The sequence below is a fragment of the Trematomus bernacchii genome, unplaced genomic scaffold, assembly GCF_902827165.1.
Source record: "Trematomus bernacchii unplaced genomic scaffold, fTreBer1.1, whole genome shotgun sequence".
NCBI lineage: Eukaryota > Metazoa > Chordata > Actinopteri > Perciformes > Nototheniidae > Trematomus > Trematomus bernacchii.
In genome coordinates this window covers 2955463-3013113 of record NW_022987547.1, presented here as the reverse complement: position 1 = coordinate 3013113, position 57651 = coordinate 2955463, and the positions used below count along the sequence as shown (strand labels likewise).

Here is a 57651-nt window from a genome sequence, read left to right as displayed (position 1 = left end):
AAACCCTGCCCCTTCTCCCCCTCCCAAACTATTACTTCTGATCTGCTCTAGAGCTTGACTCATACCATCAACCCCTCCCTGACATCTGGCTGATAACCATCTGTCTTTTAGAGACACTGTTCTCTTTCAAAACCGTGTCTTGACCCATCTGACACCAATTATAGATGGCTGTCAAGCTTTTCGTTGGCACTATTGCTATTTCTGACTGTAGATTTTTTTTTATCCAAACTGAACTTGTAAAACAGCCATTGTAAGATTAAGGTATAACATGTTGCCAATGTAGATTTTCTTCATTTAAATTATGTTAAAGTTAGTTATATGAAAGTCCAGTATATTGTTTTTTTTACAGGACCTTTAAAAGCCTGCATTAAGACATCCAATGAAACACAGCAAGTGGCCAGTGAGCTGTTATAGCCAATATATTATTAGCGCTTTAGTCAAAGTAATTGAAATAACTGCTTTTTAAATGCCACTTGCCAAAATAACCAATTTAAACCTTCTATATAAAATCTGAGAAGATTACACAACTAAATGTCTACAGCCATGGTCACAGTAGTGCTTTAAAATGTGTGCTGCTAACCTGCAAGACAATTCTAGCATATTAGCATGCTAGCATACATTAATTAGCACTGTAGAGCTGATGGGAATTTTACAGTGATTCACCATAAATCAAAATGTGGGCCAATTAATACTTTTTAAATGAAAAGTCTGAGGTCATCATTAATCCACCCAATAGTTGTTGAGACATTTCTCTCCACCAATCAGAACTTGTTGTAATCGCTAGAGGTAAGTCCAAGGATCGCTTGAATTCATTTGGATTCATTGAAAGGAATCCACGAATCAGTACAACATTTCCTGGCAATCCAGTCTGGACCAAAGCGGTGGACCGACCATCCAACCAGGAACAATCAGAACAACCGACGGGCCATGCTATAATGCTGGCATAAGATATCTAACAATCTGCATGAAAGCATCTTGCAAACAATTTGTGGAGGATGAAAAGCCAACATGAATGGCCGAGTAACCTTCATAACAAGGGTTACTGTTGCCTGTCATCTTGAATGTACATACATTTTACAATACCAGACAAATGTGTTGTGCTGGAATGATTTATTTTCATCCACAGCCAATTTGAGGCCCTCTCTTCAGGCTCTGTTGTCATTGTGTTAGCCCTTCTTTTGTGCGAGTTGGATATACTAAAAACTGAAGGCCCCGCAGACAGACTGGCTAGTACCTTCTTCCCTCGGTCTATACACTGAACACAATCTCTGTCTTTAGCACTTCTACATCACCTCCTCATACATGCATTATGATATTATAAAAAGTAGAACAATGCCTTCCCAGGCAATGTACCTGTGTTTGTTTAACAAAAGAAGCCCAGCCTGCTGTAGCCTGGATGTAATAAAATCATGGGCCTAGCTTAGCTGGTGTTTGGAAATGCCTAAAGCCTTGATCAAGTCCATCTAACTGTGCTTTTGGGCCAACATTCCTGCTACATGGCTGGAATATGTAGAAAGAATCATAAAAATAAGGAAGAGGGAGTCAGAAATTCATTGATTTGAGTGGAATCCAGATGACCAGGGATCAAGTTTCCTCTATTTTGAAAACAACAACTGGTGCCAATTACTTAATGTTGCAACAGTTTAACAGACCAACGCCCAAATGCATCTTTAGTCCCACCATTTTGGAAGCAACTTAAGAAAGAAATACATACAAAATAGAGACGAATAAGACACAAACACATTTGTGAAACTGATTTAGTAATTTGACAATGCACAAAGACATGCTTGGAAAATACAGACACAAGCACAAGCAACACAAGATAATAAACACCCCCAACCCTCAGTAGCACTATAGGCCTGCCAGCCTGCAAGCGGAAGTCCCACCTAAGTGCCATCTGCAGTGTGGGACGAACTGGAACATAACATGTCAGACTGATGGACAGAGACAGACAAAGAGACTCCTAGTGTACCAACAAACTGCATCATAGTTCTCTTATTGCAAATACTCATCAGTCCATCTTTACATGTTTCTTATTCCTCAACGAGAGTAACTGATTAAATAAAGTTACAGAAAAATAACTTGGTGGTTGGTATGTCACTGTTATGCAGTCATGTTTATAGACAGGGGTGCACATAACTGGTACGCAGGTACGCATGCGCGCCAACAATCTGAAATGCGTACCTTCACTCGTGTCACAAAGCGCATTTGCGTACCGACATACTTGTGAAGCTTTTCCAGAAGGCGGTTGGATCACCGGACGACAGAGTCGGTCTCCGTGTGCACAGACAGGGCTGCTGTTAACGTCGGTCTGTACAACGGAATTGTGCCAAAACTACGCCAACCGGCTGCGGAGGGAGACTCCCCCCCTTCACTGGAGAACTGCGCTAAAACAGCTGATCACAACGTTCACGCTCTGTGGTCACGAAGTACTCCACTAGCCCCCCCCCCCCCCGTCGACTTTCCTGAAGTACTCCACTAGCATAGTTACAGTATCTACTGTTTTTAACTCATATTGGTGTCTCAACAAATGGCACACAACAATGTACATCTTTAGCCTACACTATGCCAAAGGTTAAGCCCAAACAATCTTTTTGTTAGAAATAATGTAAAGTAGTTTTATGAACAGCTTGCTCTGAATTTTACAGTAAAGCTCCTGCTCTTAGAACAGTAGAGGAAACATGGCCTTAAGTGGGGCTTTGTGCATCTGCTTTCCTGGGAGTGAACTGGTGTGCCATTTTTCCATGAACATGACCCTGATTTGCTTTGGTCCTCTAGTAAATCATTCTCATGACTGACTGCTGACTGATGTGTGCATGTGCGTAAAATCAAATCACTGGACTGTCCTTGTAATACCAGTGCAGCTCAGTGAGCGTTTAAGGCTGTGGAAGCAAAAGTTGCAATGCATCAATCACAGGTTTACTAAATTATGGTTCTTGTTGAGTTGTGGCCTTTTTAGAAACTGTGCCATTCGGATAAAGACCGGACTGGTTGAGGGACTTCTTGTTCACTTGTCCTCCTTCTCTTCATCTACATCTACTTCCACTTTCTGTTTGGTTAATTTTGCTCTATCGTAATAAGGAAACAACTGAATCAATGCATCACTTCAGCCAGCTGCCAAATGGTGTATTATTTTATTGTCAACTCAACATGGTTTTCTCAGTACTTTTTGTACCTCTCCAGTCTGTGGCACTTAGCCGTAAGGGCAATGAAAGATCAATAATTACTAAAACAGCTGGGCGTTGTATTTCAGTGAAAGTTACTCAAACAGGAGTAAATAGGGCACTTGTTGGAGATTTTCAGCAGTGTATAAAAGCGTGAACGTTTTAGTTTATCTACGGTTCAAAAGCCAGGTGTAATAGTTTCGATAAAACTGGCAGCAATGTAGTTTGAACTGATTTGATTCCTTATTGGTCAATAAGGAATTTTTTAGTTAGATGACAACATTCCTCATACATACCAGAATAAAATTCACCTGTCTTAGATACAATATCCGATATCATGAATCTTCTTTTTAAATAAATTACTTACCTTTATACAGTAGTGTATCCTAATACTCATCCATATCAAGAACGCAGCTGCAACCATTTTTCAATTTATCTGCTATTTATCTCCATTTCCTTGGTGACCCTCCATTTCATGATCCCCCTAAAAGCAATGATTTATTTTCACCCTCTGTAAGTCCTTTCGTCATATGTTCCATTACTTCAAAAAGATACGATTTCAGGAGAAGCAATCCACCTATAATTAATAGGCTTACTGGCTTTCAAATTCTGGGCAATTTGCCCTCCTGCCACACTTTATTACAACCGTCTAAAAATGCCTCGAATGCTTTATAACTAACATGATCCAACCTTTTTCATCATGTTAGCATTGAATTTTGCTCTTACAAACAAAACTGGATTGATACAGATTCCCTATCAAAAAATGAATTGAAAGTAAATGCTTTCTTTGTGATACTGTTGTTTGAAAATAAGATATGAAGTTTACACAAATAAATACCTCAAACAGTTTTTTCTTACTGCAGAGAAAAGGAGGCGGGATTTGCTCAGTTTTTTTATCTTAAAATGATAAATAACTACAAAACAAGTCATTAACAAAACAAGTAATTAAAATAGTCAGCTCGAAGTGGAGGAATTTCTTTCTTTTTTCTGAAATTTCATAAACCAAACAATTAATTAATGGAGAAGTTAATCCACATTAATCACAACATTAAGGATTAAAGCCTTGCTGTCTAATGCATCAAGGACTACAAAATCCCCTGATTCACTGTGTCAATTGGTCTGTTGTAATTTAACAAACAGCGTTTTTTCACAGCATTCATTTTGACAAATCACAACAGGAAAAGCAAATGTGTACCTCATAACATTTATGATGGCTGCATTCCATTTAAGTGAGTCCAGTTATTGTGATTATCAAGGGCTGGTTTACTTGGACACCATTGTTAAGCCCTCGTTAACATATTGGTTCCACCTGTGCTTTTCCTGCTATGACAACTCAAAACATCTGCTGTGAAAAAAAACTATTATGTGGGAATGTGCACCACAACAGGCAGTTACTTTTCAATTAAAGTGTTTAGCTCATGTTTATCAAAAAAGGAAAACAATTACATTAACAGTACAATCAACATCAAAATGTGTAGTCCAATAAATACAAAACAAAGCTACACTGCTAAGGTTGCACAGGTAAGTTATAGATTACTTTAGAGAAGATTACATTTAAGTAGACATTGCAGGAAATAACCAGTAATTATATGAAAATGGAATTAAATAACAGGAGATATGCAAGCTTGAGCACATTCATCTCATTGGCCTACATTTAAAGGTCCCATGTCATGGCCATTTCTACTGATCATAATTCCATTGTTGAGGTCTACTAAAATAGATTTATATTGTGCAATTTTCCAAAATCACATTGGTTTCTCATACAGCATCTCTGTATAGTATGTGTATTCACTCTCTGTCCTAAACGGCTTGTTGGAGCTCCTGCCCCCCCCTCCCTATGAGCCCAGTACCCTTGTGTGTTATGTAGCTTTTTATGCATGTAAACGGTCTGCAGAGTCACAAACCCTCAAAGTACACCCTGTAGCGAGTAAAACTCTAATGGCACATTTCCACTACACGGTCGGCCTCGGCCACGCTCGGTACGGCTCGGTACGGCTTGGCCTTAACAGGGCCGACTCACTTCATGCTGCGCTTCCATTACAGTTTAGGAACTGGGGTAGTTACTATAGTAACGCAGTGTAGGCGGAGCCGTGACGTCATCTTCAATGAGAACTCCAGAAACACAACACAGCCGTTAGCTGTTAGCACTCAGAGCTCACAGCTCCTTATATATGTTCAGAAACTCGACAAAAGTTAAACAAGTACACACCACAGACTGCCTGTGTCATGGTGAATACAGTCGCTGCTTTATTTATGTCTGTATAGGCCGTTGTTGTGAGTGTGGACGGTCGGAGCATATACTGCGTTAGCTTAGCCAATCTCCACCTAGAAAAACACGCATTTTAAAAGATTTTTCGCCTGCCGTCTGTCTGCAGACTTGACAAAGCATTAATTCATGGTTTTTACTAACCGGTATCAGTATGTTGTTACTTCGGCATCATTTTGAAACGTGTATTACAATTAAATCACGGTCAAATATGTCCATCTTGTTGTAGTTGTAGCCCCCTTGCCAGCGCTCCTCTCTCTAGTTTAGCATACTCAGCCCGACTCAGCCCTGTTTGTTGGCCTCGATAGAACCACAATTTTCTCGGGCCAGAAAAGACGTGAAAAAGTGGCCCCGGGCCGGGCCGGAACTAGGCCTAGTGGAAGCGCAACCAAAAACGGGCACAGCACGACACGGCACGCTTAAAGCGAGCTCCGCGCTGTAGTGGAACTGCGCCATAACACAGAAAAGACCTGTCTATGCTGCCCCAGAACGCCTCGTTGGAGATTTCTCTTTTTCCATTGTTTACTTCTTGGGTATAGTGACGTATTTCGGGTATAGTGACGTTATGTTACGTCCGCGGAGCCGTTACGTTTGGACCAATCTGCGGACTTCCTCACACACACACACACACACACACTCGGCGGGACGTTGCGAGGCTCGCTGCTGCGAGGAGCGGGACACTGTGAGCTGGCTCACTGGTGTGGGGTTGGCGAGACAGCGAGACACCGCGGAACTCAGCCTGGGCACACACACAAACTCCCAGCCAGACTGCGTGTGTGTGTTTGGGGCTGGATTTCGCTGTGTCTCGCTGTCTCGCAGACGGCCACTGGGCTCACAGGGAGGGGGTGGCAGGAGGAGGGGGTGGCAGGAGCTCCAACAAGCCGTTTAGGACAGAGAGTGAATACACATACTATACAGAGATGCTGTATGAGAAACCAATGTGATTTTGGAAAATTGCACAATATAAATGTATTTTATTAGACCTCAACAATGGAATTATGATCAGTAGAAATGGCCATGACATGGGACCTTTAAGGCCTAGGACTAAAATGAAAGAGAAGAACTAGTGCCATGGTTTAAGGTTGTGTCACTATGGGTATCATTGTCTTAAGTACAATTTCTCTTGGGGCCTTGAACGCAAAAGGCTAAGGAAAAGTTCCTGGGTTGCTGAAATTGGTTTAAGATGGTTGACAGACTTAATGAGACTCAAGTTATCACTTGCTCTGGCAGGTAGAGCTAGGATGAAGCAGTCAATTATCCCCTGACTGTGATGAAATGTCATCCTCTTCTGTGTAATGTGTGCACCTTTATTAGCCTCTATGGTTAGGTCTAGCTTCGATGCTACCATGTCACTCACACAGGTAAGTCGGAAAGTCTTTCTTTAGCTCTCTTATGAAGTTCATTAAGTAAGTTGTGTCTCACCTGTAGCATGTACCTGTGTGTAAATAGCAGCTAGAAGGGTTCAGGCTGAGGCTTCAGTCCTGTCAGGCTCTTTCTTGGAAGCAGGTCGTTTTGGGAAACAACAGCATTTCTTTTAATTTGCTTGCATTAGCATCCTCTTAGCTAAGTTGATTTCTTGACTGGTTTCGAAGTTGACTTTGCTGGTAACAATAACAAGGGGTTTGGCGACGTTTTCCACTTGTTTTTACTAATATTAGCTATAGGCTACATTGATCTCAATCCTAATAACAAAACAGGAAGGAGATCAACATCCCTGTATTTCAACTGGACTAAGGCTTAATTAGCTTGATAGATGTGGGGCTAATTAGCAAACAAGCTACACCCGGACAGATAATAATAAAGGAAAGCTACAAACTACACTCCCTTAAGGAAATATAACCAGCTTACTTGCCCCATCTGCTGTTGTGAATGTGTACTACAGGTGAAATTAACATTTTCAGAACAGAAAAGCGACCTGTCTGCTATATTTGTTTACACCACGGTATCGTTATTTAAATGACACATTCAAATATTATATATCAATTGGGTCTTACTCATTGGAAAATTACACAGGCCTACTAAATCTAATGCTATTCTGCTTTCGAACAGTAGCCTGCATCAACTGAAAGATGACCTCTGACCTACATTTAAACATACAAAATGCAGGATAGTTGATTTAAAATGTCCAATCTACGAGTATTTTTGTTATGTAGGCTAATCTATTTTGTGCTGCAACAGCTTTTTTATTTTATTTTTGCTGGCGTCACAGTGATGCACCATTTATTCAGGGTTGTGCCAAAGTGCCACCTTGTGGCTAACATATCCTTATCGTTGCTGTTGTGCAAATAAATAGTGCATGTTGAACCTTGAGTTTTTTTTACACACAAAAGATACACGGTTCTCCTGCAATATTGGCTAATAACCTAAAGCAAGACTGTATTTTAGTTTGGATTTGACTGTGTGCTGTACATCCTGCACTTAACATAGTTCCATGGCAGGAAAGGCCAATAACATTATTGATGACTTATTTCCAACAATTTCTAATTTGCAGCAATTGACAACTTTACTATTTACACCTGTGTTTGACAAGTCAAAAAGGCTAGTCACCAGATCTAAGAAGTTGTTTCCTCCAGTTTCTCTTACCATTACATTACATTACATTTCATTTAGCTGACGCTTTTATCCAAAGCGACTTACAATTACCAATTACAGGGACATTCTCCCTGGAGTAACTGAAGGCTAAGTGCCTTACTCAAGGACACACTAGTGGTGGTGTTCCTGGCGGGATTTGAACTCACAACCTTCCGATCTTCAGCCCACCCTCACTGTTAAGGGTGAGTGGCTGTACGTAACCCTCAGATAGAGAAAGCTTAGGCTCAGCACATGCCTGGGAGCTGAAAAAGGCCTGATAGACACCAGCGTTACAGCTCCCACAATTCTGCTCACAAAAACCCAGCGTGATCAGAGAGAGGGTGCATTGTGGTTTTGACGTACAGGGGAGCCTCGCCTATAATGACTGCAGAGGGGCTGTCTGCAGGTTCCAGCTGATCACCTTGAAGCACCTCTTTCACCCTCGTCTAACATCCTTTATAGCATAAACAGCTCCCTGGGTGAAAGGCCTGCATTCTTTGTCATGGCTTGTGGCTACACTTTCCTCTTATACTGAATATGGAACAGTGCCCAGAGATGCTGTTGTGATTACACTCTTCAACTAATGCACATCAATTATGCTGGCCAACAACTGAACTCTGCCACAATCGTCTTTATTCCGCATTTACTGTAGGGTAGATAAGACCAATCATTATGTCAATATATTCATTAATACAGGCTATTTAGTTTATTTTTTAAATGTATTATTTCAACTGCAATCTTTATTAGTAGTTTTTGTGTGTAAGATTTATCAAAACAAATTGATGAATTCCTTAACAGAATTCTGTTAGCATCATACACATGTCCAGCTGCAGGTTAACAGATATGCAGACACCTTTTGATTCTTCCAGATATTTACAGCAAATTTTGTTGAAAACCTATAGTTTATGAAGTAATAATGTTCAATTTTCTGTAATCGATTAGCTGTATACCAATGATTGATTGAAATGTGTAACTATGACATGTGGGACCACTGCATTTATTGGATGCCCGACACCAAAGCAATGACACTTTACCCCCAGAGAGGTCGCTACATTCAATGATCATGTCTATTTAGTATCTTTGTTTCCTAATGTTTTACTTGATGGAAAGCCAACCATGCTAATGAAATAATAACTGTTCATAAGTCTGTGTTTTGAGGCCATGTGCCTGAGTCTCCTGAATCATAGATCTGATCTGTGTCTGTGTTGACCGCAGGACACTCACTGCTCTGTTTGCCAATGCAACTACAGTATGTACTTTCCCACACTATGCAGACTACGGGGAATGGATCCTGCAAGAGATCAATGTCTTGCACTAATCTGCAGTGCTTGTTTGTGGTCTTGCTATACTGATGTGTGTTTTAAACAATTCTAATTATCAGATTTTTGTCTTGGGAAACGGGTTAGTAAATAATAATAAATAAACTGGGCCACATAAAAATCCAAATAGGCTGAGAAAATGTTGTCCTGTCTGTGGATGTTAGCAGTCTGACGGCTGCTTTCGGGTTTAATATCAGGACTGAAATCAGCAAGTGTGATCGAGCCTTAATCCCACAGAGCACTGGCCTCATTCCAGTGATTGATTTTCATTCAAGTTAATATTGATTGTCCTCATTTAGGGGTTTCAAGCAGCCATTTGTAACAGCAGCAGTCTGATAACTCTCCTATATAACTCCCTTACATCTCTTCCTCTCTTCACCATCCAGGGTGTTACTTTTCTGAAGAAGTCCTGTGGTGGTTGCTGTAATGTAGTTTTTTTTCCTCCTTAAGCCTTTATGATGTGGAAGATTAACACACAATTGCATAGCTTTGGCTCCCCGTTACCCATTATTTTATTATACACATCTAAAACAATACATGTTTTAATTTGAGTATTGTGTGTACAATAAATCGCTTTTATTTTATTTTGTAGCACATTAGCAATAATAATAATTTTTCTTTATGCCAGAGCATTAACCGGAATAATTGTTTTCCTTTTTTCTCCTTTCTTCCCCCATATCATCAGCTGTGACAGAACACTAGTCTTGGACATGGATGTCAGCATTATAATAATACATAAAGCAGCAAGCATCAATTCATTGGATCAAAGCCATCTAAAACACTGGGACAAAGGTGGTGAGAGTGCACAGATGTTGGAGGTAGGTTGGTATTTAAAATGTGGTTTGAATTAGATTGTGTGGCAGTAACCGCTGGATTTAAGGGTAAATCAAATGTATTCAGATTTGAAGAGACAGAGCTGCAAGACTAGGTACACCTGATGCAATTGAATAAAACAGCCTTCAATAATTCAATCACTGCTTACTGAGTGCATACTGATGGGTTTTAGGTGATTATAAGTTAATTGATCTCTTAATCACATTAGGTTATAATTAGGATAAGATGCACTTACTATATGGTCATTGGTACTTAGGTTATGTACAGAGATACAGCTTGGTTAAAACCAAATTGGTGTTTTCTGGGTGCTGAACCTGTAACCACATTTGTCTCAGTGAACATTAACATCACAGTCACTTTGTTAATCCTACATTTAAATATCAAGATTGCTGGCTTGCTGTTTGTAACAAAGTTTTATTTTCCTTTTGCCAAGGCCACAATCCACTGTATGCTGTAACCCTGGGCAAGCACCCATGACACCCGGGTACATCCACACACGGTAAAAACATTACATTTCTCTATTTCTTGTTAATATGTAAGGTCATGTGCACACAAACACAAGTGTTTTCAATCCTTCTGGTTGATTACACCTCCAGTCAGGTTGAAGCTGGGTGGAGCTTTGTTGGAGATAACGTGACGTCACTACATTGTATAACTATAAGGTAATGATCATGTTGTAACAAAACAGGATGGGAGGTGTCAATCATGCAGTCTGTCCACACAAAAAGGTTTAAAAAGACAACATGAGTGGACTATGTGGACAACATAGGAGTGAGGAACCAACTGTGATTTGAGAAGTACTCAACCCTTTTACCGAGTTCAAACTGTTGCACAAATCAGTGTACAAATACTGTTTCAAGTAAGATGCATTATTTTAAAATTGTAATTAATAATAATACAACATTTGCATCAACATAGTAAATGGTTAAAGTATCAAAAGTTAAAGTACTCATTATGTAGACTGGCCTATTACAGAATATAAATTATATGATGTAGTAATCCACCATAACACACGAGCTGTTGATTTCATATTGTTTTATTATTTTGTATATGTATTTGAAATGGTAGTGCAGTATAATAACGCATAAAGTGTAAAGTTTACCCAAGCACAGTACTTGGGTTGATATACTCGAACATTTTGAAATAAATATATTTTATACTGTTAGACTAATAATGAACACAAATAAACAATCATGTCTTTAAGGGAAAAGTGTTATATTTAGTATTTACTGTGGGAAGCAGGGTTAAGGTCCTCTTTTGTACGCGACTTACAGTAAATGAGAACATATTTCCTTGTTCATAGAAAAATAAATGTCTTGCTCTAAATCAAATATTAAACTAAATCAAGTCATTTATGCCTCTCCCTGGATTACTCTGCTAGTGTTAGTTAAATAAATAGCAAACGTTTGCTTGGTTAGACTACTCAACACATCATGGTGTGTTGTTATTAGCTGTACCTGTTGGATATTCCTGTTGTACTTATTAACAGAGGTTTCAAAGTCAGTCTGAAGGGGCAGTGAGAGGTCGGAAAGAACTTAAATGTGTTAACCAGAGAAACCTTATTTCCTTCAGGAGGAAGCAGTTTGTAAAAAGTACTCATGTCTTTTAAGTGTAAGTAAGTGGAGCTCTATCAGTGTAGTCAAATTCATACATCAGATATTTCACTTACATGTATAGCACAAATGTATAAACAGCTAAAGATATATAGGCAAATGGTCCCTTTCAGAATACAATTATTTAATATCATAATATGCAATATTATTTTCGATGCTTAATCACATAAGAAGCATTTTAAACGTATCGCTGGCATAGGTGGAGTACATTTGAATTACTTTATATACTGTTGGATGGTTCAATTTGTTATTTTCTATCTTTTTTTCCTTTTTTTAAATCTTCTAAATTGTAATATAGGGCTTTGGCTATGGTGTTATATTTGCCATTGTGTCCGTTTAAATTGAACTGAATATAAGTGCAGTGCTCATGTGGTCGGTTGTCTAAAAAAAACACCTGTTTCTTAACTTGTGGTATTTCCTTGTGGGTTGATCATTGACAACACTTTTTATTTGCTGAAAGGTGTTTCCAAACCCCGCCATGTATCAGCAAGGTTAATCAGAGCATCTAGATTTTAACTAAATACACTATCTGGTCATTTATTAGATAAGCAAACTCTACCGCTACCACCACTTTATCTTTCCTACACACTGTCTTTATTTCACTCTCTCTCGCTCTCTCTCTCTCTCTCACACACACACACACACACACACACACACACACACACACACACACACACACACACACACACACACACACACACACACACACACACACACACACACACACACACACACACACACACACACACACACACACACACACACACCACACCACACCACACGCACACACACACCTCAGCCAAAGGTACATAAGTGTCTGTGCAGGTGATTCAGTCAAAGAGGAGCGACTCCAGCAACAGTCCTGTTCTCTGGTCAGCCTCTCAGCAAAATGTCTAAGGATTATTTTGGGTTCTCCTTAATGAGGAGCAATGCGAGAAATGGCACGGCCGGCGTGGCTCTTAACAATGCTGCAGATATCTCCGTTATTGTGGTTTACTTTGTGGTTGTGATGGCTGTTGGAGTATGGGTGAGTTCATTTCAGTTGCCCTTTAAATCCTTCTTCTCTGTGAATACGAAACACTTCAACAGTTTTATAGTTGTGAGAGTTGCTTTACTTAAATAAGAATAAATATGTCTTTATTAAGAGAAAGAGAAAATATAAATATATTTATAAATGTTTGTTACATGTTGGAGAATTCAAGAATATATTTATTTGCATTCTGAAATAAGAGGTTTTAGGCCTCTAACCAGCAGAGACCTTTACAGCAGCACTTGATATGATGATATGTAATCTAGTTGGTTCATATTGTGCAATCACAGCAGTATAATTGTATTGCCGATCAGAGTACATTTTAATTTCAGAATGCATATTTATAGATAGATTAATGAAGAGCAAAGCAAGATTTATATTTCACGGTTTATTTTAAACATGTAATTAATTATTTTTAAAAAGACAATTAAAATAAAATCAACAGCAAGTATAACAATTCACATGAACAACATAAATAACTATGTCATGTCCACAAAGGTGTAGGAAGAATTATACACTTACTGTGATATTGGGAAGTTGTATGTAGAAATATGTTTCTTTCACTCTTTTTATCACTTTTAACAGCTGTACATAACACAAAATGTAATCATTAACAAATATAACTGAAAAATAGAGTCTGTTGCTGTTTTGTGCTGTTTTAAGGATTCTTTAAATGTTCTTCTTCTGTTGCAGGCTATGGTCCGCACCAACCGAGCCACAGTCGGTGGTTTCTTCCTTGCAGGGAGGAGTATGGTGTGGTGGCCGGTGGGTATCTCATGTTGACATGTTTTATATTGTTTGATGCTAATTGTATTATAGAATATCACCTCATGTTATATAGAGTCATGTGGAGTAAATCACTTATTATTCAAGCAGAGGCAAGATTAAAACAATGTATTTTAGTAGCACATTTCACAGCCAAAGCAAACCTGAAGTGTTTTACAGATGATGATAAAGGAAATACAGACAGACAGGCATTACATCAGTACAATTATACTGTAAAAAAATAAAGGCACAGTTAGCTGAAAACCAAAAAATGATGTAAATGGTTTATGAATATAACTCTGCACTCCACAGATTGGAGCATCACTGTTTGCCAGCAACATTGGCAGTGGTCACTTTGTAGGAATCGCTGGGACCGCTGCAGCTTCAGGAATCGCTATTGGTGGATTTGAATGGAATGTGAGTAATAATGTCTGATGTGTAACATGATCTCCTCTTAACCCTCCTGTTACATTCAGGGTCAAATTGACCCGTTTGAAAGTTTGAAAATCTACGAAAAATACTTTCAAGTATTTTTTTTGTATGAAACTTCTTCTCCTTACCTTAATTAGTGCAATAAACAAGTACAATTAAAATGGTTCATGTCATGCATTTGGAACCCCCCCCCTACATGTCTATATCACAGAGATGGTATTTGGGTCAATCTGACCCGGCAGTGCAAGTGGAGGCTAAAATGACACACACACACACACACACACACACACACACACACACACACACACACACACACACACACACACACACACACACACACACACACACACACACACACACACACACACACACACACACACACACACACACACACACACACACACACACACACACACACACACACAATACAAATCCTTATGACTCATTTGGCTTGATTCTAAGTGAACGGGTCAATTTGACCCTGAACAGAAGAGGTGTCTCGTCTCTATTTATCAACATCAACCAATTGGAAAAAAAGTTGGAACATTTTAAAAGTAATTTAAAAAATGTTATGTTATGCAAAACTAATGTATTTTATATCAAGGTTTTTCCAATGTAAAAAAGAAAATAGAAAAATGTGTTTGAATGTATATGTTTTGTGAAAAACGAGTGACTTATTCTAATGGAACCATGATCTGTGAGAGGTGAATAACACAATTGCACTAAATATTGATTTCATTGATAGTAATAAAAGGTACAAACTATGTACAAAAAAAAAATCTGGATTTTGGGGCTTCTGACCATTTTTGGATAATTAAACATGTACTGGGTCAAATTGACCCACGAATATTATTGCTGTTACAAAAAACGAATATAACAGGAGGGTTAAACACATGTGTTTCTAACCTGTGACAGATACTATCAGTTATCTCTTTGAGGTGAGCTGATTGGTGAAGATTATCATGGGAGGTCCACCCTGCAGATACAGGAAGGAAACAGAAGTCAACTTTATAGGAATATTTTAAGGAAATGGTGCATTGGTTATTTATTGTTGTGCATTTTTTTCAATTTTAGGCTCTTATTGTGGTCGTCATTCTGGGATGGCTCTTTGTGCCCATCTACATCAAAGCTGGGGTAAACGAAACACACAGGCCACAAAACACCTTCATTTGTACTGTATATATATACGTATGTATTCACTTCACCTGTTAGAGTATGTATTCATAATCATGGTAAACATGTATTTATTTACTTAATTTACAGTTTAATCATTCAAGGGGACTTAACATGAAACCCCCTTTTTCTCCAGTGCTTTTGCATACATTTATTTTGGTATCTGCCTACTAATAAAAACCCCAGTAAGTTTCTTGTGGTTTTCCGGAAAACAAAATAACTACCTTTACAATTTCTCTTGCAAGACCATCAGAAATGGAGCTGTCACAGCAGTATAACACTAACACAGAGACTTTCATTCAAAGATTAAATACAAGTATATTCTGACAGACCATAAATAATGTGTCATTTGTATGAAAACTAATTTTGATGGAAACCCAAAACTACAAGTGCAAACTTGAAATGTATGTCCTCTTTAAGTCGAAAGTGGTCCTGCAAAAATAGCAGTTGAAAGTCATAAAGACAGCAACAAAAAAGTAACTCAAATCAAAACCTAATTTATTATGGATGTGTTTAGGTGGTCACCATGCCTGAATACCTGAAGAAGAGGTTTGGAGGACAGAGAATTCGCATCTACCTCTCTGTGCTGTCCCTCTTCCTGTATATTTTCACCAAGATCTCAGTAAGTGTCCACATCATTAGTGATTATCTCTATGTCAACGAGATGTACGTTATTGATTGAAATTATGCGTTTTCTCCTCTCCTCTCCACTCAGGCAGACATGTTCTCTGGCGCCATTTTTATCAACCAAGCTCTCGGGCTGAATATCTACCTGGCTGTTGTCATGCTACTTTCGATAACAGCCCTGTACACAGTCACAGGTATGTCCCATCAGGATGCATTCACTTTATTTTCCATTGCACTCACTTCATAAATGAAACCCAGAATTCTTATCTACCTAACAGAGTGGTGCTACAAGTGGGGGTAAAGTCTTCTCCATTGACCTTATATGGAGATGTAGATACACACCCACACACTCGCTCTCTCTCTTCCTGTCTCGTTGATCAGTTGTGTGTTACTGTGCTTAATTACCCATAAACTGTGATAAGCTGGAAATGGCCTTATGTTGGTTGCTGGTTGCTGTTTTGTAATACCGCATACACACCTCAACTTTAGCTGTAAAAAGACTTGGAATATTGCCTACATAATACAGCTTAATACCTAATACCCAATTTGTAACAATGGATCAAATCATGTACAAAGTTCTCTCCATAAAGTCAAAATTAGGGACAATAAAATGTGATCACTTTGAAAGAAAATGGATGAATTAAAACCATCATGATATTTGATCTCAGGTGGATTGGCTGCAGTGATCTACACGGACACCTTACAGACTATCATCATGGTTGTGGGATCATTCATCCTTATGGGCTTTGGTAATATGGTATTTTAAGTTTTTAAGCTTCTTATATGTTTATAGTTTCCATTTTGACTATAAAAATCGTGCTTGTGAAATCTAGTGTTGGAGTAAAAATGATTCATAACGTTATTTTACACCTATGTGCAGCTCTCAATGAGGTCGGAGGTTATGAACAATTCCAGCTGCGCTACATGGAGGCCGTCCCTTCTGTAACAACTAACATCAGTGCGAGCTGCTACGAGCCTCGGGCCGACTCCTTCCATATTTTTAGGAATGCGATCACAGGAGACCTGCCATGGCCCGGCCTTGTGTTTGGACTCACCATTCAGGCCACCTGGTACTGGTGCACAGATCAGGTCAGTCCAGCAAACAGGCCGCACTGTTGGCCATTTGCTCAACCACAATCCAGGGTCATAAACACACACACAGACAGAGACTCTTTCAATTGATTGTACATATTTGTGTACACATTATTGTGCTTTTATCTTGCCTGTTTTTGCCTGACTCACTCGAGCGCTCTTAAGGTGGCCTGCTGTATGAGGAGAGACATGCTTTTAGTTAGACCTTACAGCCTCAGAGACTGAGATAAGATTTACAGGCAGATTGTTGCTGGATCTCAGAGAAGAGTAGATTTAAATGTTGACATCGAACACATAGATAAAGTCAGCCTATAAAGTAAAATACTATCAACAGCATATCCATTGAACCTAAATCTAATTATTTCCATTATGACTTTTTTCAAATCGACTTACTCAACCTATTTATCGATTGTATCTTTGCACCACTGATCTTTCCCATTTGTGACGTGTTTTCTTGCTCCTGTAGGTGATTGTCCAGCGCTGTCTCTCAGCCAAGAATTTATCTCACGTTAAGGCAGGCTGCATCTTGTGTGGCTACCTGAAACTGCTGCCTATGTTTCTCATGGTTTTCCCCGGTATGATCAGCAGGATCCTTTACACTGGTGAGTATGTGACTGACATATTTAGGCTCAAGAAGATGAAAGTATTGCAAACATAAAGCTGGATTTAAATATGACTTAATGACTTATTGTTCATGTAATTCTAGACGAGGTGGCATGTGTGGACCCGATTGAATGTCTAAGATACTGTGATGCCAAGGTGGGCTGCACCAACATCGCTTATCCTAAACTGGTGGTGGAACTCATGCCCAATGGTGGGTGGCTAAAGACATTTATCTTATGATCTGAAAATGCAAACATCGGTATTCCCGAAATGAATCTTTAAAATCTGCTTCAGGTCTGCGAGGTCTCATGCTGTCCGTGATGATGGCCTCTCTGATGAGCTCACTCACCTCCATCTTCAACAGCGCCAGTACTCTCTTCACAATGGACATCTACACTAAGATCCGCAGCTCAGCCACTGAAAAGGAACTCATGATTGCTGGGAGGTAAAACACAATTGGGGGGTTTGTTTATTACGATTTCTGATGATGAGAGATATCATACATGCCTCACTATCTTTGATTTAGAGTGTTCATCGTGTTCCTGATTGGTGTGAGCATTGCGTGGATCCCCGTGGTGCAGGAAGCCCAGAGTGGTCAGCTCTTTGACTACATCCAGTCCATCACCAGCTACCTCACTCCACCTGTTGCAGCTGTCTTCATGCTTGCCATCTTCTGCAAACGCGTCAATGAGTCTGTGAGTATCCACTTCAATCATCTCCCTTTTTTTTTACATATTTCAATTTTAAGAAAAATCTTCTGCATGCTCCATATAAACAAGACAAATAGCCTACAGCCATGTTAGTAGCATTGTCGAGGTGTAACTACGCGCAGTGCTGTGAGTGCTAATGTCAGCATGCTAACTTGCTCACAATGACAGTATTGCCATGCTGATGTTAAGCAGGTAAACTGTTTATGTTAACCATTTTAGATTAGCGTGTTTCATGCTTATTCTGGCTAATTAGCACATAACACAAAGTGCAACTGAGTCTTATCATTTTCTGTGACTATTTTATGAGATATTATTTAATTATCCACTCTGAAGCACGTAGGACTAAAATTCTTGTATGAAAGGTGCTATACAAATAAAGCTTATTATTAATGGAAACCAAAATATTGAACAAATTGACATTTTTATCCGATAATGGTACTAGTTGTATTGTTTAGAAATCTATAAACTTCTATTTATCCAATTACAATTCATATTTCACTCAAAGCCATAAATGTGAACTTTGTCATGCTTCAGGCACCAGGAACGTACCAATTGCCATGGCACTCCCTTCAATAGTTTTTGAGATATTTCAGTGTTTAACCAAATGGTGGACAACCCGGCAGATGTGACCTTTCCTTAGAGCCATATCTCTAGCCTGGATAAAAAGGAGTTGAGTGTGTTAAAGTGCAGTCTTTTATAAAGTTATTATGCAATTACCAGCCAAAGGTCTCTTTCAACATCTTTTGTCTTACTGCTCTCGGACTTCTTGGGAAATTTGGTTTACCCTGACCATAAAGCAGTTGAATCAACATGTGTCATATGATCTGAAAAAGTGGGGGTGGGGTCAAAATACCCTAAAGGTGTCATGAACATAGACCAACTGTTGAAATGGTTCTTATTCTCACGATTGTCACATTAGTTTAGCCAAAGCACTGAAGTCATGCACACCATCAGCAGATTTGTCATCAGACTATTAACACAAGCCAGTGAGGACTATTTTATTATCTGACAAGCTCACTCTCAATTATGCTGCTGCTTTACTTTCTCTGCTCATTTCTCCAGCTTCTTCCTGCCCATGATTTCTTGATTTATATTTGCAATCTGCAATTATGTATATTTCATATATCTGTTTTATGTGACTGCTGGATGCACCTTTATCTATCCTGTGCCCAAAAGTATTCCTTTTCATTAGGATTCATTTAGTTGAGTTGATACGTTGGTTCCAGACTGAAATATTTCAACAACTTCTGGATTGATTGCCATGACATTTGGCAGTAACATGAATTGGTCTCCAGAGAAAGAAGCCTACTGTCTTTGCTGACTTTTCCTTTTGCACTCTTTTTCTTTTCCTTTAGATTAAATCTTGTGAACACATTCACGTCCCCGTCTGGATTAAATGTAATCATGTCCATATATCAGCATTAGGTTATGATTTGTTTTATTTTGTCCAAATCTTTAGTTTATGGTCAAATACCTTTATATATGTTTGTCATAATAAAACAATTGTTAGCAACACATTCAACTAAGAGTAAGTGTGTCACTTGCTATAAAAGCAGCATGTTAGCTTTGTCATTGTGTCATTGCTCTAGATAGTCATGCCAACACTTATACTGAACATTTTCCTTTTTCTTCTTTCCTCAGGGTGCATTTTATGGCCTCACGATTGGCTTAGTTATCGGCCTCTCCAGAATGATTGCAGAGTTTGCTTTTGGGACAGGCAGCTGCGTTGAACCCAGTACATGTCCCACCATCATATGTGGAGTCCACTACCTCTACTTCTCCATCATCCTGTTTGTTATCTCCTGTATCCTCATCGTGGGAATCTCTCTTGTGACCAAACCCATCGAAGACAAGCATGTACGTCACCGCTTGCGAGATAAGAATAGATACATAATTAATAACTCCCAAACATCACTGGAAGTCCCTGCAAAAACCAACCTTATAAATAATTTGTTTCAACCCATGTGTTGTGTTATAGTTGTATCGACTGTGCTGGACTCTGAGGAACTGTACTGAGGAGAGGATTGACATTGAAAAGGATGATTGGATCGACAATCAAGAGTCCAACAATATGGAGATCGATGGTAATCAGCAGACATTGAATATAAACACATACAAACACACATGCAGATTTGCTTCATCACCTTTGTTCTTTCCATCACAGAGCCCAGGGAGAATCCTGGCTGCTGCAAGAAGGTAGTGATGAGTTTCTGCGGCCTGGAGCCGACAAATGCGCCCACGTTGAGTGCAGAGGAGCAGGCGGAGGTGCAGCGGAAGCTCACAGACACCACAGAGAAGCCTCTATGGAGGAACGTTGTCAACGCCAACGCCATCATTCTCCTTTGTGTCGCTGTTTTCTTTCATGGTTTTTACGGTTAAAGAAACTCCATTGACGCAAATGCTCTTGGATAAATTATATTTAAGGGACAGGATTTTATATGATTGTAAATTATGAACACATGAATTAACTGTAACCTTGTAAAATAATAATAATGCATTGGCAGACTTCTATACTGGATCATTTTTACTGTATGCATGCCATGTATGGAAAATGAACGTCTCAAGGACACAATATTTATTTTTGTAAAATATGTTCCTGTCTAAAACTGTTAAAGTATTTCACTTTACCTACTGTAGATCTGGACATTTTTCCAGGTTTTTCATTTTGGAAACTTGGAAAATTCTAAATTGGGAATACAAATGCTCCTTTATGGCTTGATTAACGTTCTGGTTTACATATGAAGAGACACTGGATTGACTGGTTTTTATGTGTTTTTAAGTTCACATGCTCAACATAATGCCAATTTGACCTTTTTTCTCATTTTATGTGCTCAAAGTCTACAAATGCTGTCACTTGTTAAAGCATCTTACTATATGTTGTTTTAGGTGTTAATGAATAATGAACATCTCAGGGAAAATGGTTGTGAACTCCAGTTTGACTCTCTTTGCTTCCCTCTCCTGGTTCATTGAGTAGTTTGCACTTTATTTTATTGCACATTCAATTTCTGGTTAAGTCTGCTCTTAAATAAATTCTGAAACGTCACATAATAACTTTTTAATGTACTGTAAGTCATTCTCATTGTGACTCACTTATCTCTCTCTTATCACTAACTCTGTGGTTAATGTGCACGAATGTAGGCCTTGACTACGTGCACTGCTGTTAAATGATTTATGATTTCTGCCTTGGACTTACATGCCATGTTCTCTGCTGTTGTATTCTCTTCTATGACTGCCTTTTTCTCTAGAAGCTGCATATGACTTGATATCTGACTGAATTATACGTCTTGCAGTAATTTTGCTAACCACAGCCAGTGACTAAGTGTAACAAACCACAGTCAAAGGTCTTAGGCATGTCTAGCTCTCAGCAGTCAACAGAGAAATAGAGAACCAAACTCCATCTGTCGGCCATCATTAGCCACAGTGATGAGTAATGAAGAGACAATACATGTTGTGAATTATTTTTAAATGTCTAACACAGTTCATCTGATAGATAGTAGAAGAATAAAAACAAACAATTTGCTGACAATGTCGTCTGGCCACTCTAAGATCTTTTGAAATATGGAGAAAGCTTATTTTTTTTTTTAAATGAAGGAAAAACACAACAAATCAAGATACAATGTTTAATACAACACAGTGGCCTCCTAGTGGCACAGTGGCCTCATTACAACAAATATGTGGCTAGTTACTCAGTCTATGGCTCTCTGGCTTAAGTTAAACCCATCCAAGAAGGGTGTTGTGATGGTGTGATGTCCATCAGGCTTTAAAGTAACATGTCAACCATTATTATTGTATCTGTGCAGTGGGCTCACAGAAATAGAGAGAGAGGATTGTTTAAGTATACATTTTGGACTTTGTGTGAGTATGGATGTCGTCCTGCGATTAGTAACTATAAATTAGTGTAGTTACAAGTTAGAATGCTAGGCTAACTGATGCTAGTTGCAGTGAGAGAGCGGTTAACTTGCCCATGTTAGGTACACTTTTGGAACAATAATAGGTATTGTGTGTCACACCTTTGAATACTGATGTGCCATGAATTATTTTTAAATTAATATGTAAATAGAAGATAATTTCAGTTAGTAGAAATGAGACTACCAGATAACAATAAGAACTATACTCTAAATAGCCTGAGTTTGAGGAACTTGTATTGCATCAACTACAGTATGAGCACATACTGTGAGTTTTCCTCAAACTTCTGAGAAAAGAGCAAGTTTACTGCAAGTACTTACTGCTAAAATCCTTCAAACAGCAGCTTTTTGGTGTTCAGATTATCCCTCATTACATTATGCAGCCACAGACTACATGATTATATAAAGTTATCCCTTTTATATTGATTGAAAAATTACATCATGGTTTTGTTCTACTTTGATCTGAGGATTATTTTTGGGTCAATAGATGCAAAACTTGTTAAAATCCTATGTTATGCAACGTCAATTAATTAGTAAATCTTTGATAGGAGCTTATAGGAGGCTGCTTTCATGTTTCTGGGTGAATATGGAAAATGAGCAGTGTCACACATAGTGTTTGATCTATGAAATGTAAAAAAGGAATGGGACAAATGTCCATCAAAGTTTCTTAAAGTCCAAGGGGATGAATCTAAATGAAACCTCTTTGCAACGTTGTTAACACTTTTGCTTCGAGCCTCGGTTTGTTGGAATTGTGCAAACGTTAGTATGATACATGTTCTCAGTGTCGAATGTGATGGATCTGTTTTTCAAAAAAGCCTCCAGTCAGCCGCAGCCGAATGGAACATTTGTGAGTAAATTATGCTCTTTTTGCATTGTCAGATATGCTGCACTCTCGCAGATTACAGCTATTGCCACCAACATCCTGTGTTGAGCCTGGTTGGTGTGGATGCATATGTATTAATATTGCATATTGAGTGTAATGACTCTTGGTGCAAATCCTTCATATTTATACACAAACCATGCTCTAAGAGGGTTGTTTGCATGATATGTTTTAATAAGCCTGTGCTTTTATTTGTGTGTGTGCGTGTGTGCGTATGTATGCTTAAACATGGGGGGTGGGGAGGATGGGTTGCATTCTTACCGTTCCTCATTGGCTGAAATATTTTCTCTGGCAACTAGAAAACGTGATCCTGCCTGCAGAGGCACTGCAGTGTGTGCTGCAGCGAGAGAGAGCAACGAGAGAGAAAGAGAGGGAGTGTATGAGAGAGAGAGAGAGAGAGAGAGAGAGAGAGAGAGAGAGAGAGAGAGAGAGAGAGAGAGAGAGAGAGAGAGAGAGAGAGAGAGAAACAGAAGGGGGTGGGCAGGCAAAGCAAGCCACATGCATTCGGAGGGAGCCAGAGGCACAGATCCAGAGAGGTAGAGTGTGAGTGTGCATGTATGTGTGAAAACACTGCGCATGTGTGACAGAGAGGCGCACTGGCTGGAGCAGACGGAGAAGGAGAGAGAGGAGTAATGAACGGCAGCTGAGTCAAGAGAAGAGATAACAGCAGAGGAGAGAGGAAAGTACCAGAAGAGAGGTTTACCTGAAGACCGGAAAGAAGAGACAAGCAGAAAGGACAAGAACAGAAGAGTGGACGTACATGCAGAGAAACACAACGCAGAAGCTCAGCTCGCTGCACAGAACAAGCTGAATACATTGAGAGGCTTATAGGCAGAGGGATGGAGAAAGAGAGACCAGAGGGAGACGCTCAGCCACTGTCGGGAAGAGAAGGAGCAGGGGTGGGAGAGTGAAGGACAAAGGTGCCAGAGAGGAGAGGAGGAGAGGAACTAGGGATGCGGAGCCTCGACCAAAGCAGCCAGAGACATGACGCATCCACCTTGTAACAGCTTCCTCCATCTTACATCCCCTCCATGTTAGCCTCTTTCACTGCTGCACGTCGTTTATGCAGCTAGGATCAAATGGACAGGAGAGAGCATCCTCCCTCCGGTGAGACGCCCCCCTGAATAAAGCGACCGAGCGGCTTATCTTCACACAACAGCATCAGCAACAACTGGAACAGGAGCGAGGGAAGGACTGGGACAAGAGAAGTGCGTAGACGGACAGGTGAGGATGAGGAAGGGGCTGCATGACTTTCTCAGGGAAGAGGTTTTTCTCTGTGTTTGTCATCATATCTGTCGGGTCTGTATGTTACATATCTGTGAGGTGTGGCTTCTCCATGTGGCTTTCATACTAATGTAATCCTCTGTGTAGTTGTCTTTGTGCGAGGTGGTCTTTGCCTTTTGTTTCGTTAAGCTGGGATTTACATGGTTGTTGCATCATTTTGCAGAGACACACATGGATGCAAGACACAGACACACACCTTCTATTCTGCATACAGCGGTTACAATCGGTGAATAGACGATGATGATGTGGTACAGGATGGCTCCAGCGGTTATGACATTTGACAGACCTCTGCACAGACAGAGAGTGGGGGTGGCGATGGGGACAGAGAGCAGGAACGGCCTGTTCTGCCGCTGTCAGCAATGAATCTCCATATTGGCCATACATTGGCGCTGCAGTGAGAGTGCTGGGTACACCATGCTGCGATTGCATAACTGCTGCTCCTGAACGCACCCCTCCCACATGCTAAAGCCGCTCCATATCACACGGGCAAAATATTTTGGCCAGCTCGCCTCTATCCCTCCCAATTCTCGGCTCGCAGGATATCAACAAAGCCATCCACCTTAAGCCTGAGCTGAGACAGCCTCCTTAAAGCAAAAATCAATCGCCTCAATCAATCAAGCCACTGTTATTATTGAAGAGCTGGACATTTGCTAAACCTTTCTCCTCATGAATGTTCTATGAGGTCTGTGTCAGCCAAAGAGATGATGGTTATTGCGTTTTAGTTTTCTGCCTGTGTGCAGCTCTGCTTTGTTGCTGTGGGAGAAACATAGACGAGAACAAAGAGCACTTGGCTGTAATGAATTGCGAGGCAAAATGGCCGATGTCTGCCATGAATGGCAGCGGGCTGAATTATTAAAAACAACACCTCCCCACATACTAACTTAGCACTTTCTGCACCTGCAAAAACCATTCTGTCATCACACAGAAGCCTATGGAACAATTAGATGTAATCACAGCTGTCAATATAACACTTACAGACAAATATCATTTCTATATCTGAATCCAGGTGAAAGACATGTGGATGTGTTTAAATCCTAGCATTTACATAGTGTTTGACATCTACTGTATGTGGAATGTGAAGGAGATATAGTCAATTATTTAGAAAAATGATTGTAACCCCATTGAGAAAAGCATGCAATAATAAAAAAACAACAAACACAAAAACACCAGAAACATAAAAACAAGTAACACTCCAATTCCTATCCATCATCTTCATGTATACAGTACTACACTAAATACACTTTTCAAATCACAAATATGCCACAGAAGCAAATCCCTCGGTCTTTCAATAACACCCAATATTTCTCAGAATCCCTGCAAGTGCCATGTTTTCCTGAGCTGCAACCAACACACATCAGGGGATTTGTCCTCAGATCACGCTAAGGTCATGACACGTTATGCAATCAAAACACAATATCCCACGCGGGTCCGATCAGAGATGTGTAGCGATGCTAGTGGATACACATCTCCACATAGCTGGCATACCTGACATACTGCTGGTATGTGGTGTGTAGGGGCACCATCAGACCAACACACCGCTCACAGACAGAGGGATGGATGAATGGACAGCAAGAGGGAGAGACAGATAGATATAGATCTTCATTGAGAGAAAAAGAGGGAGAGGCATGCATGGAGACAGACTGATGGGCAGGGTCTGACTCATTCAGAACATGGTGCCCTTCTCCTGTGTGAGTGTGATGGAGACGGCGCAACACAGTGGGAGTGTGAGAGGATAGGAATGTTCTTGGCGTGTGGAGCTGTGTGTGTTTTCCTCTCTTCAGGTGTGTGTCAGTACCAGTTTAATCTGTAGCATAACTGATAGTAGACACATTTACAAATATTCCTTTAAAGGCTCTTATCTGTTTGTTATCTGTTTGTTTGTGTGTGCGCTGGAATGTAAAGGGTGGTGCCGAGGACATGGTGGGGAGTCTTCTGAGGGTGAGAACGATCTAGTGTGTGTGTGTGTGTGTGTGTGTGTGTGTATGTGTGTGTGTGTGTATGTGTGTGTGCTCCGTGTGTGTTTAATGCTATGAGGAATTTGCTGCTGAGAAAAACTCCTCGGCCATCCCTGTGGTCAGCTCTCCTCTTCCTCCTCTCTCTTGTGATGACGAGGTCAAATGCCTGCCATGATTTCATTAGTGTAATAATTCCTGTGCGGGGAGAGGATTCAGAGTTATGTACACACACACACACACACACACACACACACACACACACACACACTCTATATGAGGACTGTGAAAGAGCTGCAGCACCGTGTTAATATGGTGGATGGGTCGGAGATGAGCTCCTTACATAATCACAGGGCTCTGTCGATTAGGGAGAGGCTGCGCCAAACCGGCCCATCAGCAGGCAGCCTGCATCAGTTATCAGCCCTTTTCATAGCACGTTCACCAAATTAGAGGGTACATTTAGCTGCTTCATCTCCCCCAGGCTCAAAGGCTCCTCCTGCAGACTGTTTGCTTTATCGAATCGACTCCTGCCCAAAACCAGACAGACACACACTGTTTATATCCACAAAGTGTGTCTAGACGTTTAATATACAGGTATGTGATGATTTGTGAGGCCAATACCAATATGGCTATAGGAGAGTTTTAAAGAAATCTTATAAGAATGTATCGACTTGTTGCAGATGTACAGTACCTCCTGTATATTATTCTGGCAGTTTCAACAGTCTAACTCTAATTCAATCCATCAATTCTTATAGTTTGAAATGAATGAAAGATCAAGTAACACTCTTTCAATTAAACCCCAGCTAGGAAAACATCAATATGATATAAACTCCTTAAACAATACCATATCTAATAAGTATCGTATTAGATATGGTATTGTTTAAGGAGTTGGAAGCTGATATGATGTTTTAGTTATTTAGGATAGGAATACCAAAAATACTAAATATTTTATTTATGTAACATATTTATTCTAAATCAAACGTTTTTGATTTGACAAAAAAAAGTATGCATATTAAATGTTGACTAGAAACAAGAATCAGTCTAAAAGGGGCAACACCAGTATTTAAACCAGTAAAATCCTGATCATAGAATAAGTAAACAGTATCCGATCAGAAAGGTAATGGTACTTAAACGTGTTACAGACATGTTTTTTTAAATCCAGCCTTAATTTAGAGTGTGTTGTTTTTCTTTTTTTTCCATAGGTTTAAATGAATGTGTGCAAGGAATTTACAAAATAGGTTGAATGTTTTATGTAGAATTTTGTAGAAACAGTGGAACACAGTCATTGCATTGAATATCAATTTGATTATTTGTGTCATCTGCCGTATAGGGATTTTATATAGATTCAACTATAACATTGTGATATAATGACAATGTTGTCTTTTTCTGATCATACAGATCGAGTTATTGCTGTTCATTTTTTAATGCACTATGAATGCTTGCACCAAGGCCATCACACATTCATTCAGATTTTGTCTCTGAAATGTTTTGCATAAATATCTTTTAAAAGCACTAATCATCTCCCCAGAAGCATATCCCCATCTTTATAGAATGTGTATGAAGCATACTGCGTGTGTGAGAGGATGAAAAAGAGGCTATTTTGAGAGAAGAGTTGCAGCACTGGTGGAACACATTTGGTGAGATTGTGAGTGATTCTCGCTAACAGCTCTGTGTGTTTGAGATTGGGGCGTACGAATATGTCAACAGATTCATTGAGAGAGGATAAAGGGGGTAAACAAATGTCTGCTTGCTTGCCCAATATGGCTTGTTGCATCACGTGGAAGTAATGGACCAAAGCACTTCCGCCTGTAAGGTACATCTCTTTCTGTCGGTGTGAATCTTCAGCAGGGGTTGGGGACAGGAAACCTCTGAGAAGTGCATAGATAAACAAACTAAAAATAGAAAACCAAGACCAGCCCTCCTCTCTTTCTCTCTCCCTCTCCTCATCGCCATGTAGGTCACCTCCTCTGCACAGTTTCTTTTTTCTCTCTAATGAATCATCACTGTTGACGGCCGTGAAGAGAATAAAAGATGTGTCATCCTCCCTCCTCTGCTGGTTGGCAGCTATTGTTTTGGTCAAGGAAAGAAAAAACTCCATCAATACACTTGATCTTTTGTCATAATCCCACACACAGTACGATAGAAACCTTGAATGCAGAGTGTAACCTGTTCCCACACATGTTAGCCTCGCACTGACGCAACTAAGGACGTGCTGACAGGAAGCAGCAAGTACAACAACAGCCGGACCGCAACATGTGTCACAATCACCTGCTCTCACCACACACTGTGGCTGACTTGAATGACTATCACATTTTAAACAGTCTTTATTTTTGAACCAATCATTATCGAAATGTAGTTATTTTGGGAGCTCACATGCAGAATTATGGACATCACTAATAATCTTCACTAAACTGAATAAAACAAGTCAAGCTGCTCTCTGTTGTACTGTGTATACTGGACAATCACTGGTGCCATTTTGTTGGGAACATCTGTATAATTCTCTCTAAGAACTGCCCTAAAAAAAAAATCATAATGTTCTGAGTTGCACTCATCACAGACATAAGAGGCGCAGTCGGTGTGCTGCATTTGTTATTGTTAAGGCTAAGCACAACACATATCAACATAATCTTCTGACTTTGTGGCAAACTGCATGTGTTTATTCCAAAGAGAGGTGAGTCACAAAGCGTGTGGCAACATGATAATTGTCTCACTCTTTTATGAAAGACACCTGGGCCGAGGCCAATATGCAAAAGTGACGGCCTCTGTCATCAGAAACTCATCTCATTCAGCTACAATAGATCCTTTCCAAGTTTGTGAAAGATCAAATCAATCATACACAGAAGCAGTAGGTCAAAGTCAAACTAATACTTCAAAGCTGATATTCTTTTCATGAAACACAATGGAAATGGCACACCTCTACCTACCATGTTAATAACATTTTCCAATTTTCCAGATCTCTGTGTGGCATTTGAGACATTTGCAGTTATCAAAGCAATTTATTTGATAAATCTCTCTACTCTTTTCCCAGGATGGACGGAAGGATTCCTGAGGACACGGTATGAGTCCGATTAACTGAAAAAGGGGAGCCAAGCACAGAGGCATCCTTCAGACTGTTATCACTGGGAGGACTGTTTGAAAGTAAAACCCTTCACCACAACATCTGAGGAATTCAGGAGCCTTGGAGCCTGAAGGAGTCGTTCTAACAGCTTCCTGGAGCATTAAAGGACACCTCCCAAAGAAACCTCCTCCCTGTTTCTTATCAACCAAGCCACTGAGAGGGTCACACAGGTCACCTGACCAAACTGGACTAATAGCAGAGAAAAGACTGGAGGGTTTTCTTTCTTTCTCACGCACTCAAGTCAATATGTAACACACCCGCAGCAACACACAGGAAGTTAAGCGAGTGTTGAAGTGAGAACCACGTGTAAAAGCTAGTCAGAGGCAGGCCACAGGATATAGTATGGGACAATAGCTCTCAGAGCATTCTGTACTGCCTGAACTCAGTCCCCACCATGCTGTGAATGCAGAAACACACCAACCTGTACTGTACGTATTTATGTGAGCATCTGTGTGCATATGAGATTATTTATTAGTGTCATCACTGAGTGAGAACATATCATTGTGCTAAAGTCGTCCTTGTGTGTGAATATATGTTTCTGCAAATAGCCATCAGAGACGACTGCACAGCAACATCAGCATAAGTGAGTGAAAACAACAAAATAAGCTACCTTTAAGTAGTCAACACTGGTCGGATACTGTAAACTGGACTGTTAATAAATCATCTGCACATATCAGCAGTGACAGAATAAGAGCTGCAGATTGCGGTGCTCTGGCTAAGCTCTTCTATCAGTCTTTGCTTCATAAAGACACAGGCTGAACTCGCACAAACCAGGGGGGATCTCTGAGGAAAACATGGAGGCAACCATCCGTCCCCATGTTCCCTCTAATGGCTGACTTTACCGGAAGAGCCTAATCTTTTCCACCTTGCCCAGAACCAGGCGGGGGGTGTCCAGCGCTGACTAGAGCTGCAGTCACTCTCTCTACAACCTCCAAGAACGTGTGAATGTCCTGCCTCAGATTTCAGCCCGTCGCCATCCCCATGGACACCGTGAAGATCATCCAGTCGGAGAAGTTCCCCAGAGAGTTCCCCAGAGAGTGCCCCGTGCCCGTCACCCAGCCGCGCTATGCCCCGCCCCCCAGAGTGGCGTGGGACGGCGGAGGTGAAGGAGAGATCATCGTCAACCAGGCCTGCAGCGACATGACCCTGGACATCACAGGGTCTCCCCGGGCCATGGTGTCCCCCTCTGTGCCCGTGACGCGCAGGGAGCAGAGCTTCCTGGCGCAGCGCAAAACCAGTGCCAACGAAATCTGCTACCACCAGTTCCACTACAAGATGGAAGACGTCATCGTCAACCAGTACGTGCTGCGCTCGTCGTCCACCTCCTCCTCCACCTCCTCGTCCTCCTCCACGGGGCCCGTCATGCCCTGCGAGCCCCTGGACTGCCCCACCTGCGGTCACACCTACAACTTCGCCGGAAAGCGTCCGCGCATCCTCTCCTGCCTGCACTCGGTGTGTGAGGAGTGCCTGCAGATCCTCTACGAGTCCTGTCCCAAGTACAAGTTCATCTCCTGCCCCACGTGCAGGCGCGAGACGGTGCTGTTCACTGACTATGGCCTGGCTGCTCTGGCCATCAACACCAGCATCCTGAGCCGCTTGCCCTCCGACCCCAACGGGCCCGTGCAGTGGGGGGGGGAGGCCGACCGCAGTTGCTACCAGACTGTGCGCCAATACTGCCAGTCAGCCTGCACCTGCCAGATCGCCAACCCCTTGTCCTCCTGTGGCATCATGTAGACAAGGGGGGACACTGCAGGCATGACTCGGACTCGACGCTCCCCCTCCCCACTACCACTCTTTTTCGTCTATAAGCTATTCCCGTTCTGCCAACTCCCCTCTCACACACACATTCAGTAAATAAATCCCTCCACAGATGTTATCTCTATATATTTAATAGCACAGATGGATGCTATGTGGGACTAATGGATGCTGATGGTTCAATAAATAGTAAATAAATGTATTTTATGTATGGACTGGAATCCTATTCACCCTCTCTTGTTTGGTTGGACGTGTTTGTCATTGACATCTCTTTACATGGGAATGCCAGGGGAGGTCTATCCCCCCAACCTAGGTGAATAAATGATAAAAGTAACTCTGTGTGGCCTTATCTGTCAAGCTACAGAACGGATTATGGCTTTCCTTTTTCAATTTAGACGAGTTAACTATGAATCTGGTTTTAGTGGGGCTTCAATTGTATGTGAAGACTCCTTGAAAGTAACCAAAAACCATGAAGGCCATCTCTTAATCGCACCCTTTTTTTGCAATTGAGATGAACGTGGCTTTGATGCTCCACAAATTAGTTCAGGTTCAGAGAGGGTTTTCATTGTATTGGGAGTTATACCACAAAACTCCCTAATTCAGTCCCCTCATTTATCAATCAAAAAATCACCAAAAGGTTTGTCATTGTAAAATCATTATGCAGTATTTTGTATGTTTTGGTCAAGATATCAAACCTTTTTCAGACGACAATTTGGGCTCTGGAAATCTAAAACAGGCCTTTTCTGACATTTCAGGGATTTCATATTTAATAAGATGTCATTAGATATTTGCAGAAATCCACAAAGTCAAAATGAAGGAGAATTTCAAAGTTATTTTCAAGTTTATTACTATACAGTGCATTACTACTGGTTGTTCACCAATCTTTTAGCTTATTACAGAAACAAGTTTGATGTTTGGACGAAATGTTGTAGTGCTATCAAATAACGGAGAAACAACAGTAGAAGAAACATTATTGATCAGTATAAAAAATATAATACAGTCGACAATAAATAAACTATGGCAATTGCTTGATCCAAATAGCTGAATATGAAGTCAGTTCGAAAGCAGTGCCACTTCTCAGACCTCTGAAGTAACAGCTTCCTCTTCAGAATTGAAATCCAAACATCCACACAGACGCTCTGGTCCGTTTACACGGTTACAGCCTTCGTAGTCTTCCTCCTGAACAGCTGGCTCAGCCGTCGTCGGGCGGAGTTTCTCTCAGATGACTGCATCTGTTGGCTGCACAGATAAAAAATTCATTTAACAGAGCTAAAGCAGGCCACTGTAGAAAGCTGGAAGCAGTATGTAAACTAGGTTTCATGAGCGAGGGACAAAATGTTCAGGAGGAACAGAAGCACAGGCTGAAAATGAACTCCCCCCAAAAAAGCCCTCTGCATCTACTGTGCATTAGCTCCGGACCACTGCGTCAGGGTGGCAGGCTGCCATGTTGGAACAGTACACACATTTCCTCAGAGCATCATGCATCATATGAGATTAATAATACTGCCCCCCTTGAGGTCACAGCTACAAATACACTGTCTCACCCCTTTGAATCTCTCAGGGAAGACTCTCTCGTGAAAGAGCCAAATGTCATCTTCCAGTTCTTGTTGGTTTTAGGCGTCTCTTGTTTTTCAGACTCCTGAAAAGACACAATAGAATATGCATTGATAAAAGTAAAAGTATATTATGAGGAAGAAAGAATGTATATAACTCACTATAACAATGCAAATGGCATACTGTTATTGCTTTAGCTGTATTTAAGTACAAATGATGTGTGTTTATTCGAGCGTATTCTACCTGAATTTCCTGGTCATCCTCTTCCTTTTCCAGCAGGTCATCTTTACTCCGATGCTGCCCTCTGCAGTCTGCATTCTGCTTTCCTGCACCAATCACACACACAATAATGAATATATTTGTAAGACTGGAAGAATATATCCATGAAAAAAACAAAACAAGAAAAGGTGAATGTAGATGATATGGTGCACTCTGACTCACTTAAATGCACTGATGAAATATTTGTGTCTGAAGCCGATCTCTGCCGAAAAAGTCTGTAAGGATGATCTCTACGCTGCTGAGGTTCACTGGAGATTTGCACTGAACTTTCTTGAATTTCAAGCGTTTCACAGGAAATGATATCCTCCTCGGAAGGTTTAGAGTCACTCTGACAAGCGTTGAGAGCCTGAAAGAAAGTCAAGTCATTGGCATTTTTGTATCAGGTTTTGATTCATGTGAGCCCTCAGGCAGCAGGAAGAGATAATGTCATCACTAGCTTGACAAGCCAATAACATGTTAGTAACCCATGCAAACTGTAACAACTTTTTCATTGCCTTGCTAAGATGTATACGATACGATATGATATACTTTATTGTCCCCGTAAGGAAATTTGTTCTGGACTCCGTCCTGCAGTTCCGCATACATGTACATATACAAACATAGTAGACATTAAGAGACATACACATATCATCAGTCATACACCGTTTGAACAAACACAATACACAGACGCACATACTGACAATGGCGACCTATTGCACAACCCTCATGGCCAACATTTAAAAAGTACATTTCATTACATTTGACTACATGTGATACATTAAGGTATTCACCTGGCTCTCCTCCAGGTCTTGATGCTCCCGCGGAGCATCCGTCTCCATCTGTAACGCTCGGCTGTGCATCTGCTGTTTGGCAATCTCTTCTAACATTTGGCACACCTGCTCCAAGTACAGGAGCCCAGGACTCAGCTCTTTCCTCTCCTCTGCACCAAGGTCCTGCACACATCATCAAGCAGGAAAAGCTTCACGTTAAATGCAATAACAACACAATGTACACAAGTTGTTATTCAATGTTGCTCTTCAAACACTCCAGGATAAATTGCAATAATGTGGGCTAAGTGCTCAATAGAAATGGTTAGCACAGTGATGTTCAACATTATAACCATTGCTTTGTCATCCACAAGGTATTGTTGTTGTGAACATTTTAGCATGCCTAAGTTAGCATTGAGCTCAAAGCACCATTGTGCCAAAACACAAATGTTATCTGCAGAATGTCCGAACATTTTGAAAAATATCAATCACAATCTAAGTTGAATGTTCTATCTGACAAACATAATATATTGTAATAACTTTATTTATCACTCCCTAGTTTAGAAAAAACACAACATAATTAGGGTTAGGGTTAGGGTTAGGTAAAAAAATGGTACTGACAATAGATATTGTATAACAGTTTCAACTTTATAATATCAGAATATGAATTTGAGCAATGCCATTTACTTTGACCTTCCCATGAACCTAATGACTAACTTTGAGATGAACAATGCAATCCTCGGCGCGCAGAAAATCTAGAACTGACAATGTTTCTCATGATCTATTATGCATGTTCCCTGACATCACATTAACTTTTGAAGAGAATAATTAGAAGTATAATTGCATTTAATTACAGACAATTATATAATTGGCTAGTCATTAGGGTTAGGGTTAGGGTTAGGGTTAGGGTTAGGGTTATATACCTCATACAAGGCAATGGAAAACATTAACAACTTAATAAGATAAAAAATAAACAATTAATCATGTTTTCAAAATATGGATTCATTGTATTTTTACTTTGTTGGTCAGAATAAAATTAAAAAGTCCATTCATCTGGTTGACAACATGTCTGTCACATTATGCAGGAAACCCCCCCAGAGTGCTCAGCTTCCCCCGCACCACATCCATTCCTCTCGTGCCTGTGGGGGTTAAGTCACCTGGGCAGACTGGTTTATGATCCCTCGCACCACAGACGGGTTCGTGACAGGTTGCGAGCATGAAAGAGATCCTGTGTGTGAGTAATGACATGCCTATCCTACTTTTAAATTTGAGAGCAACCGGATTTGTTGGCACCCTTTAACTACTGTAAAAGTAGACGCCTTGTAGCACTTCTGGGACTTTCTTTTGAACTTTCCTTTAACATTCACAAGCCTGTGTTTTGCAAGACCATACATGTTACTGTGAAACTAATGTTGCCCCGAAACTAGTCCCAAGGAAGAATCATGAAACAGAAATTGAAATTTGGCTCCTCCCTTCGCAAATAAATACATAATTCTTGGACATTTTAAAACAGTTTAGTTTGTGCCATAAGCAGAATCTCACCTCTGTTCTGGTCTGGACTGGCGGCTTTATACAACTCGCAGACCTTGGCCGTCTGTATGATTCTGAAAGCTGCCTTATGGGCACTGATGAGTTTGCTGTCCTCCAGTGGCTAAAACTCTCCGACCTTTGACCTCTTAATAACTCCGATGTAGGCCGTTTGGATACAAAAGATGCTCCAGGTCGCCGCCTGAGCACCACATCCGCTGTGAGGAGGTCTTTAGGGTTGTTCTGCAGACATTTAGAGTCAGTCTTCTTTATTGCTTGCTCCACTTTTAATTGCAAGGCTGTGGAGCTCTCCTGAGCTCTGCTGGGTCGGAGGTGCGGGGAGGAAGAGGAAGAAGAGGGAGGCACAGGAAAAGAGAGGATAGGAGACTGTGATGTTGAGTCCCTTTCTCTTTCTGGTGTAAAAGAGTCTATTTCTGTATGATCTGCTGAGACAGAGGAAGGGGTAGGAGGTAAGGATGTGACAGAGCTGGCTGTCTCCACTCCAGAGTCCACAGATTCTGTGCGTATGTTCGTTCCCACGTCAGATGAACGCATAGAAGGGTCTTCATAATTATTTCCAAGCCATGCTGAGTCCGAACCCTGCGCTCCTTCGGTTACCCATGCCTCCATGAGGTTTCCAAAGCTCCTGTAGAGATTCATCTTCCCTCTGTCCCTCTGTGCTACTGAACAGCAGCGGGAGAATGAACAAGACGGCCTACGCAGTCTTAGCTCAGGTGAGGTAGAATTCAAAACATCCCGTCTGATCCGCCTCTGTTGCTTCACCACGCCTCTCCCCATCAACTGTCCTGTCACAGCGCAGAGTTACATGTCCATACTCGCTGTCTGCTGTCAGTTAATCCTGGGAATACTGACTCATCGGCACCTATATTGGAAATGTTTGATTTACACCTGTAAGAAACATAACAAGAACAAGCCTTGACATGGACACATAGATGTATATGCTGCATTCACTGGTGACATTCAGATTGAAATAATACAAAACATTTACATTTTTTGAGCTTTTTTGAGAAAGAGGTGTTTCAAAGTGTAAACAATGGTTTATGTAAACTCACAACAAGTCTCAGAACTGCCATGAGAATGTTTCCCACAACTTGATATGGTAACAAAATCACTCCTATGACCTACATGAATCAACATACCTAACCTATTCATTCATGAGTGTCAGAATATGAGAAGGGAAACACAATATGTTGAAATTCTTCAGTGGATACACAGCATTATGGTATGTGTGTGACGCAGAAACAGTAAACTCTGTTTCGTCATTTCAAAAAACCCAGATTTATCTGTGAATGCAGGAATGTGTGGAGTGGACACTCGTGTCTGCAGATATGATCTACATTCCCCGGCTGAGCAGCATCTGATCAAACACGCAGGATCATTCACATTCCTGAAAAAACAAAAGAGCTATTTTTAGTCTGTGCCCACAGTCACATACTGTTGTCCTGATGAAAGGTAACAATTGTTTTTTTCAAACAGGTGTTCGAATTCTTTCAGCATTTTTTCCTAAGCAGACTTACAGTATACATCCATTATCTTACTGTACATACAGCAACAACATCTGTGATACATTCCTATGCAAGTACAATTAGCCCTATCTTCCTGATGTTGACCCCAATGCATCCATGTTTACAACAAAGTGCACACGATAACTTATCTTATTTGAACAGCTTTTAAATGGTCCTCTATGTTAGATAAAGTTCATATCAATACTACAATTAAGGATACTGAGGTTGTCATCTCTTTTTGTTAAAATAAATAACACATATTTGATGTTTAATGCTCTCGACTTGTAAGAAATGGCGTTGAAACTTTTCAGTGTATTCCACTGTATAATTCTCTAAACGGAATTGAAAAAAAAAATCGAAAGTTAACTTTTAATAAAAAAATGTATGTAGTGTAAGGGGACAGTTACAAGGAGTCGGATGGGACCCACTTGCAAGCCTACTGTACATTGGGTTGCTCATCTATCGAAGGAGTGTGCAAAAGGAGAAGCAACAGAAAGCCTTTGGTATCTGACACTGGAAGGGCAATGTTTCGCTTGTTGACCCCAAACACAATACATGTAACTGTCCTTGGTAATATCAATAATTTTTTTAAATGCCAAAATTGTATTTGGAAATAATATTGGTCCTTTAACAACAGCAAAAATATCTTACTTTAACATTTTATTTAAATCAGTGAGATTTATGGTTATTTATACATTTTTTGATAGTCACATAATAGGAATTCTGGATGTATGAAGGGGTCTGTGGGGGGGGGGTATGTCAGGGTAATGTTTTATTTAAATGGTTATTTAAGTAGTCAACAAAGACACCTAAAGCACCAGAAACATACATTTTGGTTAACATTTGGAATATTATGATTTTCTTGAGTTTTAAACTACTGGGGTCAAATTGACCCCCGAGGATAAAGGGTGTAAAGTAAATCTGAGGATAACAGGAGGGTTAAAAAATATCTAAAATGTTAGCTTTAAACCCATGGACTGCATTGGTACCAGTCTATGATTGGTACAGTAAACCTTCCTTCTCCCCGTACTACCACATGACGTCACTAGAGGGCGTCGTTGAGCATGTCTCAAGAATAAATAGTAGTGTCTATACAGTATATCTATTAGAAAGTCAAACCACACTCCCTTTTAACACTATAATAATCACATCACTGCAATGATGCATTAGTGATGTTATTTAGTGTTTGTCAGTCTGTCAAAATGGAGGACTTAATCGAGAACACAGCATCTGCTTTGGTAACTTTTCATAAAGATATGTTGGACGATGCAGCAGGTAACACAAACTGTAAACCAGAGTTATATTATTGCAATATTTGACAGAAATTAGATCCAAAGAAAGTTATAAAAGAGGGACAGCAGAGGCGTCATTAACATGTGAGCTCCATCAGTGTGTGTGTGTGTGTGGTGTGTGTGTGTGTGTGTGTGTGTGTGTGTGTGTGTGTGTGTGTGTGTGTGTGTGTGTGTGTGTGTGTGTGTGTGTGTGTCTGACTGTAGCAACCAGCAAACACCGCGTGCAGGAGGGCGAGCTGCTTCAGCCTCCTGATCAACATGGATAAAAACGTCCTGCTGACACCTGATCCACATTATATCCCAGGGTAAGTCTCCTGCCACGAGATTTGGTTAAAAAAACAACTTAATAAAGATAAGGTTATCTAAGAAGCATGGCTGTTCAGCGTTTAATGATCTGTATTAAGGCTAATAAGGAGTCATTGTGGCGCAGTGCGTTAGTGTTCGGATCAGGGGAGCACAGGTTCAAACCCCACTGCAGTCAGCATGTCGTTGTGTCCCTGGGCAAGACACTTCACCCCAAATTGCTCCTGTGGGGATTGCCCACATATAAAAGCGTCTAACAAGTAACATGTAATGTAAAATTGTACAACCATTTTTTTTTTTTATTGATTTAAAAAGGGTTTGTCAATTTTTCCCCAGCTTTTTTTAAGTTGTTATTGTAATTTACGGTATTATTAAGAAAGATGTGGCTGTAAATTCATCCCCTCAAAAACGGAATTTCTCTTTATACTCATTGTCACAGAATGTGTGTCTAAAATATGTGTAAGTGATAGGCTACATGAAATTCTATCTTTTTTCTTTTTCTTTTTTACTGAAAACCTGCTTCGGAGGCCCTCAGGTGCTGCAGTGTGTGTTTACCCCTGCCTCCCTGTTGTGTTCAGGTACGCAGGGTATTGCCCACAGCTCAAGTACAGAGTGGGGAGATCCTACGGCCAGCTCACAGCTGAGCTGCTGACCAGTCCCCAGGGGAAACACTCTGATCAGCTGGTCCTGGGCAGGGGTCATGTCCCCTCCACAGACACACTGAGAAGCACCTCTGACAGTAACTTGAAGAGGATGATACCAGGATACACAGGCAGGTATCACACTGGGGTCAACAGTGTAACTGTACACCTCATGGAGAATGATGTCATATTAGGGACTTAGTAACATTTGACAAGATGTTAAGGACATATTTATAATGTTAAATAAATATAATTCTGGCAATAGGCTGTAAAATTGTTGTTATTCACAGCACAACAAGCTGAGACTAGAACATGAGAATAACGTGTGTCGAACTTCTAAATGATCAAGTAGAGCAGTTAAGTGGACCAGGTTTAAAACACGAGATAACATTCACCAAACAGCCATACTTGCAGAAATGTAATTTCAAAGTTAAAGTCCTTTTATTTTATTATGGGGATTTTCCCAAGTATGTACACATGCATTTTTGCAATGCATTTTACAGGATCAGTTCAACCAAATTCCTTCGTATCTTTCTAAAAACAATGGTGCAGTCGCTTTGCATTATCCACAGCACTATTTTATTTGATATGAGTAGTACCAATGTAATACTTCCCTTTAAAGCTCTTTAAGCAGTTCCAGGGACACTTTTTCCAGAAAAAGGTTGGTGTTAACTTTGTTTTAAATGTTATACTTACATATATTCACTGCTGTGGTATTGTAGTGAAGGCAGACAAAGAAAAAACACAGTGAATGAAATCCAAAACTATTTTCTTTGCTTGGCAGAAATTCAGGTGAAACTGATACTGTATCTCATTTGTTGCTGTTTTAGGCTTCATTCCAAAAAGACAGAACTACTTTGCCTGCACCTACTCAGAAACATGCCGTAAGGCGCTGTCAGAGTTTCACCAGGATGGGCGTGCCAAGATCCAACGGGAATCGACAGAGCTGCCAGCTGTTGTCAACTACACCAACACACAGGTTGAAGTAACTCTCTCTCTCTTTTAAACCAACCCCCATGCACACATACATGTTGACATTGCACCTCTGAATAGGTTCACTCTTGTTTAATTATCCATAGTGGAACTCTAGTGTCAGATCACTGTAATGTAATCCACCCTGAAACAGACCGAAGCAGAACTGGTCAGCTCTCCAGAAGGGCCTGACACGGATTCACCAATTCATCTGAGATTCACATGAATAAACAGAACACAGCAGTGCACTGTAATCCACTGTCTTATTAATGTTTTCTGTTAACTAGCACAAAGTTACTGTCTTCATTTATTTTGCAATAGGTTTACATTAAACTTTTGTTCATTGGTATTACATTTACTTGAATATAGAATTTTAGCTGGTTGGATTTCTGAGTCATGTGTGTTTTTAACTGTTCTCTGTTATCATTTGACCCAGAAACCAAGACCCCACTTGAGAGAAATCTCCAACAAAGAAATCCCCTACAGGCCCTTAAAGTCCTTCACCCCCACAGGAAAACCATACTTCATGGATGATGATAACCCACACAAGTACTTTAAAACAGGTACATCAGATAACTTAACCAGTTGTTTCCTTCAAAATGCATTAGGCCACTAGTTGATATGAAAATGTTGTTATGGAGAACAATTGTCAATTTACACATCCATCAGATATGTAAAAGGATCAAATTATAATTTTTATTTTGGTCTCCACTTGGAGGGGAAATTAGGCTGTTTATATTTTCCTAAAGTACTCTAGAAGCTCACTGTGATGTCTTTTAAACAGGTTTTACAGGGCATGTGCCAACATCTCGCTTCCTAATTGGCAAAGGCTTCCCCATCACTACAAACCAGGCACTGATCCAGTTTGGGAAACAGCAGCAGACTGATCCCACGTCCCTAAGCATCCCGGGAAGGAGGGAAAGTACAATAACTCCCATTGCTACCATCTATCCATCAGACAGGGGTGTGGTGCCGTCCTTCACAGGACACATCCCAGGTCAGTGTCAGTGCTAGCAACACATTTGCCTTTTATCAGCTATTTTATAAATAGTATTGAAGAGATTTAATCTCTTAGCATCAAGTGTAAGCATTTCTCCCTCTGTGCCATCCCACAGGGTACCAGTTCACCTATGGACAAACCTTTGGCCAACTTTCCCAGAATGCACTGGAAAAGAGCGGCATCAAGAGGATCCGTCAGGCAAAATCATAAAACTATGCACAATACATACAAGGAACATTACTGGCAAGATGAAGTTGTGACATGAGTCAAGTTTAAGAACTATTTAGGAAATCCTCATGACATGAAACGCATGAATAAACATTTGTAATGTTTACTGTTGGCATACAAAGAAGTCTTTATTGACAGACTTTGATTGTCACTGGCATTAGAGGAAACATTCAGAGGTTGAGACAATGATGCTGGGTCAAATTATTTCACAGATTGCACATAATTACATTAATGTTCTGTATATAAACACACGTTCTGTTCTTTCCTCCTTCTTAACTAACTACTAGTCTATCAAAATGTAGCTGACACATTAAAGTACCTGAAACAGCCACCAGATGGCTTATATTGTGCAACTTAACAAAATTCACTGGAAGACATCCTACTGCAAACTATTTCCACACTTTTAGTGCCAGAAAATGTACAAAACCTAGCTCTTCACCAATACAAACATTAAGGGGGAGTTATAGGAAGAGATATAGGAAGTACTGAAGCACCTATTGTACAGTTTGTTTTTTAACTCATGCAGAAAATCCATGCTGGGGATTTGCTCAAACAGGGTACAGGAAACCAAACACCACTGACTATCCATGAGGCTGGTGTGTAGCATATTTGGCACAGTTACGAGTGTATTTTCTGGCTTTTTCCCCACCTAAAGATAAAATGTACAGCTATGTAGAGAATGACAGATATGTAAACACTGAATTTCCCCCTAGGGGGATTAATAAAGGTTCATCTTCTTCTTCTTCTTCTAAATAGATAATTTTGCACCACAAGTCTATAACAGGTCAAAATGCACATTTCATGATTTATAATTGCCTCTTATAAAGGATCAGTTTTTGAGGTTGAAATTGCAAATGGAGGAATGACCCTTAATCATCAAGCTACTTCCCGGTAAAGATCTCTGGATCTTCTGTGGAAATGATGCTAGTTAGTGGTGCTACACCAGCTTAAAATTAATGACTTTTAACTGGATAGTTTAGGGTTCCATGTTGCAACCTGACTTATGCTGCAATGCTCAGCCTGATGAATAAGGGCCATTGCTAAAGCTGTGATTCATTTAATTGATGTGCTTTCAGTTCAGTTGAGCAAACTATTATCATGCAGGTTATTACAGTAAATAAGCCCAACTCTGTCCTTCGTCCACAGAGGATTTAGTTTTCAGTAGTCCTTGTTAGTCTGAGTTTGCTCCTCCCAGCGTCATTGACCTGATGGATTGAGCCAACAGTCCAAGATGGGATCTGTCAAAATGCAGCCAGTGCGATGGTCGCCTGGACCTGTGAAAGCAATGATATATATATATATTAAAGTAGTAAGAAAATCACACAACATCTTTACCAGTTATCACGGCTGGTTCTTACCTTCTGGTTTGTGCTCCACTGTGACTCTGGGAAACTGTCTCTGTCCTGGTGGAAGTATCAGCGGCTCCAAACAGTTTGGCCCAGCGCAGCCCACCCTGATATGGACTCTCAGCCTGGACAAATGTGGTCGCAATTGGGGTCTCATTTTCCTTCTCTCCCATCCTGTCTTCATGTCTGCTGTCCATACTAATTTGAGACCAATTTTCTGCACAATTCTGTCTACAGTCCTCCCCTTCAACCACACCATCCACAAGGTCAGGCTTATTCGACCACCACTCTTGAATAGGAGCTAATGGGCTCCTGTTAGCCCAATTCACTTCACAGTCCTGCTTGATGCAATTCTGAGACCTAGGAGAGTCTTGGCAATGAAGGCCTGTCTGCTGTGAAATGTTGTTTTGCTGACTGTGGCTGCTGTAGGCCTTTTTGTCGGCTTGCAGTAGTGGCCAGCTGGTCACGAGGAGGGCTGAGCATGGCTGAGGAGGAGAAACACCATGCTCCTCCGAACACAACTGTCTGTTACGTAACATTCGAGGCTCCAGGAGCAAGTTGAGGTCAAAGGGCATCACAGTGAGCGGCTGCAGCAGAAGCAGCAGCTCCTGAAACAAGGGCTGACACTGACCCAGGGACATGGACAGGAAACCCCATGAATGGTAGTATGTCGTCACTAAATCTGTGGAGAAGTAACAGGTGTAAACAAAGATAGAATCAAATGCATTAGTGATCTAAAACTGGGCTAAATGCTATTGATAGCATGCTAACATGGTCAATAAATTCAGCGGGGAACTTGAATCATATTTCATGACAGTCCTTTCAATAGTCTGAGGGTGGACCATTTGCCAGGATATGTATTGGCACTCACCTTTTTGACTCTGAAGGTGACTGAGCCAGAATTCTAAAGCTCTCAAGCTGAAAGAGAAAACAAAAAAACCAACACAGGATTATAGTTTATGTGTACATTCATTCATTACCTTTGAAAGTGTGATGAAAGATTATCTTACTTAAGCAGGCCCATGATGAAGGCTCTCAGTCTCATGCATTGGCTGGAGAGTTGGGGAAATTGTCTGATTTTGGAGACCAGGCTGTGAAGGACCTTGGTGGATGGACCTGTTTCAGACCAAAAATACTTCATCAACAAACAGTTTACTACAAACAAGCTGCTCCATCGGTAGAGTATGCCACTATATTCATGGCACTTCCTTTGAGTCATCTTCACTCTTATGTATTTACCTATCCTAGTAGATACCTCCACCACACCCCAGGAGTGATTGCGACGCTGCCCAACGATGAAATCCAGCTTGTGATCCCTAAGCCCGTCCTCTAAAATATTCTGGATCGCCGGACACAAATGTTCCAGGACCAGGCCGCCGATTGTGGGACTGCATGAGCTGTTACCCAGTCGCATCTGCAGCAGAAGGAAAGAAATATGATACAATATATTTCCTGCTGACACAAGTTATTTGACTCCTGTCCTGCAGTGTAAGTAATATCAGTTTGGCGCTTTTCCATTGTGAAACATAGTTGCTTAGCTCTGCCAAATTCAGACCTTTTCTTCAGGGTCTCTGCTGCTGCCAAAATGTGCCATGATTAAATCCACGGCCCTGCTCACAGACCTCAGCAAACCTGGGGACATTGGACAAGGAGAGACATTGAAGATTGATGTATTACAATATACAATATGTGTTACATTGTAAATGCTATATTATGTAATTTCAGTGTATCATTTGTATGTGAAAACGTCCAGTGTGGTGTAGTGTTTGTTAATTGTTATGTACCTGCCTAAGGACTGGATGGAAATGAACTATTAGCTCAAATCTGGGATCTTTTCTGAGATTAATTTATTTGTATGCATGGTCCTTGTTTGAATAAATATAAACATTTCGAACCAACCTGTTTCCAGTACAAATCAATTAGTTTCTTTATTTGTGATTCCATAGCTGTAATTTTGATTGTCTGGTCACTTTTAGAAAATTATTTAAGCATGGTGATTTGTATTGGAAACAGGTTGAAATGATGTTCCTGCACTATTTTGTACTCGTTTAAAGAAAATAAGACTCAATCATGAACACGCTCCATAAAATGTCCACCTCCCTAACTGGGTCACTGCATAGAAACATGAGAGATTTCTTTCAGGGTTCATTATCATATTGCGGGAATGCAAATGTAAAAGTGAGCCAAAGATCAAAGAGTCCATTTTAGCAGCGTTCCTCATTGACTTGCTTTCCCTTGCTTGGCTTTCCTCATCTCATACTGGCTAGCCTCTGCAAATGTCATGGTGAATTCTTTATGCATGTTGATGCTGCCTGCAGTGCTGCACCACACTGATGGTTCACCACAGCGTCTCCATCCTTGGTTATCCATCACAGAAGGCTCACATTTATAGAATCAAATGTGCACGTGTGGGCCATATGGAAACACTAAATAAATATGTGTGTCTATAAATAATTAGCACTGTTTCTACTGCATCATCCTCTCCTCTTGTCTTCTCTTGAAGCGTGTAGTCGCACACACATAGGCTACAGAGCAGCAGGCTTAGCCAATCCCGTGCAGGGAGAGTTAAAAATAGGTCATGTTTGAGAGGAAGCCCCTTCAGGGTATTGAAGGCACTGCTGCAGCATAGTGACTTGTTTTTTTACTGTTCTCAACAGCTCATCACTGGCTAGACAATCCAATCAATTGATCATTATGATTTCAATGTTTTTCCATGTAATTAACATGTTTTACACAAAATATATATCAGTCATTCAGTGTCCTCACCTCTCCTCTGAAGATGGCTGATAGACATGGACTCATAAGATGTATCGGGTGAGAGGCAGAACTCTATGGGCGGCCTGTCACTCAGGATCAGAGTCTCACTGTGTTGACTCTGACTCTGCTTCCCACTGAGCCCAGCAGAGTGCTGGATTTGCAGCCCAGAAGCAGCCATGGAAAACAGAGAACTCAAATAGGAAAGAGGCGCTACAGAGGAGAAGGCAGCTGTAAAACTATTATTAAAAAAGCCAAAGTCAGCTGCAGGTGCAGCGCGGCACTGAGGGAGCTCTTGTTCAGCTTGTACGGCTGTGGGAGGGGACAGGGAGGCCTGCAGGTTTGGGTGATGGGTGTCAGTGGTCAGGAGTAAAGTGGGTGGTGTATGAGAAAATGTTGAGGGGGTCTGGGTCTGATACGGGACTCCTGGGCTCTGTCTTGGTTTGGCCCTGCTCAGGGGTGAGGTTAATAAGGTCCTGGTAGGCGGGACTTTTAACAAGGTGGGACTTAAGTGGGGCTGCAATCAAATTTGAAAAAGTGGTACTCTGAGGTGGGCTTGTGTTATCTTGAACCAGTCTCGACGGTGGGCTGTAGGTTGGATCCTGGCTGCTTTCGAATGTAAATGGACTTGGGCATCCTTGGCCTCTGCGGGACTGGCTCCATGCTCGACTGAAGCACTCTGGGCTCGGCGTGCAGGTGGAGCAGGTGTCGGAGCTCGAGGGAGCCTCCAGGAAGATGGGGCAGTGGTTGCCCATTGGTGATGCCTGCAGATTAGAACAACCTTGGCTGCTTTTGCCCTTGAACTTGAGGCCTGGTTGAGAGGTCTTGCTGCTCTTCTGGTTTATGTACTGCTCCAGAAGACAGCCCAAGTGCTGCATCTGGGGTTTGCCTGTGGGGACCAGAACAAAGGGCTGGATGGGCAGCGAGGTCGGTCTCTGGGCCTTACTGTAGCGCACCACTGCATTTTCCAATGAACATGCCCCTTAGATGGAGATAAAGGATAAGAAGAATATTTGGAACAGATGTTAGATTCCCTTAATACTGAAATAAATACAATTTAAGCAATAAAGACATAAAAACACTCTTTTTATCGCCTTACCCTTCTCAGTAGCATCAGTTTCACAGTGCTCCTGGTGCAGAATCACAGATGGCTGCGTGGACACGGTGCTTGTGCCTTGGCATTGACTGCTATGTGGGCTACACTGGATGGGGCACAGTGAATAGGGTGATTGGTAGAGAGGGTTTTGGAAGCTGTATGATTGCTTCTTTCTGTAGAGGGATCTCTCAGAAGAGGTCGTGGCAACTTGGTCATCATGGGTCTGAAACTCAGAGCAGTCAGCATGTGTGGAGGAGAGCCTCTTTTCCTTTTGGTGATCCTCTTCTTCCTGATGATGGAAAATATAAAGAACTGCTTAGGTTTACACAAACAAATCATAATGTAGTTTCACAGAAGATGTTTATAGAAAATATCTAGGAGAAAAGCTGTTTTATTACAACATTACCTTCATGACTTCTTTGTGTTGTGCTTCTTTCTTATGGTCAACAGAAAAGTGCTCAGAGGGAGGGAAGGGGCTACTTCTGCTCTGACCCTCGGGACAGCTGGTGAGGCTGGACCAGGCAGGACTGGGAGACTGGGAGGAGAGGTCACATGACACAAGCTTGTAGTACTTCTGGTTGGTCTCCATGGCCAATGTGGCTTGGCTTTGCAGGCAGGCAGCCAGATCTGATACCTCGAGCGAGGAGAGACCCGGGGGGGGCGGCTCCAGGGAGTAGAGATTGCAGTTTGAGTCGAGACCTTGAGGAGACCAGCAGGAAGCAGAGGGCGTTGTGTCAGCTTCCTCTTTAGGGGGAGAGTTATCTGCCATGTTATCATGTTGGAGACCCTCTGCTGGAGTCTGAGGAACAGGTTGGAGGTTGAGGAACACAGACCCCTCAGAGGACTGATAGGGGTGAGCTGCAGGAGTGCTGAGGTCATGCGGCGTGGCAGGGTTGTTGCTCCTGTTATAGATAGTGCAGAAATTAACCAGGACGCCATCAGAACTGTTACAGGAAGAGTCACTGACATTCTCTGTGTGAGTGTTGGAGAAAAGCTCTGGAGAACATTTGTGTTGGCGGTGGATGCAGCAGGACATGTTATCCTTCCGTCTGTCTGAATCCTTCTCTTTATAAGCCCTGACGCCAGATCTGCTCACATGGAAGCACTGGCATTGGGTCTGCAGTGAGTCCTGCTGGTGGAGCTGGTTAGAGATCCACTCATGGTCCCTCTCAGCCCCCAACATGGTTCCTTCATTGCCACATTCACCGCCCATGTCCCCGTGAGATATAGCACCATTACTTAGAGGCCAGTTGGAATTCCCATGCAATACAAAAGACGAGTCCTCGTGATATCTGTGTAGATTATCGCCTTCACTATCTTCCTCTTCCTCATCTTCATCCAGCGTTCTGTTTGGGAGGAATGAGTTGTGTGAGCGTAGAGTGTCTCTAGCTCCAGAGTTTTCCTTCTTCAGGTGGGAACTGGCCTCCTCCGGTGACGAGTTGGAGTCGTCCCTCCCGCTGCTGTCGCTGCCCCCCTCCTCCTCCTCCGCTCGATCCTCGATGAAACTGCCATGGCTGCTGGAGAAAGGTCTTCGGCCCCCGGTGAACGCATGTTCTCGGTTCAGAGAGTCTCGCTCTGGGAGGGACACTGCTCGGGTCAGACCCACTGGGCACAGCCGGCCGGGCCTCTTGGCCGAGCTGCACAGGGCCTGGACAGGAAGCTGCCAGGTAGGGAGCTGGACCACAGGGAAGTGGCACGCGATCAGGGTGTCACCTGAGTGACTGGATGCTCCAATCATATTGCTGGATCAGGCTGGACCATGGAAACGGTCTCCATGTTCCTACATTTAAATCCTGAAAGAGTCAAATAGAATCACATCACTTGTAAATACAATACTGATTTAAATGTGTTATCAGAAATGTGCAGGGAGATGTATACAGTACAAGAGTATATGTGGAAATACACAATACAGTAACATCACTACTACAGTACTATCAGTGCTACGGCGTACAAACTTGGGCTGTTTAAGTAATTATGTAGGCAAATTCTTAGCACAGTTAGTCTTAAGTTTAGACCAAAACTCTGTCTAAGATCTGGCCCTAAGAGCAGATGTACCTTTATAAAGCATTTATATTTAAAAGAAAATGTTTGTTTTTTAGCTTTACACAGTTGGAACATTGATACATGTTTAATTTAGCATAACTATAATTAAGATACATTTTGTTTAGTTGTGTTGCTGGTAGGGCTGTGCAATTAATCGTATTTTAAGCTCGATTACGATTTTGGCTTGCAACGATTACGAAAACAACGTAATCGAAATAAAACGATTATTATTTTTATAAAAATAAAAAAAAATGTAATTATTATTATTATTTTTTTTTTTTTTTTTGGGTTTTTCTGTTGAATTATACTTAAAGTTCAGGGTAATCAACTGTTAAAAACATACTGTTCACATTTTTGTTTCAATAAATGGATGTTTTCAAAGTAAATGGATAATCGTTTTTTTAATAATCGTGATATCAATTATTGACCAAAATAATCGTGATTAGGATTTTTGCCATAATCGCACAGCCCTAGTTGCTGGTATATGAATTGTGGATGAATTGTTTATGTTGATCTCCCTCGGGATCTGCTTCTTGATGTTTGAACTCACTGGCCCTCCTAGCTGTAATGCTTCGTCAGGCTTAAAGCTTCAGGGACACAAGTTAAGTGCATCTTTAAATGTAGGGTAAAACATCCCAACAGAGTAGAACAAAGATGAAACCATAAAGCACAACTGCAGGCTAATGCTGTCTGAGTCTGATCCCTCACTTCACATCACTGGTCCTGCAGCCAGAGTCCTGCAGCCAGAGTCCTACTGTGTTGTCTGCTTCTGGCCCTCACCATAGCCTCCCCTCCATAATTCAGTCAACCATTAACAGACCCCTCCTCTTGCTGCCTGGGCCAACCACAGTCCCTCTCAGTTACTCAGCTGCTCTGTAACTAGGGCATCTGCACTGCAGTGATGCTCCGCTGGCTCTGCTAACAGTAAATACAATTTTACAGTGTAGTTAATTTAACATGTTTTATACGCATTTGAGCTGACCTCAAAACACAGGCAGAGAAATAATGATTACCATCCCTTCATTAAACAGCTATGAGGACTGCTAAAAACAAAAATGTAAAAGCACATCAAATATTTAAACACTGGGGATTGTCAAAAAAGTGATAATGAATGTTGCTAGGATACACCATTTACTGTGTTTTTGCCCTCTGTAATGCTATATGTTGAAGATTTTAACAAGACTTGTGTTAAGAAATTCATTATTTGAGATGTCAGGTCCTCTGTCTTCAGACATTGTTTTGGGCTTCATGTCCTACATCATAAGGCATCGGTTCATAGAGTTCACGTTGATGTGCTACTGGGGGGGCACAACGTGGGTAAACAAACAACATCTGTTACAGATGACCATGAAGAGGTAATCCTCTTTAACATCACATGGCAACAATAAACAACATCCTTACCATGGCAACAGAAAGAAATCACATTGAAATCTGCTCAGAGGCAAATAACAATTTCAACATTAACAATATAAAGAGTTGCTTATGGACTTGGTGAACCTTTCTATAAAGCCCTAATATAAACAACACAAATACATAAAAGATATGTAAAATAAATCAAATTAAATAATATTAATTTAAATGTAAATGTGTCTAGAAAGCTATTAAATAACAACAGCAGACTAATGTTTGACTTTGGTTGTGTAACTTCACAAAGCTCAGGAGGAAGTGCAGGTAGGAGCCTTAAGCAAGACACTAAATCCCCAAATACTCTCAGTATGTTGTTTGGACAAAACTGTCTTATTTTATTAACTAATCCAGAAATACAATATATATTCTGTGGAGCAAGTCCTGCTGCTCTCTTTTTGATATAATCATTTTAAATCCTTAATGCTATCTCAGAAATAAGATTAGTGTCTCCGCTGATGCAATATGTGGGAATATATTGTTTTTAAAGGACTTCTTGCATTGAATCTGTATTGTTCCTGTCCTTGCTGATTTTCAACAGTAGCTGGATACCACATGAAAGTAGGCCAGTGTGACCGCCTAGTTGTCTGCAGAGGACTAACATTATCACTGCAAAGCGGATGTGAGGGACTCTTGCCTATTATTATCACGGCTGGAGGTCCCCCCGCTTGCAGCTCTTCCCCCTGGGCACTGGAGCAAGCTGAGATGGTTGTGATTAACTGAGCTGGATCATGGGAAATGTCTGTCAGGTCATGTCAGCCCGCTCACATGAAAGATGGGACTGTGTGGTTCTGCTGAAGCAAAGAGTCTCAGGTCCACTGTGGTTGTTTCTGTGCTTGAAGAATGAGATTTTTATGCTGCTCTCTTATAATAAGACATAATTACATGTATTCATGTAGTATCAAGTAGTATTCATGATAGGAAAAGCTCAGTAAGAACTCAACATAACATCAAATCAAATCAAATCAAATCAAGTTTTATTTATATAGCACATTTATAAACGATTTTTGGTCGAGCCAAAGTGCTGTACAAATAGTAAAAATACCCTACAGTAAAGACATTTTACAGCTAATACAACAGCACAATTTGTTCAGAATATCAGTATGAGAAAAAACGACATGATCAGATTTGATGTTTAAACCTGCATCTAGAGTAATGACACACAGACAGATTGAAGAGGAAGGTGTGTGTGTGTGTGTGTGTGTGTGTGTGTGTGTGTGTGTGTGTGTGTGTGTGTGTGTGTGTGTGTATGTGTGTGGGTGGTTAAAATGAAATATTCAAAGTGGCTGAAGTAGGACAACATGTCAGACACAAGAAGAGATGCACACATAATATTAATAATAATATAATAATATAGCATCTATTTCTCTCTTGACATCAAGGAAAAGTAAATAAAGCTAAAAAAAAACACTAGCACATTTCCAACGTATATCCTGAAATGCTTGAATATGATCACCTACTTGATAACAGTCGTCAGTCAAAGGCGATGTCCTCCATCTCCTTCCAGGTGAAATAAATACGGGGTTTGATGCAAAAACATGCAACCAAACAAGTCTTTAAATTAAAAACACGCTAGTAGCCTACTCGACGCAGTTCTCCCATCAAAGATGCATTGGAAATATCATACTCTCATCTATATTAACTGACAACCGACATTTAAATCTTTAGGTTGGTTACAGAGAATAAACAAGTGTATAATAGAGTAATTTAAACCCGGTTCGACACCGGGGTCCGTACAGATAGAGCGGACCCCACGCGCTGCTCCAGACCAACACAGCTCAGCCTACCGGGGGTATTACGTCACGCAGGCTTCAACCAATGAGGAGGGAGAAGTGCCTGCCAATCAAGGTATCAAAACATCTGGCAGGCAGAGTTCAGTTAAATAATAATAAAAATAGACATCATTATGAGTAGGAAGATAGCACATTTCCCTAATGATATGATTTCGTATATTATAATGATTGAGAACAGAAACACACATAATTCATTACACCAAAATAATATTATGGCCATGTTATCAATTATCAACTAATTCCCAACTGTTCATCCTTTTATTATCTTAAGAGCATAAGTGGTCACCAACATCAATATATATATCACAAGATAAGAACAAGATTAGGGTTGCAATAATAATTTTCATTAGTGAATAATCTTTAGATTACTAATGGGTTCATAGTTTAGTGAAAGGTCAACAATATGTCAATTTCAAATCCTCTTTTTTAGAAAGACTGAAATCAGAGTCTAATGGCCATTTTTCACTATTTTTGCTTGAAAAAGACAGTATAAGTACTAGAAAAATGAACCCCCACCTCAGAACCAAATCATTGTATACTGCATTTAGAACTATCCAGTGAGGCCTTTTATAAGTAACTCTTTACTATAGAGTTAAACATTGTATCAGTAATATGTTATAATCAGTTTACCACAGATATTAGGTAAAATCAAAAATGAGCCGGTGGCACAGTCATCTCCCTAAACCTGGTTTAGATCGCCCTCCAGTGGTGAAAAAGAACAGACTTCAGCTTTTGATGCATCCATTTTCTAGGAAGGTTGTAAGATGTATGACACATGAATCCCTCGATTAAAGGTAAAACATCGAAGCATAAAACAGTGCATGTGTGCATTCATTCCAGCTTGATAAGAAGGAGGCAGCCTCACTAAGTTAACCATGTTACCTGTTTCAGTGCTGGAATGAGTCTAAAACATTGATTCATGCAGAGCCAACATATTTTTAAATGTCATGTCATGTCATTTTTAAATGTCATGTCATGACATGTCATGTTTCACACAGATGGGCCATTTCTTTTTTTTTCACCAACCAACATAAACGTTTTAATCTTCTTCCATTGCATTAAAAGAGTAGAATGAATTGTGAGGAACATTTTTAATTTGTTCTGAACTTGGTAAAAAAAAAAGAATGTGTGGACATACAACCTCTTGTAAAAAAAACATTTAAGTGTCTACATTGTTCACAATATTTACAAATACAAATGAAATAATAACATGAACAGATAAACTCACAAAAATGTGCAAGTATATTTATATTTTCTTATTTAAACATTTCGTACAGCATGTCTGATAATTGTTATAATGCAATTGTAAGAAACGATATTGCTCTAGATGGAGCCATTTTTATTTGTTTGTGTGAATTCTGCATTTACAGCTTTGTTTTTCTGCAGTGCCAGATCAGAGAACTTTAACTGAATGCACAGTCAGGAGAAGCATCAGCAGGTTTTCAGTTTAAACCAGATTATTACAACATTAAGGTGATTTATGATTCATCTTGAGACTGGTCACTTGGGTCCATTAGGCAGATGTTTGTTTTGTCACATTGAAGGTGTTTTATCTGTGTTTCCTCTTCTGAAGGAACATATATGTTTCCTGTAAAGATAAGGAGCAACTTTATTGCAGGGTCATAACTGTCTGACTTTGTCCAAGCCATGCAAAACAGACGTGGACACAACTTCACACGCTGCACAAATACAGCACAGAGAAACAATTGCATGTTAAATCTGTGAAAACTCCAACCATGGTCACATGTCTGTTAAATATCATTGAATGTCATTTGGATCAATATATCTTATTTCACATTAGCGACAAAACAATTAAGAAATACAGACCCTAAAATTGTTAAAAAACACATCTTCGTAATGTGAAAGTAAGTTCCAAAATGGGTCAAATGTCTGATTAAGTGAACAATTTCAGAGGAGTGTTGCCGTACCTGCAGTAGTTTGTGCCACATTCTAAGTGGTCCCTGCAGCTGGCCCCCACAGGCTTCATGCTGTTCCAGCGCCACAGGAGCGACCGCTTGGTCCGCTGTATCAAACCATCCCAGTCTTTAGGCACAGGCGCTGAATCCACCTGTGATAACACATATAAGATTAATAACTGTGATGAAACGCATGATTGATGCTGATCGAATCAGAAGACATTATGTTCTTTATTAGCAGAAAATAGATCAAATAAACAGTAACAGAGGGATATTAACCCATACACATACCTGGATGGCACATATCAGAGACAGAAACACTGAAAGAACGATGATCTTTTCTTGAACAGTCCTCATGCCGTTCGCAGATCAGGTTCAAGAGAGTAGAAGTTCTGCGGCGGGGCTGGTGTGTTGTGTCATGCAACGTGTATTAAAGGCTTTGATTAGGGTTTGGGAGGGAGGAGTTAGCTGTTGACAGATATCAAAGATTAATACTCCAATTTAGCTACTTTAATGACTCAGGCTAAGGTATGGCAGAGAAGCTGATCTGAAGTCATTGGCAATGATGCAGACCTCGTTAAACCGTGGAATTTATCAGTTTTATAATGACAGACAGAGTCAAAAGGTTATCTAGAGGGAGCCAAAGTACACTTTAACCCTGCAATTGAGGACAATTCCACGTCGGAGAGTTGTAACTGAAACCTCAACATGGGATTGTAGAAAATGTATCCATCCACCCATTTCACCCGTGGAGCTGCATGATTTTGACTGTGGGAGGACGCTGAAGGAAATCCATGTGAACGACACAACAACTCTATAGTAGAGATTGCTTACTTTTAAGCCATTTTAGTGAGAGTTTCTGGCCAAAGTGGCATATTATTTGACCAGGCCAGTGACCTGCAGGAGTCTGTGGCTTTCCCGACAACCTCACTGCACCCGGACAATAAATAGTTCCACTACTAGTATATCAAGTAAGAACATGGAGTGAACACAATATACATCAATTTATTTATTAACAATTGAGGGTACATTTCAACCTCAAAATGTGTTCAAAGCAGCAATGGAAACGGGCTGAAAGACATAGTATAAAATAAGGTATACAAAAGTAGGTAATATAGGATGTTGACATGTAAGAAAAATGTATGGAGTAAAACAAATATAATGATGCAGTATCATTATGTAAAGCTACATCTATGAAAACAAAAAATGTATTTAAAAAAATCTGAATATCAAATGCAACCTCAATTAAAAACTGTTAACATTATTTTACTCATTTAAAGCAGGTTTGTGTGTGATATGTCAGTTTTTCAAAATACTACGGTGCACAACTATTAGTCATATTGGATAATCTGTTGAAATCAAGAGAGGTGTGCGAGTGTGGGTGTAAATCTCCATGGATGTTTGTGTGTGTGTCTGTGTGTGTACTAAGGTCACTAGGTGATAAGTAAAGTTTCAAATCCGACTTTCTACGTTTGCCAGTAATAAATTAGTCAGACAAATCCCTGAAGTTTGTCATTAAGGAAATTCTTGCTTAACTGCATGGTGACATTATATACCAACTATTCACTTTATCAAATCATCTTGTCTAGGAGGAAACACAAGGAGAGGGTTTGAAGCACAGCAGGTTTATTAAAGGTTGCGGCAAACGGCAAGACAATGTTCAGCTTGTTAGATATTTGACCTATTGACCATATGTAAACAGTGATTACATATTGATTGTTGCTTTGTATGGGTAGTAGTGTAAACAATAATCTGTAACATGTGAAACCAAGACCACAACAACATTAAAACAAGTCAGCCTGTCAGTTATGTGTGTGAAATAGTGGTTATTCAAATAGCAAATGACACATTGTAATGACATTCTACAGTACTTAGTTCTGGACACAAAATCTATTTCATTTGAATCCAATAGGCTGTTGGCAAAGAAAATAAAGAAAAACATGTATTTCTTTTTTACCAAGAACCCTAAATAAAGTAACAATAATCAGATACAATAATGTTATTTAGAAGTGCAGAATTGAACCATATCATTTATGGACAATTCGTGGTGGTTAAAAAGAAATACATAACTTTCTTTTTTGCCGTGTCAGTAGCATCAAGCTGGTCTTGCACTGTTTTAAGGATATCAGTATGAGAACTCAGACATAAAATACAACATGGTGCTTTACACCATCATGGGACAAGACATTGTACCTTGCACAAGACATACAAGTTCCCTTTATACTGCTTTTGGTGAAGTAATACACATTATGATATTTGCATATATTGGGATTAAGTGGATTTCCATTTAAGGTTACAACAGACTAAGAGTACATGGTATTAAAAGGAAGCCGAGATCACTTTATATTCATGACATCAAGAATAAAACATTATGCCAGCAGTCGTTTTGCACAGCTTGACCTTGTCATTCAAAAAAGTGAAATGTTGGTGTGAAAAAAGAAGGATGTGACTCTTGCATTAAAACAGCGTTGCTAACTTTCTTCCTACTGATGCTTCAACAATCTCACTAGAGCAGGCTGAAAACAGGCCTATTTTATAAACACACGCCGACAGTATTCCATGACCACTATTTCAGTTCTGCAGGCATTCATATCACGGACGGACGGACGGACCGTCGCGCGCACACACACACACACACACACACACACACACACACACACACACACACACACACACACACACACACACACACACACACACACACACACACACACACACACACACACACACACACACACACACACACACACACACACACACACACACACACACACACACACACACACACACACACACACACACACACCACACACACCACACACACACACACACACACACACACACACACACACACACACACACACACACACACACACACACACACACACACACACACACACACACACACACACACACACACACACACACACACACACACACACACACACACACACACACACAATCCGTGACATTATATTTTCACATCAATTCCTGGGGGTTTGATCATTTCAGAGCCCATAATTAAAAAGGTATAAAAGAAAATCTTTAAGATTTAATTAAAAAAATAGGGATTTCATCATCAATACAACTTACTTGTAAGGGAGACATTAACCTCATCCCTGTAACAAACCTCTTCACTTTGTTTTCCTAAAAACATTGGATTAAAAAGCTGGATAAAAAGATGTAATTTTGGTAATTAATTGAACTATTACTCTGGGGTTACTGGTAGGAATTGCAGCTCCATTTAACCCATGAATTATTATGCAAATATGGCAGTCCTCCTTCTTTAAACGTACGGTTTGGTGCTATGACGAGAGCAGGGGCTGCCGTTCAGCTGTGGTGCTCTGAAAGAGAAAACACACACAAAAGAGTTACCTTAAGACATTTATGAAAACCATGTCCATTTATTTACATTTGCACATAAATATCTAACATTTTCTTATGTACAATAATACATATTCTATAGGAAAAAAAATATAATATATATATTTTTTTATTGATGGGCAACGTTTATATTCTCACTCTTCTGTTTCATCTTCTATTTTGAGATGTTTATATTGTTTAATTGTTTATTATTACTCTTTTTATTTTCTAATTATGTGCAATACTTTGTTTTACATGCTGCTGCAACAACAACAAAAATCCCAATTTGGGATCAATAAAGTTTATCTTATCTTATTCAACTTTGGCAATTGCCACTTCAAATAATATTAGAGTAAATTATTTATGCTTGTTTTCAACATAACCACTAGTTCTGAAATGATTATTCAATGAATCAATCATTGATCGCAAGAATATAAATAATTATTGCTAACAATTCTGTTAATTGTATTTTTCTGTGTTTTTTTAAATAAATATCTTTGGATTTTAGACAATAAGTCTGACAGAATGATTTATTTTGACACTCCCTAGACCTCACTATAAATCTATGAAAGAAAAACATTATTAACTGATTTATTATTAATGAAAATAATAGTTTCCTGCAGCTCTAACGACCACACAAACTCATGAATGTCCATCTGAAGCGCTCACCTCTGGGACGTTCTGCCGACACATCAGGAACATGAAGATTCCTCCCATAATGATGGCGATGCCGATCAGTATGAAGGGGATGTTCTCCACCACGTCCTGCTCCACG

General features: G+C 40.4%; 7 protein-coding genes across 8 annotated transcripts in view; 3 read left to right on the top strand and 4 right to left on the bottom strand.

Annotated features, from left to right (window-relative positions):
* The first annotated feature begins 12624 nt into the window (after nucleotides 1–12624).
* Nucleotides 12625–21250, top strand: slc5a1 (solute carrier family 5 member 1). Its single transcript, XM_034122804.1, is given in 16 exon segments — nucleotides 12625–12794; nucleotides 13491–13562; nucleotides 13875–13979; nucleotides 15069–15128; nucleotides 15685–15789; nucleotides 15883–15988; nucleotides 16463–16543; nucleotides 16675–16883; nucleotides 17353–17488; nucleotides 17593–17700; nucleotides 17784–17934; nucleotides 17936–18012; nucleotides 18015–18184; nucleotides 19841–20056; nucleotides 20178–20283; nucleotides 20364–21250. Coding segments are annotated over 16 exon segments (2055 nt in total). The 5' UTR covers nucleotides 12625–12656; the 3' UTR covers nucleotides 20579–21250.
* A 2178-nt stretch (nucleotides 21251–23428) lies between these two features.
* rnf208 (ring finger protein 208) lies at nucleotides 23429–31427 on the top strand. 2 transcript variants are annotated; one of them, XM_034122803.1, is made up of 2 exons: nucleotides 23429–24192; nucleotides 29249–31427. In XM_034122803.1, exon 2 carries the CDS (start codon nucleotides 30284–30286, stop codon nucleotides 31070–31072), a length of 789 nt encoding a protein of 262 aa, XP_033978694.1. In that variant the 5' UTR covers nucleotides 23429–24192; nucleotides 29249–30283; the 3' UTR covers nucleotides 31073–31427. The 2 variants fall into 2 exon arrangements, with proteins under 2 accessions (XP_033978694.1, XP_033978693.1); XM_034122802.1 differs by having other exon boundaries at nucleotides 23429–24208.
* A 480-nt stretch (nucleotides 31428–31907) lies between these two features.
* Nucleotides 31908–35962, bottom strand: si:dkey-106l3.7. Its single transcript, XM_034123580.1, has 6 exons — nucleotides 35215–35962; nucleotides 33697–33858; nucleotides 33089–33272; nucleotides 32891–32973; nucleotides 32638–32732; nucleotides 31908–32332 (listed from the first exon to the last, which is right to left on the bottom strand). The coding sequence occupies exons 1-6, from the start codon at nucleotides 35857–35859 to the stop codon at nucleotides 32242–32244; spliced, it is 1260 nt and encodes a 419-aa protein (XP_033979471.1). The 5' UTR covers nucleotides 35860–35962; the 3' UTR covers nucleotides 31908–32241.
* On the top strand, nucleotides 34680–41906 carry fam166b (family with sequence similarity 166 member B). Its single transcript, XM_034123581.1, is given in 8 exon segments — nucleotides 34680–34906; nucleotides 38222–38322; nucleotides 38899–39092; nucleotides 39792–39940; nucleotides 40370–40496; nucleotides 40718–40930; nucleotides 41049–41107; nucleotides 41110–41906. Coding segments are annotated over 8 exon segments (945 nt in total). The 5' UTR covers nucleotides 34680–34888; the 3' UTR covers nucleotides 41194–41906.
* Nucleotides 41271–51526, bottom strand: LOC117476816 (iporin). The gene is given in 11 exon segments (XM_034123579.1): nucleotides 41271–42435; nucleotides 42520–43189; nucleotides 43379–43425; nucleotides 43518–43623; nucleotides 43747–43921; nucleotides 44063–44139; nucleotides 45274–45680; nucleotides 45682–46243; nucleotides 46361–46646; nucleotides 46764–48150; nucleotides 51265–51526. Coding segments are annotated over 10 exon segments (3765 nt in total). The 5' UTR covers nucleotides 48096–48150; nucleotides 51265–51526; the 3' UTR covers nucleotides 41271–42332.
* Nucleotides 51527–52716: 1190 nt separating this feature from the next.
* LOC117476815 (liver-expressed antimicrobial peptide 2) lies at nucleotides 52717–53927 on the bottom strand. Its single transcript, XM_034123578.1, has 3 exons — nucleotides 53805–53927; nucleotides 53526–53665; nucleotides 52717–53185 (listed from the first exon to the last, which is right to left on the bottom strand). Exons 1-3 carry the CDS (start codon nucleotides 53868–53870, stop codon nucleotides 53131–53133), a joined length of 261 nt encoding a protein of 86 aa, XP_033979469.1. The 5' UTR covers nucleotides 53871–53927; the 3' UTR covers nucleotides 52717–53130.
* A 2496-nt stretch (nucleotides 53928–56423) lies between these two features.
* scarb2c (scavenger receptor class B, member 2c) overlaps nucleotides 56424–57651 on the bottom strand; it is a 10794-nt gene continuing 9566 nt past the window's right edge. Inside the window, 2 exon segments of the mRNA XM_034123577.1 lie at nucleotides 56424–56857; nucleotides 57546–57651. The exon segment at nucleotides 57546–57651 is cut by the window's right edge and continues 47 nt beyond it. Of these exon segments, the coding sequence (XP_033979468.1) occupies nucleotides 56819–56857; nucleotides 57546–57651 (145 nt within the window). The 3' untranslated portion in view covers nucleotides 56424–56818.

What these genes read in the sequence shown, in the direction of transcription:
- rnf208 (XM_034122803.1), top strand. Translation starts at nt 30,284, where the DNA reads ATGTCCTGCCTCAGATTTCAGCCCGTCGCCATCCCCATGGACACCGTG.
- si:dkey-106l3.7 (XM_034123580.1), bottom strand. Translation starts at nt 35,859, where the DNA reads ATGAATCTCTACAGGAGCTTTGGAAACCTCATGGAGGCATGGGTAACC. An exon ending in TATTTCATCAGTGCATTTAA is followed by an intron (nt 32,974 to 33,088) that starts GTGAGTCAGAGT and finishes TGATTGGTGCAG; the next exon opens with GAAAGCAGAATGCAGACTGC. An exon ending in TCCCTGAGAGATTCAAAGGG is followed by an intron (nt 32,333 to 32,637) that starts GTGAGACAGTGT and finishes TTATCTGTGCAG; the next exon opens with CCAACAGATGCAGTCATCTG.
- LOC117476815 (XM_034123578.1), bottom strand. Translation starts at nt 53,870, where the DNA reads ATGAGGACTGTTCAAGAAAAGATCATCGTTCTTTCAGTGTTTCTGTCT. An exon ending in CTCTGATATGTGCCATCCAG is followed by an intron (nt 53,666 to 53,804) that starts GTATGTGTATGG and finishes GTGTTATCACAG; the next exon opens with GTGGATTCAGCGCCTGTGCC. An exon ending in TGTGGCACAAACTACTGCAG is followed by an intron (nt 53,186 to 53,525) that starts GTACGGCAACAC and finishes TTATCTTTACAG; the next exon opens with GAAACATATATGTTCCTTCA.